Raw genomic sequence first — 68,133 nt, forward strand, 5'->3', positions numbered from 1 at the left:
GGGGGGAAGCAGCTCTGCCCAGAAAGTCAGAGGTCTGGGCTGGATCCATCCAGATCCCTTTCACCCCACCCTCCTCCCAGCTTCCACCATCCCAAGCCCTGGGGGGGAAGAGAGCCCCAATGGGGACGGCAGGGAAGGGCCTGGGCCTTTGGGTAGGGGCTGGGCTCCGGCCGGGATAAAAATACCCCAGAAGCGAAGGGCCCCAACAGGCAGGCCCATGAGCACTGGTTCCCACCCCAGAAGTGGGCGCAAGAGAACAGGGCAGGCCAGAGCTGAGCCTCAAGAAGCTGTTAACACCTCCCCTCCCAAGCCAGCTGGGAGATGCCACCCCCTCCAACCCTTCCCCCCCCTTGGGGAGTGGGGGGCATTTCAGCCCAGGGGCCGCTTTGCCCTCAGAGAGCAGGGTGTCAGCCCGCCCCTTCCAGCCCAGTTCAGGCTTAGGGTGCCCAGGTAACCTCACACAGCACTCACATGCGGCTCTGCAGGCAGGGGCGCACTCACGGCAGGCCCCAGTGCACACCCCACACGCATGCATCACCCCCTCCCCCACCCGCTCCGTCTTGGCAGGCGAAATCGAGCTGGGGGAGCTGCTGGGTGGTCAAGGGGCTGGGTTCTGTTGTAGGCACTGGACCGCAGAGGAGCTTCCTTGGCGCGGGGCAGGGACCCCGGGTGCCGGAGACGGGCTCTCTCCAGCGATCGGGGGGCGCCGGCCGTCCCACTCCCCTGGCGGCTGGGTCATAGAGAGCACCATGGAAATACAAGGGGATGGGGGGGTGAGCGGGGAGCAGAACCAGGGCAGGGAGCGAGGAGGAGGTGGCTGATCGGTTACATACCAGGGCTGAGCATGCTTTCCTCCCCGTGGTGGAACGGGGGGGAAGGTGCCCTGCCTCAGGGCATGGTGCCCCACACCACATGTCTGCACGTGAGTGGGGCAGGCAGGGGGGAGCAAGCTGGGTCCCAGTTTGGTCAGCTTTGGGGGCGGGGAAAGCCCGAGAAACACTGGGCTGCCCTTCACCCCCGGGTCCCCTGAGGCCCAGGAGGGATTTAAGGTGGGAGTGAATCTTCACTATCTTATGGGAGATGAGAAGGGCCCCTCTGGGGGCTGAGTGGGGGGCACCACTGGCAGAGGGCCCCCCCTGGCACTGCTGGCAAGGGATCCCCATGGAGGGGGGGTGGGGAGCATCATACAATCTCAGGCCAACCCTGCTAGGGGGCATGAACCACACCAGCCTCACAGGGGAGCGCTATGCTCAGAGGCTCCTTGAGGAGAGAGATTCCCCCACAGGATATACTGAACCCTGCCCCCCCAGTAGATAACACCCCATCCCAGGGGCCCCTAGCTGACCGAAGCCCCACCCCCCAGGGCCCCTAGCTGACCGAAGCCCCACCCCCTAGCGGATGTAAACATCCCGCCCCCAGCCCTCCAGGTCGTTCTTGTTCCGGCTCATGGCCTCCTCCTCACTGGGGCAGTAGCGATCGCGCCCTTTGCTCCGGCCCCGCAGCTGCCGGTTGTGGTTCTGGTGCTCGGGCTCAGCCTCGTCCCAGGAGCCCTGGCGCTGGTGGAGGTGGTGGCGGCCCAGGCCCCGGGGGTAGGCGCTGGGGGTGCCACCGCGGGGCTCGGGCTCCTCGTAGGGGTCTGTCTCCATGTCCATGCAGGAGTCGCCCAGCTCGGTGTAGGCAGAGTCGCGGCTGCCCTGGGTCTCCGAGTCGAAGGTGTCCTGGCGGGACAGGCCGCGGTTGGCCAGGCGGGCGTGCTGCTGGCCTGGCCGCCCCTGGCCGCGGTTGACCAGCTCCCCCGGGTAGTCGTGCAGGCTGGCGCGCTCCCCCTCACGCGTCTGCTCCCCATGCACTAGGTAGGGTCCCTGGTTAGGAGAAGTAGCGACAAACCATGCAAACGGGAGAAGACAAGGCAGAGTTAGTCTGGCCACCAGGGGGTGACACTGGCAGCTCAGTACCGATTAATACACACGTATATCGTCAGCACAGCGACAGCAGCCTCTGGGCTGCTGAGCCCAGGCCCCCAGTCCCAGTCTGGGCCACAGGGGAGATGAAACTATGGGGTCCCAGCCCAGCCCCTGTGGGGAGGTTATACCTGTAACACTGAGTATGTGGGATGGTTTGCTCAGGTGGGGTTCAGGGCTGGGATGTGAGGGCTGAGGGTCAGGACTGAGCGGCAACTGCAGAGCTGTGTGCGGGGGAGGCCCTGGACTGGAATAGCGGCAGTGGGGGGGCGGGGGCTGTGGGCGGAATTGAGGGGCACTGGGGGGCAGGAATGAGGGGCGCTGGCAGGGCGGTGTATGGGGAGCCCTGGACTGGCATAGCAGGGGGTGGGAGGGGCTGTGGGCGGAATTGAGGGGCACTGGGGGGCAGGAATGAGGCGCGCTGGCAGGGCGGTGTATGGGGAGCCCTGGACTGGCATAGTCGGGGGCTGTGGGCGGGATTGAGGGGCCCTGGCAGGGTGGAAAATGGGGAGCCCTGGACTGGCATAGCAGGGGGTGGGAGGGGCTGTGGGCAGAATTGAGGGCACTGGGGGGAAGGAATGAGGGGAACTGGCAGGGCGGTGTATGGGGAGCCCTGGACTGGCATAGCGGCAGGCTGTGGGCTGGATTGAGGGGCGCTGGCAGGGTGGTGAATGAGAGAAGCACGCCCGGCTCCTGCCTGCCCGAACGAGGAGGAGGCCATGAGCCGCAGCTCTTCAGCTATCCAACGAGCATTACAAACGAGACACCACGACACAAACATGCCCTGACCTCCCCGCCCACTTGACCAGGGCGGGGCACGACTGGGGCAGGTTCCCCGGCAGCTGGAGAACCTCCACTCGCACTTATGGGGTGGCGCCCAGGGGGAACCAGCCACTCACTAAGGCAGCAGTGGGGAGTAGACAGAGGGGCCAGGCAGGCTGGATCCCGAGGAGCGGGCACAGACATGGTGTGTCGGGGTGCCCTTAACAGAGGCCTGTGAGCTCGGTGCTCTCAGAGACGAGGGGCAGCCTGCAGGCAGGAGTTGGGATGCCTTGGGGGTGGGGGACAGCGAAAGGGAGGAGATGGGAGAAGGAGCCCAGCTTCCTAGCCAGGGTGAGGAAATTGTGAGACGCTTCCTCGCTAATGGCTCCCACCTACACTAGTGGGGATGTTGGTGCGACAAGCCGAGAGGACGCCTGACACTGCACGACAGCCGTGCCGGGGTTTCTGGCGCAGGTCTGGCTGCGCTGGTGCTGCCCTCTGATGTGGATAGGGAGTCACCCCCTTGCCCCAGCACTCCCCCGCCCCACAGCCCCATCCTGCACTGCAGAGCCTCGTGTTCGGAAATCACCCAGTGGCCTTTGCTCCCACTCTGAGAACGGTGCTGTGGGAACCCCAGAATGCACTGCGCCGGAGGCAGAGCCCAGCAGGGCCAAGGGTCCCCCGCTAGAGGGGTGACTGGAAGGAGCCCCGTGCAAACAGGATCCTGAGCTAGAGCCGGCTGACGGGCTCGACCTAGCTCTCCAGAGGGGGCAGCCTTTACGCAGAAGCCTGGGGGGAGGGGCAGACGGGGCGGGGGAGACTGATGGCAGCATGGCACTTCCTGGGCAAAGCCCGGCTCCCTGTGATGCAGCTACAATCCTCGGGCACTGCTGGGGGGGGGGGGTGGATCCTTCCAGGTTCCCCCCATGGACGCGATGCCCCCCGTTCCTGAGCCTTCGAACGATGCCGGGCAGGCAGAGGGAGTCCCTCCATGCGCAGGGCAGCGGGATGGGGGGGCAGCAGCAGAGGCAGGGGTGCGGGGAATCAGCCAGGGTTTCCCATGAAGATTTCTTCCTCCATGTTCACTGAAGGCACCACCTCCTCCTCCTCCTCCTCCTCCTCTTACAGCTACAGCGCGTGCTCCTCCACCCTGGGCTGGGCGCTCAGCCCCTGCTCCAGGCTGCCCTTCCCGCCCCAGAAGCCCAGGTTGCGCTTGAGGGAGGTGAGCACCTGTACCTGGAGGTTGGAGACGGGGGCGGGGCTGGCGGCCAGGGCGGCGGTCGCCATGGTGCGGTTCAGGAGGGGATTGGGCGGGTTGCTGCTGGGCGGGTGCGTGGCCTTCCAATAGGCTTCCAGGTATTCAGCCAGGTGCTCGCAGGCGTCTTCCAATTGGTTCTCGTCCAGGATGATGTCAAACATTTCCTGCAATGAGAGAGAGGGGTGTGAGGTGGTCCAGCTGGGGGTGTGGGGAGGGGCAGAGGGCGGGGCCTCGGCCAAGCTGGCGGAGTGGGGAGGGGCAGAGGGCGGGGCAGAAGGCGGGGCTTCGGCCAAGCTGGGGGAGTGGGGAGGGGCAGAGGGCGGGGCCTCGGCCAAGCTGGGGGAGTGGGGAGGGGCAGGGCAAAGAAGGGTACTTGGTCAAGCTAGCAGTGAGAGGTAATGGGGGTATAGGCTGATCAGGGCATGCTGTGGGGCAGATATTCACTGGAGGGGGGCAGGGACTTGGCCCAGGCTGCGAGTATGGGGCAGTGGGGCGGGGCAGGTATTCTGCCGAGCTGGGGGTGTGGGGCAGCGGTGTGGCAAGCAGAGGGCGTGGAGGGCGGGACAGGCTGTGGGGTGGGTACTCACTGGCTGAGCTGGGGGCATGGGACAGTTGTGGGGCAAGGCGAACTGGGGGGGAGGGGAGGGAGAGGCTGTGGGGCAGGTACTCACTGGAGGGCACTGTGCCAGCTTATCCGACGCCACCATCTGCACATTCAGGTGCTTGGCCTGGGACTTCCCCCGGGACTTGACCAGCCTCTGGAGCACCTGCAGGGGGAGGGGGCGGGGGTGGTGAGCGCAGGGGAAGGGATCCCCCTGGGGCGCCCCCCGCTGTCTGTTCCTCTCCAGTCCCGAGGAGAGGGGCTGGGCATGGGGGGGGGCGGGGGCTGACTCAGGGCGAATGAGGTATCATTGCAGCTCAGGCCAGGGTCTGAGCCCAGAGCTCAGGCAGGAAAGCTACAAACTCTGCCCCTTTAAGATGCTGGCTTCCCCAACCCCCATCTCTGTTGATGCCCCTCAGTCCCTACCCGCAGCCCCCCGCCAGCCCAGCCCTGGGCCTCTCTTAAGCAAACACTACTGCATTGAATGTGGAGAAATGTCCCTCAGAGGACAAGGCTGAGACCCTACAACTCATTGCACCTGTGATCTATCCCTCCCCCACCACCACTTTGCTCTGACCAGCATGGGAGGACTGGGCAGTGAGTCCCAGGCAGCAACACAAGAGCTGGGCCATCCCTCTGCAGGGTCCAATGCACCGACCTTGGGGGAGGTGATCTTGATGTAGACGATGATGGGGGCCAGCGAGGTCTTGGCCAGCTGGGCCGGGTGGTTGATGGTGTCGGCATCCAGGGCCACAAGCTGAAGCGTCCGGGCCAGCTCGAAAATCCGCTCGATCTCGCTCTGCACCTCAGCTGTCAGAGCAGAGAGATAGTGAGAGACTGTGGGGAAGGGATGGACTGGGGGGGAGGGGGAAGGGGCAGAAAGACCGTGATAGATGGGGGGCAAGGGGTAGAGAGACAGTGAAAGACTGTGGGGAGGCGATGGAGTGGGAGAGGGGGGCAGAGGCAGAGAAACCTTCAGAGATGGGGGAGCAAGGACCAGGTGAGGGGCCAGGAGTAGAGAGACAGTGAGAGACCGGGGCGGGGGGGGGCAGAGCCTGGATAGGGGTTGGGGGGAAAGGGGCCAGGTGGGGAGGATCCTGGCACAATACGTTGTGGGTGCGGGAGATGTCAGAGGGGATAGCAACAGGGGAAGCAAGGTATAGTAAGGGGGCAGACCTTGTGTGGAGGAAAAGGGGGAGATATGGAGGGTATATGTGGGGGAACAGCTTTGCGGAAAGCCACAGGGAGAGGGCATACACTGGGGTCTCTGCATCCCAAAGACAGTTCCCCCTCCCCTCCTCCCAGACACACACAAGACACATGGGTTTCACTGCAGCTCCGACTCCTCCCCGAGGCGGGAAGGACGTGTCTCCTGGGTCCCCAACGCCAGGTACCTTCATGCCGTGCTGCATACTGGGCAGTGGGATCGCTCCGCGGAGCCCACGCCTGGCGCGTGCCCAACGTGTAACGCTGCCCTGGGTGGGTGCACAGCCAGTATGGACCAGAGATCATCCAGCACCAAGCCACGAGGCGGGGCAGGGTCTGGAGCTGGGGGCACGGTAGGGTGGGGAAGGGGGACACACACACACACACACACACACCACTTTGTGCCAAGCAGGGGACAAAGCAAAACCCAGATCCCCACGTGCCTGGACCCTGGGGACACTGGGATCTGGGATGAGCGTCCTGAGCTCATCTTCAATCCTGAGGCCTCATATCAGGCCAGGTGTGGGACAGACCCCTGGGGAGGGGATTCCTGCCCTGGCTGACTCTGGCCCCACACACGGAGCAGCTCATTGTAGATCTGAGCCAGGGGGCATCGGCGGGGCAGCTATCTTGCTCTGCTGCCCGCCTCGTGGCCCCTGCTGGAGTGACCCTGAGTCCATATGGCGGTAGGAGCAGGAGGTTACACGTCGGCCCCTGGCACGCTGTGGATCCCACGGGGTTAGGCAGCACGGTAGGGAGCGGTCTGGACAGGTCTCCGAGAGGTTAAAGGTTACATACCCAGGACATCTGTACCAGGAGCAAGGGAGGAAGGAAGCAGCGCGGAGGGAAGGGGTGGGGGGAGAAAGAAAAAAGGGGAGGGAAAAAAGGAGTGAATTGAACTGATCCTCCCAGGAGTCAGTGCGTCTGGCCCCGCCCCAGCCCAGCCCAGGGGGGTCAGCAGCCGCAGCTCACACGAGCCCCGTTAGTCACCCCGCTACACGACAGCACCAGTGCCCAGGGGACCTGAAAACATGCCCCGGCCCTGTTGAGTGGGAGTCAAGGCACGTCGCAACCCAGCATGCACTTGGGGGGCCCTGCCTGGTGTAGCCAAGCATCCCTCGGGGCAGGAGCGCCACCCCAGGGCCTCTCTTTCCATCTAGCACGAGCAGGTGAGAGCAAAGCAAGCCACCAGGCCCTGCCCAGGAGCGGGCGAGGCAGGGAGCATGGGCCCAGAGAGCCCTTCCAGACAGGGTGAGGGGAAGGGATGCCCCGGGGCATGGTGGGCATTCCAGGGCCAGCTGGGGGTGAGGGAAGGGAGGATGCAGGAAGCCAGGGCAGCTCCCAGTGGATACAGAGCCAGGCAGGCTTGAAAGGGTTCAACCTCCAAAGCCCTGCAGTCAGTCAAAGTGAGAGGCAGCCAAAAAACAAAGAGGCCTGGAATAACCAAGCGGGGCTGGGATGTAGGAAAGGGTTAAATCCACAGCTTCTCCTTCCCCCGCACCATGGCCTCACCCAGGCTGGAGCGGGTGCTGGAGCGCTCGATGATGGTGTGCTTGGTGGGGTTGTTCAGGACTGAGCGCTTGGCCAGGGCGATATCGGCCGTCACCCGTGTGATGGAGATTCTGAGAGGGACGGAGAGAGGAAGAGAGCATGAAGGCGGGAGGGGGGGCCCCCAACCTTTGCCGTGGCCCCCAGCAGGGCACCCACCCCACCAGGGCCAGGCAACAGGACCCCAAAAGAGCCCTGGGGGCAGAAGTCAGGGTGTGAACCCCGGCACCTTGGGGGCAGAATCCCCACACGGGGAACCACCCCATCTGCGCTGCTCATTGCTGCCTGCCCAGCAAGGGGACGCAAGGCCAGAGCACCGGACTTCTGGGTTCTCATGCTTACAGAGTGCTTGGAGATCCTCCGATGGAGAGGGCTAGGGACGGGCAGAGGGTTAGTCTCACTCAGAGAGAGTATCCTGCATCAGGCTGGAGCGAGACCATGCGGCTGACCTGCTGGGATCTCTCTCCGTCAGACCCTAAGGAGCCTGTCACCGTGGTGTCCAGGCACTTGCATGGGGTGACTCCCAGAAACTGGGATTTTGAGTAAAACACCATTTCCCTGGTGACCAAAAAGAGCCACAGTGGGGAGGGTTGTGGGGGAGTGTTTGGCAGCATCTGTCTGAGGAGCCCCCGCACCTGCCATCGAAGCGATGCTTCAGGAAATCGAAGAGGGCTTTCTGCATCATGTCCGTCACCTGGGGAGAGAGGGTGACGATGGAGTCAGGCACCTGGGGGGCAGGAGGGAGGGGGAGTCGGGATTCACCGCATCAAGGTGTGACTGCGTGGGGGTGGGAGGGTGGGGTTAGAAAAAGAGAGAGCAATGGACATCGGAGGGGTGGGCAGTGATTTCAGAGGTCAGATGTCACTGGCTCCGCCTGGCACAGGCCCTCAGGAGACAGAGCAGATGGGTCCCGGAGGAGATGGACAGAGGAGGACGTGGGCAGATGCAGAGGTGGAATGGGGCAAGACAGAGGGGGGGCGGGGTGTCGGTCAGACGGAAGGGGAGGGGAAGAGAGAATAGCCGAGCGAATGGATGGACAGACAGATGGGGATGGGTGAAACAGGGGGAATGAGATCAAGGGTCACCTGCTCCCCAGGAAGCTGCTGAAAATGCCACCTCCCCAGCCTGCCCCCCCCCCACTCCGTGCACCCGCCCCGGGCTCACCTCGTACCCCTTCAAGGACGGCCCCACAAGAATGATCGGCCGCATGGAGGGCACCACGTCATACGGCGGCACATGCTCCGCCTGCCGGAGAGGGCAAAAGACAAGGTGTGACATGTACCCAGCGGGAGTCACTGGAGCAGGGGGCCCAACCCGCACGGGGGCACTGCAAAACCCAAGTGCCCTGCAGGGTGGGGGAAGAGCTGGCATCTTCTTGGGTTCAGGCTACCCAGCTCATGCTGATGCCCCCTTGGCTTGAGAGCTGGGAGGTTCTGCCTTCGTACCATCATGGCCCAGTGCGGGTGGTGGCACTGGGTCCCGGGAGAGGGGAGCTGGTGGCATGGGAACACCCATGCTGTTGGCTCTGGTACACTGACACGGCCCACCACCGCTGGTGGAGAAGCCGGGTGGGGAAGGATCATTATGGGGGCCCAGGCCCGCCCCCACCCTTTACAGGCAGGTCAAGTAAAGCCCTTTTACTCACCGATTTCTGCTTCTGCTTGGCTATGTCCAGTGATCACCATTAATGGGGCAGGGGAGGGGGCAGGCGAGAGAAGACAAACAAGGCATGCGTGTTATTGACAGGTCACGCCAGCAGACACGCAGCGGCAGCGGGGAGGTTTCTGTAGCCGGCAGTGTGTGGGAAATGGGGACAGGCAGGGGAGGGGGCTCTGAAACCTGCCTCAGGCTGCAGGTGGAATCAGGGAGGGAGGAGGATCTAAGGGAGGGTGTGTGGCCACATCGGGGAGGATGGCTTGGCTCCCCCGGGTGTCCCCCAGGTGCTACGCAGCTCCCCCCTGCGCTGGCCCTGCTCCCCACTTCACACCTGCCCTCTTCAATCCACACACTCTGGCACTGCAAACACCCTCCCCGCTTGGCAGCAGCAATGCCCTCCTCCCCTGCCCCCTTGGCTCACAGGCCCTTGCCCCCAGGCTGCCCCCCTGGCCCTGCACTGAATACCACCCCCCTGACTGATCCCCAGCTCTGTGGCTCACTGGGGACCCCTGGGTGAGGAATGTCCTGGAAACACCCTGCTGCAGCCCCTACCCGTGTACTCTAGAGCAGCCCCCGGGCTGCTCAGCAAGCAGCAACCTCCAGGCCACGGGCGCTGCCCCGAGGGGAGCAGGATGGGCCCCCGACGGGAGCCGCCCCCCCACCATCTAATGGGGGTAGGGTGGGATGGGACAGACGATGCCACTCCTATGTTTCCTGGGGGGGCGGGGAGGGGGAGTGTGCACTGGAACGTTCCACTCCCATGCTTTACATGGGGGGGAGAACCGCTAGAATGTTCCACTCCAGAGTTTCATGGGGGGGTGGGGGAAGGGAGCACTGGAACATTCCATTCCCATGCTTGGAGAACCACCAGAACCTTGCACTCCAAAGTTTCATGGGGGAGGCCAACACTGGAACATTCCATTCCCATGCTTTACATGGAGGGGTGGGGGGCAGTGCTTCAGCCTTCACACGGTGTGAGGAGCTGCCGGAAGGTTCCACTCCATGTCTCATGGGGGAGGGGCAGTGCTGGAACATTCTACTCCCATGCTTTATGCTGGGGGCTTTGGAACCGCTGGAATGTTCCACTCCCGCATTTCACAGGGGCGAGGCAGCACTGGACCGCTCCATTCCCATGCTTCATGTGGGGAGGGTGTCAACTGGCAGAAATGCTCTCAACTCATGGGCCATGTGTGTGATCACTGGAACATACCATTCTCATGCCTCGTGTGCACGTATGGGGGGTGCCAGAGAGGGGACACCCCCGAGGGCTGCCCCTTTCCAAGCCATGCTGGAGGCGGGGTTTCCTGGTGTGATGGGGAACACACCCAAAAGTGCCTGCAAAGGGGACATCCAGCCCTGGCTATAGGTCCCCTGGTGCCTGTGAGATGATGCTCTTACCCCATAGTGTGCCCCACAGCGCCGACCAAGAGCAACGGCTGAACGACAATGGGACCACTTCCAAACCATGGCCCTTCCTGCCCCCCACCCCCGCCCCCAAAACCCAAAGCTCCCCAACCAAGTCAGCGAGCCCCATACACAGGGTGAATCACGGGTATTAGCAGCAGGCGTGAGCGAGGGTGCGGCAGGCGGGTGCAGAGTCCCACTCCGGGCTCCTTTACCTTCTTAAAGAAGGGGATGTGCTTGACGTTGGAGGGGGACGTGGTGACACTGCTGATGCTAGCCTTAGGGGATCGGGGGTTCTCCAGGCCCTCGGCCTCCTCCAGCTCTAAGTCAAGGGCGTCTAGGTCATAAGCTAAATTAGTCATGTCCAGAGTACCTGGGGGGGCAGAATGTGGGGAGGGGGAAAACAAAAAGAAAGAAAGAACGAATGAACGAAAGGAGGGAGGGAGGGAAGAAAAAGTAAAACAGAAAAAAGAAAGGAACAGCTGAAAAGAACAAAAGAATGAAAAAATGTACCAAAGGGAGGAGGAAAAAATGATTCAGTAAACGAAAGAGAAAAATGAGAGGAAGGGGAAAAACCTGTCGCTTCCCTGCAGACAACGTAGAGAGGGGGTCAGAGTGGGGGGAGAACCAACAGGTACCCCATCTGCAAGAGCGACAGGGCAGCTGGTAGCAGGTTTCCTCTGCAAGCCGTGGAGGTGGGCATAAGTGGGCATGTCTAGGGGATGTCTGTGCCCCGGTGGGCATATCTGGAGCATGCCTGTGTATACGCCCTTCTGCCTGTGCCCAGTTGTTCATCCACACAAATGCAAGACTCTCCATGTGCATGCCAGCATGAACGGCAGGCCCCACACGCCCAGCCCAGTGCTCCCCGCCAGCTCTTGTGTGCTGTGTATGCACCTGTGTCTCAGCCCTGGCCTGCGTTTGCAGAGGGCACGGAGATTCCAGGAGCTGCGGTAGGATTCCTGAGAAGAAAGCTGGGCACTTCCAGGCCAGCATCCTTGTCTCTCTGCCACTGGGGCGCTAGCTGGTCTCAGGGGCTAATGGGGGAAGAGACCTGGCATTTCAGCCCCTTGTTATTGCCAAGGCCACAGCCAGAATCAGCCCCTCTCCATCAGTCTCTCTTAGTGGTCCAGTAAACTTTGCCAGCTGGGGGCTGTCTGCTGTAAAACAGCAAAGGGAGGGGGTGGTCTTACCACTGGCAGGCGGGGTGGGTCTGCGGGTCCCCGTCACCACATCTCCCAGGCTGGAGCTGGAGTTGTCTCCCGATTTGCTGCGTGGGGCAGAAAGGCAAGGAGCAGTAAGTGCCTGGAGATGGGGAATTTCCTGGGCGGGTGGGGGGGGCAAAGGGAGGGGTGTGTGTGGGGGGGGACGACACCAGTCTGGAAAGCGAGGGCCCCACCACGGCAAATTCTGAGCAAGGGGGAATTGGCCTCCATGCCCAGATTCTGTGAGACTTACATCTGGAACCACAGCACCAGGGCAATGCCATGTGCCCATCTAGCCTGGTATCTCCTATTCCCCTCCTCCAGCTGGGATCAGACCACTGGGGCCAGAGTCCAGCGCTCTCCCACTCACCCAGTGATGTACCAGATCCGATCAAGGGCCTATCTAGCCAGCTATTCTCCCTACTGTGCCAGTTCAGACCAATGAGTCCATCTACTCCTGCACGTTCCTCCTGACCTCTTCCCAGCCAGTACTCAGGTTCTGCCCTGCAGCATGGGGATGGAAGGTCCTTTGCATCCTCAGCTGGTGTCACTGCTGATCCTGGAGCTGGTTCTCCCCTGCCTGGCCCCTTGTGCAGGAGCTTACCACTGAGCAAAGGGAATGATGACCCAAGGTGCCCAGTAATGAGCCCACTGGAAGAGGATGTTGATCCTCCTCCCCCCACTCCCAGTCTCACTGGAGTGGATTTGCTCAGAGGGCTAACCTGGGCCTGCCTCAGTTACCCATAACACACTGCTCTCGAGCCCCAGGGGGTCCCAGGGCTCCAGGCTGCACGCGGATGCAGCCAGGAGCCGCGATTCCCCCTCTATCCCCTCAGCTCGGCTGCTACACCTTGAGCTCAGGCGATTTTGTCTCATCTTCTGCTCCTGCAGCATCCTCATGTTCTCCAGCTTGACGGGGCTGGGGATGAACCCCACCTCACAGCCCTCCTTCACCAGGCGCCCGATCCACCAGTCGTTGTTGTATTTCTGCAGCACGGAGAGAAGAAGGGCCTGAGACATGGTGCCCATCCCCGCCCTGCACCGAGCCTGTCCCATCAATGCCGTGCTGGACCCGTGTCCTCTCCGTGCCAAACCCACGCCCAGCAACACAGTGCCGAGCCCCAGTCCCCCTGCCGCGGCAGTCCCCAGAGCCTCAGCCGGGCCTGGGCCCGCGCCAGCCCCTACCTCTTTGATATGCAGGAAGTCCTTGGGTTCGAAGGAGATGGCCATGCCCTGGACCGGCACGTCATCGTTGGGGGATGGGTTGTAGCCCACGTTTGTCCTCACGGCGAATGCCACTGGCTTGGTCTGTTCAGGAGACGGGTTAGCGGTGCGGGGTAGGGAGGAGAGAGACGCTGGAGGGGCCCGGGTCTCTCAGACACAAGGCTGCATTGCTCTGGCATTTCAGAGAACGCTGTTACCTAGCGGCTGCAGAGACCAGCCAGGAAGGGGGTAAGCAATCCGGGGCCAAATTCTCACCCCTGATCCAGGAACACGGAACAGCCCCAGCCAACTCCCTCCCCTCCCCTCCCCACCATAGGAACCAAGGAGAAGGTGTCTCTCCCCCAAGAAATGGAGTGGACCCCCACCCCAAGAATAAATTCCCCACGGGGCAGCGAGCCAGGCAGGGAGACCAGCCCAGGTCCCCCAAGTCCAGGAGGGGGCCACAAGCAGGGCACTGAGAAGAGCCATGGGTGAGATGGAGCTGAACGGCTCCGGGGACTGGCTGGCTCAGGGGTTGGGCTACGGTGCCTTGTGCTTTGAGGCCGCCTGTCCAGAGCCAGGCCAGGTCAGCCGTGAGGAGAGAGGTGTTGCCGTGCGAAGGGTGAGGCGTGTGCGTAATGACTCGGGTGGTTCTTGGTCACAACGGCTGCCCCAAAAGAGGACCTGGGCGACCAAGCTGTCCCACTTATAGAGGGGCCTGGCAGCGCCAGGGGAGATGGGGAAACCCTGCCTGGTCGGGCGATAAACAAAGGCCTTTGCTCTGCCGGCGATGCCGATCTGGTAGCTAGAGCCTTACAGGGCCTCGTTCTTGTCCATGGTGCCCTGGTTCTGCTCACGCCCAGAGCTGCGCTAAAGGGCTGGCCCTGCCTGGGAGAGGGGCTGGCACGTCTCCCAATGGACATTACACCTCAGCTGCCAGCAGCAGAGCGAGGGGGTGCTGCGGCTGCAGAGCGTGCGAGCCCACTGCACCATGGGGGGGAGGGAACAGGGGGACAGGGGCCTCATTAGCTAATGGCAGCCGGACTGCGCAGCCAGCGAGCCGACATCTCCCCTCTTCCCAGGGAGCCTGGCTGCGGGCAGGGGAGAGGTGTGCGCTCAGGCCAGGGAAGAGCACGAGCGGCAGAGGTGAGCACCAAGGGGCCGCCCAGGCTCAGCCTGGGACAGAGGGTCCCAGCAGGCCCCTGGGAAGCCTGATGTTCATTGTACAGAGGGGAAACTGAGGCGCGGGGAGGTGAGACGTGCCCAAGGTCAGGCAGGGAATAGAACCCTGGAGTCCTGACGCCCAACACCAGTTGTTCTAACCACTAGTCCACACTCCCCTCCCAGAGCGGTCAACGTCACAGCCCTGATTGTGCCCAGCCCCGAGAGGGCCTCAGGAAGCGATTTTGGGACGTGGTGTCCTCCTGCGAGCTCAGACAGTGGGGTGACCCACAGGATAGCCTCCCCCAGGGCCTCTGACCAGAGGAAGAGAGTGTATCCACCCCCCGTGTGGATATGGCTGCAGGGGTGCGTCCCTGTCACCCACCTGTGGCAGGACGGCAGCAGTCCCTGGATGAGGTGGGGGGCCCTTCCCCCACTTGGCAGCCAGTGCTAGCTGGCAGGGAGGGGGTGTAATGGAAGGGCTGGGATGCCGCCAGGTGAGGCAGCGCCAGCCTGCAGTCTCCTGGCACCAGCACTCTCCCGAGCCCAGCCCGGGTCAATGAGACGTTTCATCAAGATTAGCCAAATGAATTAGCTGATGGTGGTCCCAGGACTGCGGGATTTACGGGCGGCGCCGGGCCCGGGGCCAGCTGCAGCAAGAACAGCTAGTACATTGGGCATGGGGCGAGGGGAGGGAAGGAACAGCCAGGGTTCCCTGGCACTTGGCTCCCCCTGCAGAGCGGGGCTCTCTGGAACTGGGTGGCGACTCAGGGCATCCGCACAGCAATGCAACCTGATCCGTCACAGACGGGAAAGGGGCCAGGCCAGAAAGCTGGGGGATGAACTCCTAGCACCAGGGCAGCTTGGCGCTAGGGGTGGGGCTGAGATGCAACTGGGAACGGAGGAGTTGAACCAACCTCCCCACACTGGCTTAGCAGGTGGGAAGGCGAAGTGCCAGCCACAAGCTCCCGGACAGCCCGTGTTTCCCTGCGTAGCCCCCCAGCCTCTCGATCAGCGTCCACCCTGTGGGCTGGGTACAGAAAGGGACCCGTGGTCCCCGCAGCCTGCACAAGAGGATTCAGAGACAGAACGGGAGTGAAGGAACCTCCCCACCCACCCCCAAGCACACGCCCTGGCACCTACCTTGGCCTTCTCCAGCTGCGCCAGGGCCTGGCGCTCGGCCTCCTTGCGCAGCGCCTCGCGATCCTCCTCCAGAGACACATCTGAGTCTGAGGGGCGGCTGGTGTAGGAATCCGCGGAGCCCTGGAGGAGCAAGCACCCACATCAGACGGGGGTGGGCTTTGCAGCCTCCCCTGTGGAGGGGGAGCCATGGCCACACAGCCGAGTGAGCCCATTTAGAGCAGCAGGAGATACCCAGGGGGATGCTGTCACCTCCCCATGCACTGATCACCCTGTGAAACCGCGGGGACAGGGGCTGGCCAGGCAGCCTGGCATTGGGCCCAGCTGCCCGCCACGCTAGAGGCGGTTGGATGTCATTCATTATGGACCCATCACCGTGGCCTCTGGGCACTTCAGAAACAAACCATTGACCAGCACAGCCCATCCCGCGCTGTAACAACCCCCGCCTCTGGCGCACGGGGTAAAACCTCCATGGTGTGAGCTAGAGAGACGAGCCCCTAAGGGACCTTAGGCCCCTGCAGGGCACAGGGGTTTGTAGGACTCTGGGGCTCTGCCAGCTCTGGAAGGGGAGAGGGGTCCAATGTAGTGGCTATAGTGCAGGAGTCAGGACTCCTGGGTTCCATTCTGGGCCCTGCCGCTGACTCTCTGTGCCTCGGTTCCCCCTAGAGCGGCGAGGGTTAAACTGAGTGGCAGGGAACAAGGTGCAGCTGTTCTCACCGCTCTGGGATGGAACGTGATAGCGGGGATGGGACAGGGCAGTGCCAGGCTGGGGGGGTGGCATCAGACCCCATGAAAGCACCAGCACTGGCAAGAGAAACAGGGCCACAGGCGGGGAGGGGGGCACCTAGAAACAGACAGTCCCCCTGGGGTGAGGGGCCTGGAAACCCACATCCTTAATGGGGAGCAGCCTGTGAGCGAGAGGAAATGGAGCAGGGGCAGGAGAACCAACAAGGAGTGGGGTGGTGAGTGAGACTCAGGGGCCTGATCTTGTCTGATCCAGTGGGGCTAGGATCCCTGGCCTGTCCCACATCCCCAGCATGAGCCGCTTACCCACAGGCTGAGGCCTGCTAACGAAGCAGTCAAAGTGCTCTGCCCCCACCCAGCGCCTCTGCTTCGGGGGTCCCGATGCTGGTGGGGAAACTGAGGCACCAAGCTTGGCAGTGAACTCAGGGAAGGGAGGAGGCAAAGAGTCCACATGGGGATGGGAGGCATCTGTCTTCTGTGGGGGCAGGCCCCTGCATTCTGGTAGACCCTGACACACGTCCCCCTGGGGATCAGTGCAGAGGAGAGAGGACAGTGTGCAGGCTCTCGGCCCTGCCTGTGACGAATGGAGCTTTCTAGTCACCGGAGAGCCCTGGCAGAGCAGTGAACGCGGGAGCAGGCGCCCAGAGAGAAGGCGAGGGCTCCGGGTGGCGTCAGTGCGAGGCGTCCCAGCCGCTGCCATGGGGCACTGGGCTTGGCGCTGCCCCAGCCTCGCCTAGTCATAATACAGCGTGGGCACTGGGCTCAGGGGCCGGGTTTGTTCAGGAAATCGGGGCATCCAAGGAAGGGGGGTTAACCGTGAAGGGCAGTTTAGAGAGGCCTCCTGCACTGTTCTCCTACCTCCCCTCAATCCCGACCCGCAGCTGCCCCACTGTGCCAACTCCTGCCCCCCAGGTCTGCCAAGGCCCTGAATCCTGACCCAGCTCCCCGCAGAGCAGAGACTGCCTGCTAATGACCCTGCATCACCAAATGGGTTGGTATCGGGGTCCTAGGGGGAGGGGAGGACTAGCAAACTCATTTCCCTGACTGGCTTGGGGACTCCGTGTTCTCTTGGGGTCCCTCCCCTTCCAGTCCTGCAGCGGGGTTCCCAGCTCGCTTCCAAGTCTCCGGGCCCCGGGGACAGAGATGGCAGCCCTCAGCTGCCTCTGCCCGGGCCCCAGAAACATCAGCGCTAATTAGTCAGCTCTCATCCCACACAGCGAGTTCATCTACCTCCCCGGCTGTGTCAGGAATGGGGAGAGCAGCATCCCATGGCTGGCAGCTCAGAGGGGATCGGGGAACTGATGGGGGTTCCCCTTTAATCACAGGCTCTGCACTCAAGTGCTCGGGATCTAAATCAAACCTGCTGCTTTCTCCGCAACCCCAATAACTGAACGACCCCAAGGGGCCAGGAGCTGAGGGCAGGGGGCTATTCTCAGGCCAACTAGAGGGGCTGCTGCAGAGCCCCACAGAGCATCCCCCCTCTCCCAAACCGTGCCAGCCTCCTCTCAGGGCCGTTCCAGGTGCCCTTCAGTCCCAGCTGGGTTTAAACACACCGGCAGGTTTCACTGGATCAAACAAAGAGGCATCCTCTGAGAAGCCCCCCCAGAGGGAGGCAGTGTGGAGCAGGGGGGACCCCTGCTGAGGGGGGCAGCCTGTGCTGTGTGAGGATGGATGGCTCTTTGCAAGCCTGGGCTAACCTCAGTCAGGAGTGGAGATGATTCAGCTGGAGCCGGCTGGAGGGGGAACCGCCTCCCCGCAGAGACATGCAAACCCTCCCCCTTCCGGTCTCCCCTTTTTGGCCCCCAACTCTGGCCAGGCAGCTCACCCAGACAGACGGGGTTCGAAGCCAAGGTAGCAGCGTACTCACCTCCTCTGAGTCGTCCAGCCAATACAGATACATCCCGGCTGTGAGCGGGGGGCGCACAGGGGAGGGGGGCAGCCCAGCTGGGGGGGGGAGTGGGGGCTCCAGGCAGAGGGGCGGAGGGCTTCGGGAGACGAGGCCAGCAGGCAAGGAGGGGAAGCCACAACGCAGTTTTGCCGAGTATCAAGGGCTTCAGGGGTGGGCATCAGCACCCCAGGGTGGGCTGGGTGGGAGGCCCTGGGGCTGATCTCGCAGAGGTACCATCCGCCCTGGCTCAGGGCTGGGGGAGGCAAGCTCATGAGGCAGGGCTGCCCGGCTTCCCCTGCCTCCGACCGGAGCGGAGAGACTGGCAGCCAGGAGCGGATGACGTGGGGCTTGGACGCGATTGGCTCAGTGACCGAGTGAGTGTCAGATATGAGGGCAGCCGGCATGTGGCCCAGCTGGGTACGTGTGTGGGGGGTCGCCAGCCCTTTCCGAACGAAGACACTGTTTCGAAGCCCTGCAAAGTGGAACAGGGGGTGCTTGGGGGGCTGGGAGGGAGCCCTGCCCCGGGGGGGGGGGAGGGGAACAACCCACCCAGCTGAGAGGGATTTCTGGGCACATGGGGGTTTAAGCAAGCAGCTAGTGGGATGTGCCACGGAGCAAAGGCATTGGATCGGGGGCCAGGGATGGCACTTAGCCCTGGTTGTGCCATTGGGCGCTATGCTTGGGGCCAAGACGAATGGGAATGGGGGGGAGGGAGAACTGTCTGGATCCAAACTTCCCCAGAGGCCCTTATTTGCTTCTCCAGCCCCTCGACCCAGAGTATTCGAGCCCCAGCCGCATGCTAATGAACTCCAAGAGGTGAGTCAGGATCCAGTGGGGGAAACTGAGGCACAGAGCAGCAGCACACCCCCCCCCCCCCAGGACCAGATTTCCAAGTGCATAGCCCTATGGAAAATCCTCCCCCAGCATGGGTGCTGCATCCTGAATATTCAGGCCAAAGGTCCCGCAGAGATTCAGCGGCAGAGCCGGAATTCGAACGCAGATCTCCTGAGGCCTAGACCCCCAACCCCAACCCTTCCTTTCCCAGCTCCCAGCCCTCCAAGAACTTCCCCCTCGCCCCACTAATTCCTTTGTAAATGTGAAGCCGGCACACAGTCTGTTGCTGGTCTGGGACCAGAGAACCCCCTCAGAGAACAAACACAGAGATCAGCACAAATTCATGGGGGTGGGAGGGGTCATGGATACCTTGACAGCACAGGATTCCCAACGTGTTTCACAAGCTCTCTGGAAGCCCTGCCACCCCACCGCCATGCAGCCACCTCAGAGTGGAACGAGGCAGCTGTTTAACAGCGCTCAGCAACAAACAGGCAACGGGGGAGTCTGAACGCCCCCATGCGTGGTCAGGAACTAGGTTTTACATCTCCAGAGACAGCCCCTCGAACAGCAGAGCGCCCCCTAGCGCCCAGCTGGAACTGGGGTCAGCCCTGATTCCATGGGCAGGATGGCTCCTACTGAGCCCCTCACCCGGAGCATGGCGCCACCCTGGGGTGTTGGGGTCAGCACTGACCCAGAAGGGAGAGCGCCCCGTTGCCTCTCACTCCCTGATGCCCAAGTTAACCATTTCTCAACCCATTGGGAGGAGGGACAACTCCAGCCTCCTCCCTACAACCAGGAATCCCTCCCAGTGCCTCCCCCTGCCATGGCGCATCCTGCTCCTCCCCCACCCGGAGCCTCAGCCCCCAACCTCCCAGAAAAAACACCCCCACCAAACCCTTGGCTCCGGGGTGGGGTGGGGGATTCTCTGTACTGAGATCATGGATGGACAGAAATGTGGAGGGGAGGGCAGAGGGGCATCTTGGGGGAGAGTGGGGCAGAGGGGTTATGGGGAATTCTGGGTGGGAAAGAAGCAGGGGGTGGGGGGGCATGGGCTGAGGTGGAAGCGAGGCTCTTGGGGGGGCTGTGAATGGAGCGAGGAGGAAGCAGGGGGTAGAAGAAGGTTGCGGGGGTGGCAGAAGCAGGGGGTGCAGGAGGGAGGGATTGTGGAGGGGTGCAGGAACCCCTGCCAGCTCAGCTGGCCTTGGAACCACTGTGATTGGGGCTGGCTGGGTGCTACGTGGGTGGCCCCATACTGAGGGGGTCCCAAGTGTTTGGGGGGGGCACAAGGGAAGGGATGAAGGGCAGCGAGCCTGCCAGAGAGCGTCAGGGTGGGGGAACAGCCAGGGGGACCCCAGGCCCCCGGAGAGAGTGAGAGCTGTCGAGGGCTGGGCTGGGGGGACGCTCACCAAGACGGGCCGGTGCCCTTTGCTGGCCGTCTCCATGCTGCCGGCGCTGGCTGGGCCTGGGCGCGAGTGGGCAGCACGGGGGGGGCTCTGCTGGGCTGCCGGGGCTCATGTTTCACCAACAGTGCAACATTCGCAACCTGCCAGGGTATATTTAGCCCAGTGCAAGGGGCGGGCGAGCGAGGGGGGCTGGCCTGAGCCAAGGGTCAGCCTCGGGGGCAGGCTCGGGTATAGCCACCCTAGGTGCACACTCTCTGCTCACAAGCGATCTCAGGGGGTCCGGAGGGGACTGAAAACAGCCAGGCACCCCCACCCGCGTGCTGTTGCCCCTCAGCCCCCTGCTATTCCAGGCCCCCCAGCTGTGCCGATGCCCCTCCATCCTGACCCACAGTCCTCCCCCTGCTACCCCAAAACTAGCCCGCTCCTCACAGCAGACCCCGGCTGGAGAGTCAGGGGCACGCTGCGTAGTCCCGGGGGCGCAGACGCTCACTGCAGGGAGCACACGCAGAGCATGCCTCTCGTGGGGGGGGGGGGGAGGAAGCTGTCAAAGGGCCAAGGTTCCTCCTGATCCTTGCAGACCCCTGTCTGAGGCCGAAGCACTGAGCAGGGCTCTGGGGCTGCTTTCTGACCCGGGTCAAATTCTGGGATGGGTTAAGACTAAATGGGGTCTGTAACCTGCATATTTTGGGCCACCCCCCAAAAAATTCAGCAGCCCCTTCCTCCCAGCCCAGGCCCCCCCCCATCTCCCGCTCCCTGATCTTCCTGCCAAGGCAGCCCCCAGCTGAGCTATATGTTGCCCCCCAACTGTACCAGCTTGCTCTGGCACCTCCGATTTCAGGGATCCTGCCCTTCATCCCCTCAGCTGCAGGACCTGGGTGTCCTGGCTCCCCGACAATGGCCTGGACTGACCTCAGCCCCGCGGAAAAGCCGGAAGAGGGGAGAAGGTGGGTTTGCAGAGCACAGCTCTGTACCCCCTATTCACAGCCCATGCCAGCAGAGGGCAGCACAGCGCCAGGTTCGACTGCCCGGCAGACACGCACACACTTTGGGGGGGGGGGGCTGGGAACCCCCCCAATTAACACTCCTGGGGGGAGATCAGATACGAATGACCCAACCGCTAACACCCAAATACAGCTAGACCCCGCCCCGGGCCTCCGCAGTCCCTGCACCCAATTCCCAGCCTCCGCACAAAGTGCGAGCTTGCGGGGGACCCTGGTTCCACATTCTTTGGGGGCCCCATAAGGTACCAGCCTCTCCCGCCCCCATCCAAACCTCAGCTGACCTTGGAGCAAGGTGCTGACCCCATTCCAGCCTCCGTCCCATCACCCTCCACGCTTTCTAGCCTCCAGAAGCTACTGTGTTACTGCCAGCCAGGTCCAAGCCCCCCAACGCAGGGAGCTCAGTGGGCAGCCCCCCAGCCAGCAGGGAGTTCTCCCTCCTCATCGGGTTGGGCTTGTTCCTGGATGGGGCAGGCAGCTGAGAACCCGCCCCACTACCATGAATGAGCCCACGCTGCCCTCTGCCGGGCAAGGTTAGGAAGGGCTCTCCGAAAGGACCTGCACCCCCAGGACCCCAAGATGCGGGAATCAGATATCCCTAGGCATGTAGCCCCTGGATTCACCCTCATGGCCTCCCTGGCTGGGGCTATAACGTACCACTGGAGGCTGTTTCTCCGAAGCGGGGCTCAACCTCTGAGCTGGAGATCCCCCCCGCCCCTTCCCACCTCTCTTCCAGATCTATCCCCCACCCCCCTCACACGCGACCTGAGCCGCGCCAGGCAGCCACTCAGCCCACCCTCCACCAGCCTGGGGTAAAGCCCTCCCAGCCTCACTGCGGGGGCTCACTCGTGATAGCACCACAGAGAACCTGCCCACTCAGTTCTGGGGTGTTTGAGAAGCGTCTCCATTGGGTTTTGGCCGGTTCCGATCCGGGATCCAGGGGCGATGGGTACTGGGTCGGTCTCTTTGGGTGGAAGGTTCCGCTTTCGGCCCATCGCCAGGCGGAGAGCCCTCCCTCGGGCGGAAGGAGGGTTCAGGGCCTTTCAGGAGCCCGTGAATGAGCCCAGGGCAAGGGAAAAATCCCGCTAGCCCAGGTGCGTGTCCCCCAGGCCCCAGGTCTGTGACCCCAGCAGCCTCATCATCGCCCCAGGGGACAGCAGGGAAATGGCCAGGCCCAGAGCTTTCCCTAGGGCACCTCTCCAGCCTTCTCCCTCTCGCTCTGGAGGGTGGAAATACAAGGCAAGCTGGCCCTTTAAATCCTCTCTCTGCATGGGGGCCTCGCTCCAGGAACCTTCTCCAGGGTAACTGCCACCTCCAGCATCTTCCCATGTCATCGCCATGGGAACCATTCACCCGCCCCCCCCCCACTGGGGGGACAGGTCATAGGACCCCTCTCTCCAGCTGTTTATCCCCTTCACACATGGGGGGGCGCTGGAGGGGATTAAGCCACACCCACCCCAGCCCAGACTTCCAGCCCCCCGCCCTCCAGTGTAGGATTCAGTCCAGTGCAAGATCTAACGTCCCAAGCACTGGGGCCTTGTCCCGTCCCCTGGGGGTGATGACCTCGCCCCCGCCTGAGATTGAGCCCCATCCAGCCCAGCCAGTGCCTTCTCTCAGAGTCTCCCCCACTGGCTGGCTCCCCATAGGGCAGAACCGGGGAAGGGGGGGGCTGCCAGGCAATCACCCCGTTAGCTCCAGGGGCTGGAGCGTTCGATGCTGGGTCCTTGGGGGCCTGCCCAGACGCAGCCATTGGGTTCTGGTTCTAGACAGACAGGCGCCGGCTGGGCCGACCACCCCACTCTCCCCCCAGCGGCCTGGCCCCGGGATGCTGCCCCCCCCAAACCATCCATCTCGCGGGGACTCAGCTGTTTCATTAGTTAATGTCTATTCCAGCCCCCCCCGCCTCCCCCACAGGGGGTTGCTATGGAGACCACGCTGCTTCCGGCTCGGAGATGTTTCTGGGCTGTTTGATGGGGGGGGACGGGGACGCAGAGTGATGGTGGCTGGAATGGGTGGGGGGAGTGACAGCAAAGGGAGTGGGGGAAGACAACGCTGCAGGATCTACCCAGCTGTCAACTCCAGCCCCACCCACACTGCTGGATCAATAGCCAGCTCCCCTCCCTGCGCTGGCTCTGTGCATCTTATGGATGGGGAGAAAACCAGAGCTGGTCCAGTCCTGGCCTCTGCCGGGGGGGGGGGGGGGCCTGTGGGGAGCCTTTGCCAGGTGTGGGGGGCATTGTGGGGAACAGGGCCAGAGCGCTGGCTGGGGGAGCTCCCGGCGACTCCAGCCCTGGTCTCCCCAGCAGGGGGCGCTGCAGGGATCAGGGCAGGAGCAGAAAGAACGGGATGGGAGAAGCATCAGAAGAGCCATAGCAGAGCTGTGCTGTATAGCGGAAAGGGGGCACATTAACCCCTTCCCTCCCCTGACCCTGCCAGCTACAGCCAGCCCCCCAGCCAAGCACGCCCTGCCGCCACCCCCCCCAATGTGTGCGGGCAGCATCCCTGGCAGTGAAGGGGTTATGGCCACGCTGTGTGGGCATGGGCACGGACACAGCTCACATCAGCCCCAGGATGAAAAGAGACCCCAGGGCTCTGATCCCAGCCCTCCCGTGACCTTTCCCCGCTCAGGGTGGGGGGAGGGGCAGCTTTGACTTGGGGCTCCCCCTAGATGCCCAGGTTCCTCTCCTACAGGCCTAGAGTCAGCGTACCAAAGGGGAAGGGAACCGTGCAATTCTTGCGTCCCCAACTCCATCACCCTCCAGCGCTCACCCCCACCCCAATCAGCCACTGAGTCCCCCAGGCAGTCACCTCCCCCTGCCGTGGCCCAATCACAATGCAAGTGGGAACTCGCCCCACACTGGGCCCCAGTCCTGAGCTCACCCCACCCCCTCTACGGAGACTCGGTACAAACCGGTCTTACTAAGATGCCATTTCTGCCCTTAAAGAAACACAGCAGATTAAACCGAACTGTAGATTCGGGCGGGAGGGTGGATTCTCCACTGGGCTACAGAGGTAGGCACTGGTTTGGTCTCCGCACCGCTAAGGGTGACGCACAGACCCCGTTCTCTCCCATGGGCACTTGACGTTAGTTCTTTCTTGTTCCTTTCCTCACTCTGTAGCTGCTTTAGACTGAAAGGGGCCGGCCATGGCACTTGGCAGATGGAAACAGAACAGCACAAGAGCTGGGCACACGATGCTGTGGCTCTGGGCAGGGATCGAACCCAGGATCCTCAGCACTGAACCCTCAAGACCCTGTTGCTCAAGCTAAAGGAGTAACTGAGAGCAAGGAGGAGACTGTTACAGCAACTGGGGCTAGCCACTAGGGGGCGATGGGACCACCTGCCCTACACTGCTGCATTACATCTAGTTCCAACACTCCCAGCTGCCGAATCAATGGTGCAAAGCAAGTTAAATCCCACATCTCATGGCGAGGGACCCCTGGGGCTCCGTCCCCCCCCCCGAACACGGGATGCCGAGGCCATGGGAGCTCCCCACCCCGCTGTCCTTACCTGTCTGACGAAGCTGTTGGAAGTCGTGTCCGAGGAGGTGCTGCCATCAGAGCGTTTAAACCTGCTCTTCCGCTTGCTGTATTTCCCCTGGGGGAGGGAGGGGACAGCCTGGTTAACGAGCATGCAGGTGCTTACAGAGGGGCGGGAGCAGACAACTGCATGGCATACCAGAAACCTGTGGAACTCCCTGCTGCGGGACATTGCTAAAGTTAATGGAGGAGTTACCCTGAAATCTGCTTTGCCACGCCTTCCATCGGAGGATCTCAAAGTACTTTACAAGCACAAATTAATTAAACTTCATTCATCTCCTGCGAGTATCATTACCCCCACTGTACCGCTGGGGGGAAACCGAGGCACAAAAAGGGAAAATCCTTTATTCATGGCCACGCAGCAAGTCAATGGGAAAGCGGAGAGCAGAACACAGGAGCCCCACTCTAACTGAGCCTATAAACAGTCCTATGATCACACTAGACATCCGTATGGCTGAGAATAGAGCGAGCTGCTTGAATACAGATGACAAGCCTAATGCTTCAGGGCATCAGGTCATCAGCTCATGAGGCCAGGAAGGAATCTCTCCCCTCACTTTAGCATATCACACCACAAGGAGGCTGCCTTCCCCTGTGGCCAGCAGCTGGGGACAGGGGGGACAGATGGACCCCAGGCTGAACATCCCGCTGGTCTGAGATGGTCTATTCCACTGTGAAAATCCCTCAGATCGCAGACCCTTAGGACATGTCCCCATCTAAACACCCACCTGGGCCTGGCCTGGCTGTGGGATCCCCTTCCCTATGGGGCTGCTGAGTCCCCCACAAAGGAGCCAGTGACCCCCACAGGTCCCTGGCACTCACACGGCGCACTGAGAGTGCAGGAGGCAGGGCTGGAGGGAGGGGTCGCCCTCCAGGGAAGCAGCTGGCTCCGAACGCCGCACGGTCACCTGATGCGGGTGCCAATCAATAGGCAGCTCCAGGGCTTTAATAGCCTCGCTGGGTTCCCAACCAATCTGGCGTCACAGCCAGGCTCTAATCACCGGGGGGGAGCTAATTGCAACGCCGGCCATGTCAGCTCACCTCGATGGAAACAGGGAGGCGCGCGCCAGTCAAGGGCAAACGGCACTGGATCTGGGTGGGCCTTTATTGCAGCCGCTGCCGGGGTCCCCCCATGTTGCTCTGGGGAGGAATCAAGAGCTGTGGGGGGGGACCCCACGCCCCTACCCCACAGACAGCAGCATGTTTATAGGGTAACCATCGATCACATGGCATATTCGGGGGTGGGGGTGGGGGGCGGGAGTTAAATGCTCAGCTAGCTGAAGTGGAAACCAAGGAACAGATGAGGGAAGTGGCTTGCCTATCAGAGGTCCCTGTGGGGAAGACAGCCTGGGAGCAGCTTTACTGCCCCGTGTTGATGGGCGGGGTGAGGCATCTGCCCACCTGTCCCCATGGGTGCTGCAGGGCTGGGGCTGAGCTCTGGACAGATGTACAGGGTGTGGGGGCCTGAGCTGTGTTCTCCAGTGAGATCCGGAGAGCTCCCCCTGTGCCCAGATAATGGCGGGGCTCAGTCTGCCTGCGGAGGTGTGGGGTGTTTAACACATCACACCCACTGGGCCTAGCAAAGGCAACTGATTCAGCATGGAGCAGCTCTCGGGCCATCCTCAGGGGCCTCGGATTGAATTAGCCGGTTGGTCGTCAGGGAGAGGGGGAGAGAGAGAGGACGTGGGGCTGATTGGATTTGCAGCCAGTCTGTGCCCCCTCAACTCTCTCCCTGCCCGACAACCAGGGAGGGGGCAGTGTGGGCTTCAGAGATCACCCTGCTGCTGCCCAGAGCCGTCCCCTCTGTGCCAGGGGCGGGGTGGGATCCACAGGGGCAGAGGCTGATCCCAGGAAAGGGGTTCCAGTCCCAGGCTCATGGACTCTCCAGGGGAGGCCCCCAGCTGCCAAAGAGATGAAGGGGGTGGGGCTGCAATCCACACACACACCCCTACCCCGTGCAAGGAGCTGTACACGCACCCCTACCTCTCTGCAACGAGCTGTACACACACACCCCTACCTCCATGCAACAAGCTGTACAAACACACACCACCTCTGTGCAATGAGAGCTGGGTACACCCACACACACCCTTATCTCCGTGCAACGAGCTGTTTACACACACACACAGAGCTGAACACACACAACCTACTATACACACGCCCACCCCCACGCAATTAGAGCTTACTACAGACTCGATTTACTACACACACACTCCAAACACCTCCCTAGTGACACATGCACTCACCTCCACTCCTCCCCCTAGTGCGCAGGCTCTGGTGCTCTCCTTCCTCCCACCCACGCAGGCCCCAGCAGCCATGCAAACGCACACACAACACACCTGCTGCTACTGAGTCATCCCATGACCTAGCGGCTCCTCTTCCAACAGAGCCTGGCAAAGGCTCCAAATACCCGGCTGGTGGCAAAGACTTAGACAGAAGGAGCTAGCAGCTGGGAGCTTCCCTACAGCCAGCGCTCCTGCACCATCCTCTACAGCGCCTCCTGCTGGGAGAGGCTGGGGTTGGAGTAGCCAAGATTTCCACCCCACCCGCAGCCAGTGCTCCCTACAGAAGGTCAATTGCTGCTGGACCCTTCTGCTGCTGTCCTTGAGGGCCCAGTCTTGCTTCCCTCCACCCCGATGCGGGCAGGGTCATCACAGCCCGGGGGCGTCAGTCCTTTTCCATCCGGTTCCTCCCAAAGCTCCCAGTGAGTGTGAGGCCTTTCTGCACAGGGCAAGTGGTCAGGACATGTTGGGGCAGGTCTCGGAATGAGCCAGGCGCATCCCAGAGGGACAGCTGGGCCCAGTTGCTGCCCAACCCACAGACACGTGGTCTCTGAGCAGGCAGGAGTTGGTATTTTTAGGATTCTTCCCCACCCCCATCTTTCCAATCAGGGCCCATCCCTCCGTCACATTCACTGTGCCTCCATGGGCGGCTGGGATCCCCCATCCAGAGGGCTGGTGCAGGGCATAATTTGTAACGAAAGAGGTACCGACGCTGCAAGCTCAGAGGTGCTGGGGCTACAACCTGCCAAGCCTAGAGGGGTCCGGGCTCAGCCCTGGCACAAATTAAGCACTGGGTTGGTGGCTCTCCAGGTGGGGAAGGGTTAATCATGGCCATTTACAGAGCCAGATCCTAAACTGGTGGAGGCTGGTTCGGTGTTTCCCAGCCCTGTGTTGAGGGCCTGGCACTGCCAGGGTGTCTGGGTGCTACCAGGAGCCTCTCCCCACTTGCCACTCCAAATCGCCTGGTGCTGGGGGACAAAGGGGATGTGTGTGGACGACACCCAGCAACGTGAATGGGAGGATGCGCTGAGCTGGGTCAGACCAGTGGGTCCACCTTGCCACTGCTATCCTGCCCCCCTCCCCACCCCGCTCACTAGCCCTGACCAACAGGTCCAACCTGCCACTGGGATCCCCACCTGAGTACATCAGAGCAATGGTCCATCTGTGCTGGCATCCCCGCCTCCTGCTACATTGGCTCACGGCCTGTTTCCAGCAGAGGCAAAGTCCCCTGGTACCAACTGGCAAGGGGATGGGGCGGGAAAGGGGCGTGGTGACTCCGGAGAGGGTTTCCCAAATTAACCTGTATGTTCCAAAGTTTCCCGGAGCGACACCTGCCCTTCGCTAGCTGCCATTCGTGGCAGCAGCCCAGGGCACCCTACGCAGCGGGACCGATCCAGCCCCACAAACCCCTCGGGATCATTCCCCACATTTCCAGCTGGGGAGACTAAGGTGACACAGCAAACGAACAGCAGGGCGGGGACTAGAACCCAGGTGCCCGGACGCCCCGTCCCCTGCCTGCTCTAACTAGGAGACCGCACTCTTCCAGCTCCGGGGGAGGCACCCCTAGGACCTCCCCCCCATCTCCTCTCGGCTAGCTTTGGCACCCATTGCAAAGTTTGGGGGTCGCCTCCCTTGTGATCTCTGGGCATGCGGGGGACACCTGCAGGATGTAGGGCATGGGCTGGGGGGACCCCGCTTGGCCTGGCTGGGGCAGGAAGAGCCCGGTGGGGCCAACAGGGCTTTTGTGCTAAGGCTGAAAGCCGAGGGCAGCTGGGAAGGGCTGATCCCCGGGGAGGGGAGGGCGGAAAGCAGCAGCCAGGCTGAGATTCCTCCCCCCGGGGGGGGGGAGCGAACCTTCCTCCAGTCCCCCCACATCGGTTCGAATCCCCCCCCAGCAAGACTCACCCCGACCCTGGGAAAAGCAGAGACCAGTGAGTCATTGGCCGGCTCCACCCGCGCTCCGGTTCCGATCGGGTCCAGTCCCACCCCCCGCTATTTCTGGCTACAAAGCTCCCCCCCCCACCAGGCTGCGGGAGACGCCCCCCCCCAGCGGCGGTGGCAGGGGCGGTGTTATCCCCCCTCCCGCGGTCCCACCTGGAGGCCGGGGTTGTCGAACACGTCCATCTGGATCTCCTGGGTCGAGCTGCGGGGTGTCCGGGCCATGCCGCCCTCCCGAACCATCGGGCTCCCGGCGTCTCGGCCTGGCTCGCACCGGACTCGTGTCCCAAGCCAGCCCCGGCGGAGGAGGAGCCCGGGGCGGGGGCGCGTGTGGGGGCGGCCGCCGGCCGGCCCCTCCCGGCGGCCACACAATGCGCAGGCGGGGCGGGCGGAAAGGGGGGGGGCGCGGCGAGGTTCGGGGGCTCGCCGGCCCCCGGGGGGGAGGGGTGTGGTCCAAGCGCCCCCCTCCCCCAGCAGAGGGGCTGAGCGATGGGAGGGGCTGGAGAAGGGAGGAGAGACACCCCCCCCCGATCCAACCAGCCCCTATACAGCCAGGAGACCCCCCCACACACCCCGATTCCCATCTCCCCCTACTGAGGGGCCTGGCTGCCCAGCAGTACCGGGGACAGATGCCAGGGAAGGTCACCCCTGGAGTGGGGACTCCCAGGGGGTGAAAGACTGGCTGGGGGGTGGCCTTATGCCTCCCTGCCCCCACACAAAGCCTGAGTCCAGGGCGATGGCTGGGCGGGGGGCTCCAGTGATCAGTCCCCTCCCTGTTGCCCAGGTGGCTCTAGCTTGCTCTGGGGGGTTGAGGACACCACTGCCCTACGACTCCCCCAGGTCCTGCTCAGATATGGCCATGGGTATTTTACTGCCCTGCTGGGCAGCTTTCCAGACCCACAAAGGGCTGGGATTCCTTGTCCCTGCCCCTAGTAGGCAGTGTGCCTAGGGGGGGCTCTTGGCATATCAGTTCCAACCCACACCCCAGCTGGAGAGCATGTGGTAACCTGGTGTGGCTTGAGAGAGATCTCTGGGCACCAAGGCGGAGATCCCCCGCTGGGCCGGATTGCCTTGCTTCCCGCCAGGTCACCGGGTCAATGCAGGCATGGGTGCCATGCTGCCGGGATGTGCGTGCAGCCAGGGAGCTTGGTTGGGAATAGGTCACAGCCTCCCAGAGCCCCTGCCTCAACAGCCTGCTGGAAAGCGACCAGCTGTGTTGCTTAGCTGGCCCTATTGTGCAGCGATGGCTGGCCTGGGTCTCCAATGCTCTTCTCCTGGACTGTTCCTCAGTGCAAGATTCCCCGTGGCTCTTAACCCTCTCACCTCGCTCCCACTTCACTCTGCACCCTCCTTTCACCCCAACCCCTTTCCCCCACCAGATCCTTCCTGAGAACCCACCTGCCCCAGGGCTCATTGGGGGCTCCCAACAGGCCCTGATGATCCTCAGAGCCAACTGCATGCCATGCAGTCTCTACATCCCAGCACAGAGGGAGCACCATGGCAGGGGCAAAGCAGCAAATGGGGCTGCATCAATGTCCCTGGGACAATAGGGGAGAAAATCCACATGGCTGGTGGGATTTGTGGCTAATTGGGAATGAAGCATGGGGACCTGGGTCTGCGCTTCCCCATCCCCTCCCTTGTCTCACTCCTAATTGGGCTGCGGCTTTGCCTGAGCATTGGGATGCGCCAACAGCAGACTGGAGAGCGACAGCAGCCTCAGGACCCCCAAGGGACGTAGGTCTGGGCTGGGCTGGCTACCCAGATAACATGCACAGCTCTGGAAACCAAAGTGCAGCAAATAAACCCTTGTGTCCAGCTCGATGAAAGGCAGCCCCAGAGCCTGAATCCTCCCCTTGGCCACATGGTCCGTCTGTGGCTCTCAACCCGCCCTATAAGGTGTGGTGGCTGAATGGTGAGCGAGTCTCCCTTGATCTCACACTGAAAAGCTGCATCCAGTCCACCTAGCTTCAAAACGAGGGCCTGATCCATCAAGGCAGGGCCAGCAAAGGTGGTGAGATGGGCTGTTCCCTTGGGTACCATTGGCTGTGAAATTGACGTGGCTTGGTCACGTCAGCTCAGTGAGCCCCTGGCTCGGGGAACTTTGACTTGACTCCCTATGAAGGACCTACTCAATGCTTGTCTTCTCTGCTGAGCATGCCAACACTGAGACTGACCAGTGCCCGTTTGTCCAATTAGAATTGAGCTGAGATCCATGGCACTCATCTCACCTCAGCAATTAGGCAGTAATCGGCTTCAACCACAACTGCCCAAGACTGGATTTGAGCAGACTACTGAAGGTCCCTGTGTCCCGTCCCATCCAGCTTGCTTTTGACTGGAGGTGGCTATGGAGTCTTGTCTCCTTGCTTCTGGAGAGTGAGGGGGTGGATCTGAAGGGACAGCTCAACCCACATCCCCTCTGCCAGGGTGGAGGTTGGGAGTCCAGTCCCAAGCCGCAGGGAGGCCCTAGAAGTTTAAAAATGAACCTCTCTGCAGGGAGCTGTGGATTCACTCCAGGGAGCTGGCTCCTTCCTGGCCTCTGCAGCTGGGAGACAAACTGTCCAAGAACACGGGACACCCGATGCAAGAGAGATTTTCCATGATTAGAACCCATCTATCACTGACGGGCTGAGGTGTGACGGCAGTGCCCAAGCACTGAATCATATTTAATCTCCACTTTGCAGGCTGGAAAAATGAGGCACAGAGAGAAATGACTTGCCCAAGGTCACACAGCTAATTGGTGGCAGAACTGGGAATAGAACCCGGGCGTCCAGTCAGGCTCTAGCCACACTAGACCACGCTGCCTTCCCCCAGCTTTGGAGGGCGGGGATCCAGCTTGGATGACTGTGACAATCCAGGTCCAGACACCCCAAGGGGCGAAAAGGAGGTCTGAACCCCAAAGAATATGCAATTGAATCACCTGGTTCTATACAATGTGATGGTGGATGAATACATCATGGAAGGTCTTTCATGAAAGCTTGTGATGTTCTGAACTTGCGGAGCATCAGGAGAGCTGCATGCAGGGTATGACTGTAGGTACGTGTCATGGCATGTGTATATGTGTAGAACCTTGTAACTGTGGTGCGTCTACAGCGTCACCTCGCAACAGGTGGTGAAGGGGTCAGGCAGAGAGGGGAGGGGCACCAAACCATTGCTTACAGGAAACCAACTTCAAGTACCCCTTCATTGTCCAACCAGGAAAAGACAATGGTGGACCATTAGAGTTAATGGAAAGACATGGAGACAACTGGGAATTTCCCCCCCTCTGAATACCCAAGAGTCACCATGCCAGGAATGAAAAGAAAAAAAAAAAGCCTTTTAAAACCAGGTTTGTGTCTGAGGTTTTTTCCCAGAAATTGAAGGGCTGCCTTTAAGTGCAAAGCTATCCCTGAAACGCTGGGTCTTTCTATGATGGCCAGGGCATGCTGGGAAACCATTCGGAGGCAACAGGTACTTTATAGTAGAAAAGGGGATTTGTCTAATATAGAAGGGTAAAGTCTGAAGTTGCCTCTTTTTGTTCTGTGTGACTGGTCTGCGTTTGCTTTTCCTGTTTCACTTTTGAATCTGTGATTTTTTTTCCCCCTATTAAATACGCTTTTTGTTAATTTTTGCCCCCAGCAGATCTCTGGTGTGTGAACTGGGTGGAGTGGGTCCGCCAAAGTGAACTGATACCTGGGGGCTCTTTGCACACCTTCAGGGGTGACGAACCAGAAGGGAAAAGTCTGAGTGCCTGGTAGATAGGAACTCGGGGTAGATGGAATGGGGAAGACTTGGGACTGGAAGGACCCTGCAAAGAGTGACTAAGTTGCTGGAAGCCAGGGTGAGACCTTTGGCCTGTGTGCTGGCTAATGGTGTCAGGTCTCTGAGACACAGCACTATCGCATTAAGGCAGACAGTGACAGAACCCCTCACTGGGCCCAGAATGTCCCAGTGACATCAGAACTGCCCCGGCCTCTTCGTCCCAAACTCCAAACCAAGCCCTGAATCGATACAAGGTTGGTTGGTTTGTTTTTCTTCCCACCCATCGCACCGCACGTCCCATTCCTGCTTCCAGTTGGCAGTGAAGCATCCAGGCCATGAGGTGGGAGGCTGCTCTCCTTTGATTTTTGTCCCAGCTGGAAGCAGAAAATCCTAGAGTCCCCAGAGGGCACGACTTCTCCCAAGGTTTCCCATCTGCAGAAGGATCCCAATGTTCCAGCATTTCCCCAACGTTCATGATGTCATGAGACACCCGAGTTAGGGATCCTGAGTTAGGGGCAGATGGGAGGCTGGAGATCATGGCCATGCAGACATAGTCCCACCACCATTCAGAGTCTCCCCCTGGACATGACCCTCCCAGTGCATGGAGCAGGCTGTGTTCTCATCTCTCCCCTCCCTGCCAGACTAGACCCCAGAGATGGGCTTGGACCAAAACCCCGTATCTAAGCAGTCCCACACATCCAGATGTGACTCCCACCCATCCCCCTCTCCTGACATGGGGATGCCAGGCCAAATTGGAAATGACCTCTCTAGACCAGAAACTCCTTGTATATCCTGCTTCCAGCTAGGACAAGGGAGATGGTCTTACCTGGGCTTCAGTGCAGCAGCCTCTCCAGGAGGGTTAGCCTGGAGGCTCCCCTCTCCCATGTCGGCCTGTTTGTGAAGAGACCATCCAGCTAACAGTCCTGAGAGGAGCAATTCACTGAGTATCTCGGACAGCTGCAGCTGTTTCCTGGATATTGTTTTTCCAGCTTGTCCCCCCTTCCATCCCCCCACAACCCACCAGCAACCATAATCCCCCCCAGGGACCCTGGCAGCGAACAGAAGCTGGGCAGGAAGAGTGGGAGGGAGAGGGGAGTGGGGGGATGGGAGAAAGATGATGGGTGAGCAGAGGGAGCCATAGACTGGGAGACGGGGTGGGGGGGGAGCAGAAGGGAAAGAGCTGCGGGAGGGAAGGTGAACACACAGACAGCAGGCAGCTGCATGGGAGTATAACACAATTACAGATCTCCCTTTACATGGCCAGAGCCTCTCCACCCGCCAGGCGCACTCAATCACCACCTCCACATTTTAGTAGTAAACACTGCGAGCAGATGGTGGAATGCCAGTGGAGCCCCTGGGTGGATTGCTGCTGTGGGGCAACAGGGGATGGCCTCAGGCCCATCCTAAATGCCAGCAATATAAGTTGTTACCTCAAGGAGATGCCCTTCCCCCCATAGCGCTCTTTACAAATAGATGCAGCCACCTCTGGGGCGGAGCAGAGTACCTTTTGTGAGCAATGATCCACTGGAAAACAAAACCCTGTGCAAGATGCTAAGGGAGACAATTGAAAACACATAGACAGGACCCGTTGGCAAATTTCATTGTTTCCTAGGAGAGATAAGGGCATAAACAATATCACACCACCCCCGCAGCATTCTATAAGTGCTGCAACCCCACTTCTAGGCTTCATTCTGGTGCTTTTGCACCATGGGAGAAAACAGCCAGATTTCCCCACCTGGGAATTCCTCCAGTTTAGGGGAATTCTCCTGGAGAGCATAGGGCATAACATGATTCTTCCACAGGAGCTGGGAAGCAACTATCTCCCCTCCCCTGTACAGACCCAGGGGTCTGACCAAATGTGTTATGGGGATGTATTTTTATTTGCCTTTCTCTTTGGCATCAGCCTGTGTGGCCAATGCTAGAGGCAGGATCCTGGAACTGGTGAGCCAGTGGGTCTGAGCCAAGTTTCCAACACACTTTCCTTTAGCAGGTATTTCCAGGTTTGGAGTTTGTTTTATGAAAACAACAACTCGGTTTTTAAACAGCCTAAATCTGTGTTTATCTGTGTTTTTCTCGCTTAATGAACCAAGAATCTGTTCCTGTCAGGTCTCCTTCTCCTACCATATGTTGATCGTTTTACACCAGCCAGATTCCAAATGAGCCATGAGATGGAATCTAGTCTGAGTATTTAACAAGCAGCCTTAGCTTTTGGTCTGATTTTCTAGCCAATTGCAATTTTCAGACATGACTTTCAAAGGAGGAAATATGCCTAAACGCTGCAAAAAGTGGGGATTTGGGTGCTTTTTAACTTTTAGTTTGTAAAAAAAGAAGTGACATTTTTGCTTGAGTGGAATTTGTATCAGTTTAAAAGTGGAGCTTCAGTTATATTTTGCAAACGAGGCAATTGGAGAATCACTTTTTAAAGAAACAGGACCATTTATATTTTTGTTAGTCTCTCCTCTTGTTCCAAGAACTCTTAAGCTTTGAGGTCCTGGAGAAGTTCTGAACACCCCAAATTCATACAAATTTCAGCCCCTTTCTGGATCGGACGTTCTTGGACATGGGGTAAATCAGTGACTCTCTCTGGGCCGAAATCTGACTCTGGTTTTACATTACCCCTTTTTTCATGGAGATGCTCCTGGTTGACATGGCATGAGGGGGGAGTTAGGCCCCCTCGTGCCTCAGTTTCCCTAGCTGGACAACCATGACACTGATACTTACCAACCTCACATGGGGCCTGTGAGGATTAATTAATGTTTGCAAAGCGCCAGAAGGCAGGGATAAGAGGTGATTGGGAGTCAGGACTCCTGGGTACCATTCCAAGGTCTAACATTGGTTCACTGTATGAGTTTGGGTTAGTGGTGACCATCTACAGGTCAAGGACAAGCACATACAGGCCCAATGGCTACCTGCAAAGCTGTGATTATGGCCTGCCCCATAGCTTTGGTTCCTGTTTCATGGCCGGCCTTTAACCTGGCATAGCCTATCCCATAGCTACCCCCACCCCGGCCCAGGCCCCCAGCCTAGCACACCTTATCCCATAACTTCTCTACTGTCCCTCACTAACTTAGCTCCTACCCCACGGCTAACTTCCAATCTGACATAGCTATCCTCCAGCCTAGAACAGAATCAGAAATGTAGGGCTCGAAGGGACCATAAGTCCAACCCCCTGCACGAAGATGGGACAAAGTGAACCTACAGCATCCTTTACAGGTGTTTGTCCAACCTGTTCTTAAAAACCTCCAACGATGGGAATTTCACAAGATCCACTGGAAGCTATTCCAGAGCTTAACTACCCTTATGGTTAGAAAGTTTTTCCTAACGTCTAACCTAAATCTCCCTTGCTGCAGCTTAGCCCCTTTACTTATTGCCCAACCTTCAAAAAAAGAAAAGGAGGACTCATGGCACCTTAGAGACTAACCAATTTATTTGAGCATAAGCTTTCCTGAGCTACATCACATGCATCCGATGAAGTGAGCTGTAGCTCATGAAAGCTTATGCTCAAATAAATTGGTTAGTCTCTAAGGTGCCACAAGTCCTCCTTTTCTTCTTGCAAATGCAGACTAACACGGCTGCTACTCTGAAACCTGTCCTACCTTCAGTGGCTATGGAGCACAATTGATCAGCAGCCTCTTTATAACAGCCCTTAGCCTACCTGCAGATTGTTCTCAGTCTTCTTTTCTCAAGACTAATATACCCAGTTTTTTTAACCTTCCTCCGTGGAAGCTCCTCAGCATTTCAAAACCTTTGATCATTTTTGTTGCTCTTCTCGGGACTCAGCCCAATTTGCCCTCATCTTTCCTAAAGCGTGGTGCCCAGAACTGGACACAGTGCTTCAGCGGAGGCCTCCCCAGTGCCGATCAAAGCGGGAAAATGACCGCCCACCTCTTACACAGGGACATGCGTGTTAATACACCCCAGAATGATTCTAGCCTTTTCCTCAGCTCGTCAGGTTGTTGATCCATATTCAATTTGTGATCCATTGTCACCCCTTAAGCCTGCTGATGACAGAACATCAGCAAGTGGTAGCTGATGACAGAACAAGGAGTATTGGTCTCAAATTGCAGTGGGGGAGGTTTAGGTTGGATATTAGGAAAAACTTTTTCACTAGGAGGGTGGTGAAACACTGGAATGGGTTACCTAGGGAGGTGGTGGAATCTCCTTCCCTAGAAGTTTTTAAGGTCAGGCTTGACAAAGCCCTGGCTGGGATGATTTAGTTGGAGTGGATCCTGCTTTGAGCAGGGGGTTGGACTAGATGACCTCCTGAGGTCCCTTCCCGCCCTGATAGTCTATGATTCTATGCCCCAGGACTCCCCCCCTGACCCCATGAACTCAGCTCCTACCCCATGACTGCCCCCCAGCCCTGATCTGCCCCAAGGCCCCTAGCACCTACCACCCCACGCCTGCCCTTACGCTCCCCCGTGCGTCCAGCCCTCCCCAGACCGCAGATCACCCAACACCCCCCTTCCACGTGGTGCCCTGAGCAGCTTCCCTCCACTGCGCATGCGAACGCTCCGCCGGGCTAGTCCGGGCAGCACGCCTCCGCGATCATTGCGCAGGCGCCGCTGAGCCCCGGGCCGTACCATTCCCAGGCGCGGGGGGTGGAGAGATATGTTTCAGACTCCCGGTTCTGTCCGCACTTTCTCCTTCGGAACCGAGCTCTGGCCCCTTCTTCCCCGTTCCGGGGTGGAGCGAGCCGGGATTGGAGGGGAGGGGAGGCGCTGTGAGCGGGGGGGGTGATATGGTACGTCCCACCCAGCCACCCCCGCGCTGATAGTTGGAGCGGCCGGCGCTGCTGTCCCCCTTTCCTTTCAGCGCTAGGGCCGCTGCCGCCATGAGGTGAGCGGGGCGCGGGGCGCGGGGCGGCGGGGACTGGGCGCTGCGGCGCGGGGCGGCGCGTCGGGCCGGGCCGGGCCGGGCCTGGCCTCGCCTCGCCTCGCCTCGCCTCAGGAGAGCGGCAGGTGCCGGGCCTGCGGGTGGGCCTCGGCCTGGGGCCGGGCCTAGCTGTGAGGAGCCGCTTCCCCTGCCCCCATCCGGGGCGTCCCTCGTCCCCTCAGCCCGGACCCGGGCGATGGACAGCGGGGCGATAAGGGGCGCCCCTGGCGTGGAGCGGGGGGGGGCTGGAATGGAGCGGGGGGGCGCGGGCGCGCGCGCTGGGGGGGCTGGAGTGGAGCGGGGGCGCGCGGGCTGGAATGGAGCGGGGGCGCGCGCGCGCTGGGGGTGGTGCCCCAGTAAAGGCCCCGCTCTGCTGGATCTCCCCACTGTTCCCACCCCAGGGGGATCCCGCTGGGCACTTGAGAGCTGGGCCTCACTCCCACAGTGACGGTGACTTTTGGGTGGCCAGCATGAGGCAAGTGGCGGGGGGCCCAGAATCACTAGTGGCTGTTGGAAACTTCATCCCATCTTCTGTTTAATGTGTCCCCCGCCACCTTCGGCTCTGAGCTTTTGCCACAAGTGAAAAGCTCCTTAATAAGAGTTTGATCTGGTCAACATCACTGGCCACAATTTCTCCACTCACACTGTTTTGCCACATGCCGGATTTCCACGTGATTGCGGCCTTTCATTTCAGAGGTGACGACATTTCAGCAGTGCCATATGTAATTAACTTGTATTAGGCTTTGTAATCTCTCCAATGAAAGGCCCTTTATACGTCTAAATAAAGCTAGACTGCAATTTGAGCATTCCTGGAACAGTGAAAAATTTTGTGATCTTCCATTGCACTAAACTGGGGGCTGCCTGTTCTAAGCCATGTGTGTTGGTTTGTTCAGTATGCTCAGGCTCCAGAAGAGGCTGGCCTCCAGCGTCTTGCGCTGTGGCAAGAAGAAAGTTTGGTTGGATCCTAATGAGACCAATGAGATTGCCAATGCTAATTCCCGTAAGTAACCATTTCTCTTCCACATGGGCACTGGGCAATTCAGTGACTTGCTAGTGCTATCTTCTGGTATGATTTGTGGGCCTAGCTAATTATTGAATATTGCAGAAGAGGCAGTGATCTCAACTTGTCTTTATGCATCCGATGAAGTGAGCTGTAGCTCACGAAAGCTTATGCTCAAATAAATTGGTTAGTCTCTAAGGTGCCACAAGTCTTCCTTTTCTTTTTGCGAATACAGACTAACACGGCTGCTACTCTGCAACTTGTCTTTGTTACAGGCTTGGTAGTAGAAAGGTTAATTTAATAGTAGCTAAACCGAATTGCCTTCTCCATGGGCCTTTTTATATTCAAATGTTTTGCGGACTTACAGGCATGTAGCAATTGCCTTCCCTTGTTAACTAGAAGCAGTAAATGACCAAATTCTAGAATTCTGCTAAACCCACACTGAAAGAATTCACACAAGAATGTGATGACAAGTCTGGATGTTCTTTGGGGGGACGGGAGTTACTACTATCTAGTCAAACACCAACCACAGGGATATCTAGTGGTGAACAGGTGAGATGCACGATTGAAAAGTGAGAAGAGCAGACATTCATGAGATACAGTTCACTACAAGCACTGAAAAATAGACAGTTTGTCCCTTCTCACAGACTAGGCTTCCTTTTGTGTTAACTGAGCTGGCAGATCCAGCAGGTAGAATGGAGGCAGAAGCTGGACCCAAAGGACATCTTTATAAAGTATGTTTATTCCATTCAGGTCCACATTGCAGTGACTGGGAGAATGTTTCTCATGTAGGCCTGTGGTGGACTGCAACAGGACTGCCTGAGGAAAACAAACTTAATTAAGGGGCCTCTGTAAAGAAGGTCAAAATCTTCTTAAATTCCTTTAGACTTAGATGTTGTAATCCATCCCAAAAACTCCTTTTGAAAAGGAAAATTTGTTCGTGTTAGACTCTTGCCTTGCTCATGCTGTCCATTTTCTGTTCCATTTGATGTCTTCAACATGGAACATCTCTTCTGATTTCCAGGTCAGCAGATCAGGAAACTGATCAAGGATGGTTTGATAATCCGCAAGCCTGTGACTGTTCACTCCCGTGCCCGATGCAGGAAAAACACCTTGGCCCGCCGAAAGGGCAGGCATATGGGCATCGGTAAGTGATGGCTGGCTTCACTCTAGATAACTGGGGTTAAACGTCTGTCAAACTCTAGAGACCTTTGCTGAGGGTGGATTTATAAATTGCCTTATGTACCAAAGAGGGGCCTTGTAAAGCAGCTGGGTTGTTAATCATACTCCTTGGATTCTGAGGCAAGCAGAGGTGTTAAGCACACTGGCAAGGGTGCTCACTGGTAATTAGCTGCATCCGATGAAGTGAGCTGTAGCTCATGAAAGCTTATGCTCAAATAAATTGGTTAGTCTCTAAGGTGCCACAAGTACTCCTTTTCTTTTTGCAAATACAGACTAACACAGCTGTTACTCTGAAACCTGGTAATTAGCTGTGTTCCAGCTCTGTAACATCTTTCTGTCTGCCTCCAGGTAAGAGAAAGGGTACAGCCAATGCTCGTATGCCCGAGAAGGTGACCTGGATGAGGAGAATGAGAATTCTGAGACGTCTGCTTCGCAGATACAGGGAGTCCAAGAAGATCGACCGCCATATGTAAGTCTGAGAGCCAAATGAATCCTGCCTTGCTTCTCCTTTGGGGGTGGCTGTGTCTGGATGGGAAACAGGGTCCCCATCCGCCTGGATACACCAGCCTCTGCTCTTCAAGGTTTTTGCAGCAGGCTCTATAACCTTAGACCTGAACCCACAGATGCCAAAGGGGAAGGCCAAGAGAGATTAAACACACCTTTTACATAAATGATAAATCCCTTGCAGTGGATAAGGGCACTGGAAAGCTGCTGCAGAATGATCTTGATGTTAGCGAGTGCTTCTCAGGACTAGCTCCTCTACTGAAATTGGAGGGCAGGACAAGGGAGTCGTGTGTGGTGGTAGATTAAGATACTGCAGAATGGTTAAATTAATTTTAAAACTCTGGGACACAAAGGTCACTGTGTGGTCCACTGCAGACAAGACATAACTGCTGTTTATCTTGAGTCACTCAAGATGTCTTGGAAGCTGCACAGTTCGTATTTCCTCTTTTGCACCATCAAACAAATGAGTGTTGCTTCCTGCAACACAGTGAGCTCTCACCTCACCTGGTCCCTTCGCTTTTGTTAGGTATCACAGCCTGTATCTGAAGGTCAAGGGTAACGTGTTCAAGAACAAGCGGATTCTGATGGAGCACATTCACAAACTCAAAGCAGACAAGGCTCGCAAGAAGCTCCTGGCGTAAGTGTTTGATTATTAAAGCGATTCTGAGAGCTCAGTACAGGCCCGAGACGTAAGTTTTGCACAAGTGAGCTTTTTAAAGTGCTCAGTACTAGTTCAAGTGATTCCATGAGCTTTCAGCACTTGGGTTACAAAGACATTGATTCTCTTATTGAGGCATCCTGTAAAGCGAAACTGACTAGAAACAAATGAAATTCACTAACATCTCTTTGCTATCCAAGCCTGGTCATAGTTATGTTGCTATAGCTCTGTCAATTAGGGGATTATTTACTCCTATAGCTATACTGGTTTAAGGTTTGGTATGGGTGCAAACTATCTTAACTTCTAACAGTATAAGCCCTCTTATATCAGTATAACTGCATTCACATTAGGAGTGTTCTACTATACCAGTATGGTTAGAGCTGCAAAACTTTCTAATGTAGACAAGGCCTAAGGCTCAGTGGAATACAAAATAATACTTCATAAATGTTGACAGATGATCTGGATATTAATGGCTTGGTTTTAATGGTGTAAATAAATCCAAGTATGACTTGAATGCCCCCTTTATACAAGCTTTGCCCTTCTGTGTGACTTAAACACCCAGGAAATAACACACATCTTCAGGGGATGGGCAAGTTCCCTCGCAGAATGTTGTCCAAAGACCCTGCCATTGAAGGATCCATTCTCAAGAAGAGGCGAAGTTAAGACAATTGAAGGACAAATGGGTTCTGGCAGATCATGCATTACTTTTCCTTTCTAACTTCAATCACTGGTCTGACCAGTTTTGTCAAGATCTCAAGGGCACTGTCTAACAAACAAGTTTGCTGTGTGGTGTCCTTGGAGGTGGAGTAAAGACAACAGCAAGCCCATGTGCTGTCGTTTGGTCCAAGGACCTGTTTCAGTCCCAATCCTGGCCAAGGGTAGATCCCATTCATGCCTGCCTATATTACTCAGTAGGCCAGTGGGGTGTTACTGAACAAGATACTGAATTGCACTTACGTCTCTGTTACATTGCAAAGCGCTAGTGGGGAGGTGTGTGGGCTTAGTAACCTGGTAAACAGCAGCTGTAAAGCAGTTGATGGTGCATGAGGTGTTTGTGAAATGTGTGTTCACACCTCATCTCTCTACAACAGCTTCCTAAGGCTGGAGAAAAATAGAGGTGGGTAAAAGCTGGGTGGGTTTATCTGGGTTGCTTGAGGCTGAGGCCATGTGTGTTCATGAAAACTATTTTCATCTTCAGTGACCAGGCCGAAGCTCGCAGGTCCAAGACCAAGGAAGCTCGCAAGCGCCGTGAAGAACGTCTGCAAGCCAAGAAGGAAGAGATCATCAAGACTCTCTCCAAGGAGGAGGAAACCAAGAAGTAACCTTCTGTGGCTGTTCTGTGTACATAGTGCTCTCCATCAAAGGGAATTAATAAACGTTCCACATCCAAACCTAGTCTTTGGCCTACATAGGGTTTAGTTGAGGGTGTCGGGGCGCTGAGGTGTTTTTGCCATCTGGGTACAAGTGCCTCCTGCGATACGGTAAAACTTGTGACATAGACTTTCTATTTGACAGGTCTGGGGACAGGTTACTCATAACTTGCACTGAGTGTTGGGACGCTATGGGGTGAGTCTTGTCCGTACAGCGACTCGTTCTGGATTAGGAGCAGGGCAAAGGGACCTCAGCCAGAGGAAGATCATTGAGCTGGGGGTGAAAGCAAAGGAGAAGTCTTTGTAGATGACCCTGGGGCAAGATGCAGTAGAAACCACGCGTGTGAGCAATCCCTCCATGGAGATGTTGCATCCCTGCAGTGTAGTATCTCAGACCAGGTAGAAAAGTTAGCGCCAAGTGGCACCTTCATAAGCAAAGGTCAGTCTGGGATTTTGTGTGTGGAAATCCTGTTTGGGGGGCAGGGGGAAGCAGCTATTCATTATCCATGGCATGATCCAAGGGGACAAATGTTTCACTGAACATAGGCAGCTTGTCCAAAGCCTGGGAATGGGTACCTGTAACAGCCCCAAACTTTGGTAAAGGACACACAGAAAAGGAAAGTGTTAAGAATCTGTACCCACAGTGTTACAGGTCTGGTTGTCTTGAGGAACAGGGGGCAGCGGGCTTGCTTCAGACATGCACTTGGCCTGTGAGCATTTGGTGTTCAGTAAGCAGCAGGACACATCTAGGTAAAACCACCCTGCTCAGACGTGACCACACATGAAGAGATGCCTCCCTACATTTTCAGTAATCCTCCTGCTTGTTTACATGTAATTCCAAAATTACTAATTCAGGCTTCAAGCAAAGCTAATTTTGTGTGTGTGTGCACGCAAAAGTGTCACACCACTGCTTGGATCCGATGAACACCCCATATAGCACTGGCCATGGGGGGCCGTTCTTTTCCACCACCCCCGTGGCACATGCTCAGACTATGCAGTGAGGGTCTGATAGGAGGCAAGCTGCAGCAGTTGCCTATAGGGGTTGGGGTGCTGCTGAATTCCCTGCCCAAGATTCAGTTCCCATGTAGACCCTGCTGGGCTATGTTAACATGCTCTGGGTACCTAGAGTGCACCAGCATGGTTTGTGCAGGGCAGCTAGTGCACAACCTGCAGCCTGAGGCTTGGTCAGGGAATCCAGTGCCCCACTAATTATCGCTGCAGCTTGCTCCTGTCGGACCCTCATGCTGCAGGGGAGGAGAAGCCAGAGGGGCAGGAGGAGGCAGCAGAGGAGGAAAGAGAGCATCCTGGGAAGGAGGGCCAGGCCCATGACAAGCCACAGTAATTAAGAGCTCTATATGGCAAAGGAGGGCAGCTTTCCCAGGGTTGATCCTTCCCTTCTCCCTGTTTGGAGATGGGTGTTACAGGTGCAATGGGGGGCAGTGGCCATATACAGGGAGGAAAGGTGGGGAGAGCTGGTTTCTGTGGGGGGAGGGGAGAAAGGTCCAAGCAAGTACCCTAATATTTAAAACATTCCTAAAAGTTTGAGCAAGTACCTCCCCCTCTCCTGGGTGAGGGATCCGTATGAAATCAGGTCTTGATCTATGGAGAAGTGTCCACATCATAAATTGCCCCAATTGACAATCTCATTAGAGGCCAGGGACAATCTCTTCTCATGTCTTCTAGGCCCTAGCTAGTAGGGCAGCATGTGGAAGCTTGTTTTATGCATAAATGGAGAACGTCAGTCGGCGGGGCTGTCTGTGCAGCCCATCTAGTGAACACGAGGGTAATACAGCTTTAGAAATCCCAGCCTGCCATGGTTAGAACTTTAGGATTAAAGCTCAATGCAAAGGATGTAACTTTTCTCTCTGGACCCTAACCTGACAGTGAAAGCATGGCAGTGTGAGGGAGACAGCAATCAGAGGTATAGTTTTGAGTAAGGAGCTTTAAATGTGCAGAGAGTACCCATTCCAGCTGGGTCTGAGCTCAGCCCAGCTCTCTAGTCAGATGACACCACTTCTGCAGTCTGGTCCTCATGGCTTTAAAAAAAAAAAAAAAAAAAAAGCTCTGCATATTTCTGAGCTGTGCAGTTTGCGATGCTCTTTCACAGGCATCTGGAAAGTCTGTATTTTCCACACTGTAGAATCCCAAGTGTCTCAGAAAAGGGGGCAGTGGCTACATGGCACCGAGTGGTGTTTCCCTTGTCTCACTGTGGGGAAGGGAATGCTGGGAAAAGGTACTAGGGCAAAGTCCCAAGTAACACATGAGATCACTGCTATCCATGCAGAGCAGATGGGACATGCCAGCCAAGCTCCTCCTTGCAAGCAGCCTTAGCTTTTGGTCTGCAAAGGTTGGTACGCCTCTACCCTGGGAAGAAAGTGAAAGGGCCTAGGAATGTTCTTGGGGAAGGCAGTGGATGCGCTTCCCAGTGCACCTGCCTTGATTTCCATATTATGCATCCCAAATACTAGTCTTCAAAACTACAACTGTTCAGTTTCAACCAGAGTTTTCCCTGAGAATTCAAAGGAGCAAGACTTCTCCCTAGGCAAAGCCGAGCGGGTGTGTGGTGAGATCAAATATAATTAACCATCTTTGCCTCTTTCTGCAATGCAGCCTGGTACGACAACATGCATCAGGGTCTCTTTATAGCACTTACTAGGGGCAGCAGTCCGCTGTGGCTGGATCCATTTTGTAAGCGCTTGATGGCCTAGATTTAATGGTAACTAGAACTGCCATTAAGGTGTGTACAGTATAAACATAGGCCCTGATCCTGCAAACTCATGGGAGTGCCTCTTGTAGGAGCTTCAGGGTTGGAGACCTTCATTTTAGAGACTAAGCAGGTACGGCAAAGATCAGGGTGTTGCCCTGGGCTTGCTAGAGATGGCCCCTGGGGGTGACCAGCTCAGGGAAAGAATGGTGGAAAGGTGTTTCAAATCTGCCTGTTTTCCTGCCACTAAATATTCAGGTCACGTGTCTGCTAAGACTATGGAGATTATTGTATTACAGAAACAGAGCAACAGTGAAACATGACTGGGGGAGGAAGTGATTTTTTTTTTTCCCAGCCCATAAAACTCTGGGCCTGTTTTTCAGAGGAGGATCAGCACCTAGAACTCCTAAGCTATGGGAGTTCGGCACCCCAGCGTTAGGTTTTTAAACATTCGACTCTGAAGCATTGGAGGAAAGTTATATGTGAGTAAAGATTCTTCCCCTCGCTGAAAGCTTATGGGAGCGCCTCCTCCACCCCTCTGCATCCTGCACAGGAGATTCCCACTGACCAGGTCAGGTTATTTTCTAAGGCAATACAATAACATTTCAGGTTGCCTACATGAAAGCAGCTTTTCTTCAGCTCCCTTAGGTGCTCTGTGCGCCCTGAAGCACCATGCGTAGGGTGGGTCATGCTGATTTCTTCTGCCCCCCATTAGTGGCCCGGAGGCAAAAAGCCAATGAGAACATTTCATCTGGTGTCGCAGCTGCTGTGATCAGTGCAGCCAAGACTTCAAAGCCCCATGCTACAGGAGATCATTCATTTTAATGGTGGGGCTGATCTTTTAATAGAGGTGGCAGCCATCTGTGGGGAGGAGAGTCTCAGCTAGGATTTGGGGGCTGTCTTTTTAACCAACATCTTCAGCTTCTGGAGAGCCCATTGGAGGAACGATGAATAGAAATCACCATGCTTGTGCTGAGAGGTCATAGCCTGGAGGGTGGGTGTGCATCTCAGGTGGGCTGAGGGCCTGGTGCTAACCAGCGTCATCTTCTGAAGGGCAGCCGCTGCGCTCTCCTGGAGAACAGCCTAGAAGTCCCAGAGGAAAGACAGTTACAGCTCGGAAGGCTGAATTGCTCACAAGCCCGAAGGAGATCAGACTATTTTACTTTGTCCCAGAGGAGGTTAAGAGGTGGCTCAAGCACCTACAGGGGGAAAAGATGTCCGATAGGCTCTTTCGCAGAGGAGGCATAACCGGTTCTGGGAGCTGATAAATTTGGGCTAAAAATAAGACATTTTTAACAATGAGGGGAATTAACCATTGGAACAATTTACCTAGAGATGTGGTGGTTTCCCCATCACTTGGAGCCTTCACACCAAAACCGGATGCCTTTTCAATCATTATGCTGTAGGTCAACCACAAGCGTGATGCACTGAGGGAGGTGCCTGTTGCTAGGCTGGAGGTTGGGCTAGATGATCAGAATGATCTCTCCTGGCCTTAAAGTCGGGGACTCTATGAAAGTCAGACTCCTTAGGACTTGTCTACATGGGGAAATTCACTGGCATAGTTACTCCAGAATAACTATTCCGCAATAGCTCCCCATGTGGGACACCTATTCTGGAGTAAAAATGCCTTTTCTGGATTTAGCTTAATTCACTTTGGAAGCGGCAAGACAGAGCAGGGACTTCTAGGTTGTATTTTTGGTCCCATCACTGACTTTCTATGTGAGGCACTCGAATTCCCCCTGGATACAATGGGGGTGATCACTGAGCCCCGACCCCATGGGTGAAATCCATTTGTGTTTGCAAAGGGCTCACAGACTGTTGGATGGGCGGTGCTGTGAAAGCACTAAATGTTATTCCTAGTCCCCCTTCTTCAGCCTGCTGTGGGAATTATTATTGTTTATATGCAGCAGCAGCAGGGACTGGGGCCCTGTTGTGCGGGGTGCTGCACAGAGTCATTCTCTGCCCTGAAGAGCTCACAACCTAAACAGACAAGACAGACAAAGGAAGAGTTGTTATCCCAATTTTACAGATAGGGAAACTGAGGCACAAAAGCCCTCCACGCACGCACACAGACTGGGGATCCTATTGTGCTGGGCGCAGTACGTAAATAGAATAAGAGAAAGTGCCTGCGCTGAAGAGCTCACAAGCTAAATAGACAAGACAAAGGGTGGATGAAAGGCAGGATTATTATCCCCATTTTACAAGTGGGGAAACTGAGGCACAGAGTGAGCTTGAGCAATTTGGCCAAGCTCATATAGGGAATTTGGGGCAGAGCCAAGAATTAAATCCAGATCCCCAGCCTATACCACGAGGCCATCATTCCTGTCTAATCCAGCCTTTCCCCTCCTCTTCTTACTGGTCAGGGATGAGAACTGCCAACAGCCAAGGCCTGACACAGCTGGAGGGAGGGGTTTTCTTAGTAGAGAGAGAATGATGTCCCTCTACTTTTGTACAGGGTGCCCAGACTCTATGGTGATGGCCGTATTTGAAATGTGGATGCCGAAAAGCATACCGCTTCGTAGTGGCTTCCTTACCTCTCTTGCTAAGGCCTGTGCCCTGGAGTCCTCAGGAGGGCAGAGGCGGTAATTGGAAAACAGCCTCTTTGCCTTGGAGAAGATGGCCCCATGTGTGTCTGCTCCCCATTTGTGACAGCGGCTGAGCTTCTGCCTTAGCTCCTCCTCCAGCCCCTTCAAGTCAGGGGGTCCGAAGATCCTGAAGCCCCCCCTGCAGAGCTGACAGGCAGGGTTGGGATGAAGCCACCAGCTGGGCCCAGGCTCTGTCCTTGTCTCATGAGAGGTTTCAGACAAGGGATTGCACTGCAGTGCTCCAGGGGAATCCAAGCTGGGAGAGCCGGTCAGCCGGGAGAGGGTGATGCTTTCTGGAGAGAAGGACCGGGAAGCCCTGCCTGATGAGGGTGGCACTTCCTCCACTCTAACTCCCGGGCTGCCCCATCCCTCCTGCAGCAGAAGGTCCCCGTCCTCTCTCGACTGATTGAAATCGTTCTCAGGCAAAATCTTCTTATCCGCGCCGGGTGATGCTGGGCCCTGCTGTGGAGTTGCCCCCTCCTGGTCCCGCTCATACCCACTCTCTGTGTCATCTTCACCTCTGGAAGGGCTCTTTCCCCCTATCAGGCACCTGATGATGTTGTAGCCACTCTGGTCCCTGATCCTGGGCTCTAGGGTCTTCCCCAGGCTGGCTTGCAGTTCATCCTCTGTGGCCACCAGGTCCTCTTTGGTTGAGGTTACAGATGGCGAGCGTGTGGCCGGCTCTGCACCCTTTGCCTCGGGGACTCCCCCTTCCGAGCCCCGGCGGCTGGTGGGCGAGTCGGAGCCGGCGTTCTGCTCGGTGGCCACAATTCTGATCTGCTCCCACGAAGTCCACACCACGCCCACTGGAGCGGCCTTCAAGAGGTGGCACATCAGCTTCACGAGGCGCTCCTGGCTGTCGTCGTTCTGGACCCAGGGCGGATGTTCCCCTGGAGCCTTTGGGACCATGGTTACCCCCATGGGCTGGCCTGCTCCGGGCGAGGCCTCCTCCTCCTCCTCTCCGCTGAAGTTTAGCACCAGCACCCCAGTGCTGTCGTCATGGCTGTCAGTTGATGTCATCTCCATGCGCTTGTCCTCTTCTATATCTTCGATATCTTCGATATCTTCTACGACCTGAGGGAGAGGAACAAACCAGAGCAGAGCTCCAGATCAGGAGATATGGGGCTTGGAGAAGCAGGAGGGGGTCAAGTGTGTAGCACAGGTCAGGGGACGGGGATGTCTGTGCTACAGGCTGGAGACATCCCAGTCACAAGTGAATCTATCGCTCCAAAGACAAAGGACTTCACCTCTGTTAACTGAGATAGCATTAGGGCTTCCAACCTCTCTAGGCCAGTGCGGCGGTGGAGGGGGGACTCCAGGACCCAGCCAAGCTACACAGATAGGCCAATGAAATGCAAGGAAAAGGCCTTCCCTGGAGAATGCCGAGGAAAATAAACTCAACTAAAGGCCCAATTGTGTCACAAGGTGTGTGTGTGTGTGTGTTAAATGGCTGCTTTCCCCAGTGACTGATCACAAGGGGTGTGTGTGCATGCGTGCATCATCCGCTGGGACTTAGAGGATCTGAGACCCAGTGCAAGAGCAATGCCCAGCCGCCTGGGTGACCTTCAGCCTTGGAAGGACCAGTCTGAGCCGTTCATACGCATTGCTGGGCTGTGACCTGGACATCACTCAGTGGAAACACAGCAGCAGTTGGGAAAGCAAACAGGATGTGAAGGGGCATGAGGAACAGGCTAGGAAATAGCTCGGAGAATACCCTAAAGCCCAGATGGGGATCGATGGGGTGGCCTGAGCTGGAGCCGTCTGGTTAGTCCTGGTCACTCCACCTCAGCTGGGGCAAAGACGATGGAGAAGGGGGCTCTGGGGAGACCGAATGGGCGAGGAACTAGCAGTGGAGCCAGCTGGGAACTCCGCTCTGATACGTGGGCGGCCACGCTTCGGAACTGAGCGCCACGACCTTTGCCCTCTGACATCAGAGATGCCGGGGTGGCTCGGGGGCGAGGTCAGAAGCGGGAGCCGTGACAAGGGTTCCGTCCCCACCTCCAGCGCTGACTCAGCCTGGGCGGGTCTTTTCCTCAGTTTCCCCATCTGTAGGACAAGGGCGAGCTCCAGCTCCTCCTCCGCTCTTCCCCCGACCCTGGCCTTATTGGAAATCCTGGGAGGTGGGCGCATGGAGCTGGCGCCAGGAAAGTAGCCAGCATAGTGCCTGACGGGACTTTGGAGGAGTCTGGCCCCAGGCCCTGCAGCGCAGTGGGGCCAACAAAAGGAGACCCACGACCTGTGGCTGAGTCTCAGGCTTCGGCCTAGTCAGGAAACGGCCCCCCCGGCTGGCTTCCCTCCCTCCCTCCGAGGATCCTCTGTGGCTCCATGGCCACTGTACAGCTTGGCCCAAACAGCTCCTCACCAGCTTCCCTTCCATGGTGGCTGTATCACTGCGCCGGGCTCCAGCCGTGACGAGGTCCGGTGCGGCGTGCTCGGGATTCCCAGCTCCGCTCCAGGAGTGCAAAGATGTCCTCGCCCTGCAGAAGGGACTGGGCATCAGTGAAAGGGGCCGGGGCACCATCCCCCGAGCCTTGGGGGCAGCATGCCCCCGCCCCCAAGGCTCATTCCATGCTGGGGCTCCCTGCAGAGAGTCCCAAGGTGGTGGCCAGCCAGCGGCTATTGTGATGGCAGCTTTGGGGGGCGGAGGGGGGCTGCTGGCCCACTGGGCCAGCACACCCCCAACTCACTGATGGCCAAGCAGCTGCTGGAGGCCGATATTGATCATGGACAGCAGGATCCCTGGGAACATCATGCCTTGAATAGGGCTGAGTGTGGGTGCGGGAATCCACCCACAGGAAGTGGCTTGCAGGGTCCGGGCCTGGTTCCATGCTGGTGATCCAGCGGCAAATAATCTCCCGATTCCATTAGTGCCTGAGCCATCTTCTCCCACTAATAACTGGCATGTTTTCAATACCGAAAGACGACTTGTGCTGCCATTTGCACCTGTAAACCTCTGTCCGTTAATGAACTAATTAATGCCCACAGCAAACCAGAGTTACTAGCCCTGTGGGGAAACTGAGGCACAGTGTTACTAGCCCCCAAGTCGCTCAGCGCATCAGTGTCAGAGGCAGGAATGGAACCCAGGCATTCCTGGCTCCCGGGCCTGTGCTCAGATCACTAGGGTGGGAGGAACGCCAGCCACTGTAATCCATGTGTTCCTTTAACCCCTGGGCTGCTGTAGATCAGATTCCCTGTCCCTCTCCCACTCTCGCTGCCAAGCACCTGCTTCCCAGCCCCTTCCTTCATCCTCAGCCAGCAGAGCAGGATACAACCTCCCCCCCTCCCTCCAGCCTGATGTCACAAAAGGGCAGGCAAGCCTCCCCATAGGGCGCTGTCTCCATAGCAAAACCAGTGCAGGGCTAGCAGGTTTACCAGGATTACTCTCTATGATGTGTATTAGAGTAGCACCTGGAGCTCTGTCGAGCTAGGTACTGCAGGGAGAGCCCAGCTGTACCCCCAAGAGCTCAAGCAGAGATCCTTGAAGGTATTTAGGTGCCTAACTCCCATTGAAATCCATAGGAGTTGGGCACCTAAATACCTTTGAGGATCAGGGCCTTACCATCGAGGTGGATAACGGATAGGAAGAGAAACAGCGGAAGAAGGGTTTACCTAACACCTGCAGGGCTTGTCATGCCAACAGCTGGGAGCCCTTTACAAAGGAAGTCAGCATCATTTTATGGGGAGTGAAACTGAGGCACACAGCGGGGAAGGAACATGCCTGCGGTCACCCAGCAGCCCAGTGGCAAAGCTAGGGATAGACCCAGCTGTCCTGGGTCACCTTAACCACTAACCATGCTGCCTTATCGTGACAAATGGGCCCAAGCTGAGAATTCCTAACTCAGAATCCAACCCCCAGCCCCTTGAACCAGGAGGTGCTTGGGGTTGGTTTGATCCATTTAGATCCCCGGCTGAGTTTGGATTATGTGCACCTGTAGCAGGGGGCTGCTCAGAGCCAGTTTTGGGGGGATGCTGCTTTGGACCCTTCTCCCCCCACAGGAGCTTGGGGCTAGGGCTTCTACAGGTGCAGAGTGGTCCCTAGGGGGGTTTTCAAAAGCAGGCAAAGCACCTAACTCCCCTTGAAGCTAATAAGAACAAGCCACCTAAACACCTGCTTCCCCCAAGGCCCTCTGCTTTCAAGCCTACTGCAGGGAGCATGCCCTGGGGATGCTGAGCCCAGATCCACCCCTGGCAGCTTTCCACTAATGATGCGGATACATTAACCCTGCTCCCCCCGCTCAGCCCCTGATTGATGGGATGGGAGTCAGCTGCAGCCCCCGTGGGAGGCTGAGAGTATAAAGATGGCAGCTCAGCAGCAAACTGAGGGGCTATAGAGTATTCCAGGTAGAAAGAGGGGTGCTGCAAAACTCCAACCCCCATGGCTGAGGCAAGACTGCAGGAGGAGGCTGGGGGATGCAGCACCTCCCTGGGGGGTGTTTTGGCCTCTGACCTCTTTGCCTGCCCCCACGAGGAGTGTGATGCTGTGCTCAGCAAGGAAAGGAGGCTGCAGAATCCTCTTTCTGTGCACATGGGGGAGGTAAGAGGGGGACTCCCACCCCTCTAGGAAGGTGGGGAGAGGGCTGCCCTGCTCTGTGGCTCTAAAGAGCCTGTTACCTGCTCTTCATGGGGAAAAGAGCACTGGAGCTGCCTGTGTCAGCCTATGGCTGACCTGCCTGAGCAGGGGTTGAAAGCAGGTGGGTTGGCTACTCTTCTTGATCCTAGAAGTAACACAGATCTAATAGGGTGGAGCTGTCTCAGGGGGGAGACATGCTGATTAACCCTTTGTGAGCCTGGGCTGTGTCACTCTTGAGTAGCATGTACCTCATGACTACTGAGTGCCTGGCTACCAGCCCTCCTGCATTGGGTGTCTCGTACAAGCCGTTTGTTTGTTTGGGAATCCTTTAATCCTTCTGCCCCTACCTCCTTGATTATTGTACATGGCCCATCCCTGAGTGTGAAGGGGCCTGGGAGGGTGGCCAGTCCCTCACAAAGGCATGTCTCTGCAGATGGCTCAGCTGGGTGACCAGGATGGCTGTGGCAAGCGATTCCACCACAGAAGCTCCCTGCAGATGCCCAAGCTGCAGCAGGGTGATGCCAGGCTGAACAGGTAGGGTGGGGGGCTTGGGGAAGGTGGCTTGTCTTCTTTCTCTCTCTCTCCCCCTCCTGTTGCTCAGGCCCCCTAATTCCCCTGGTGTCTAATGGGCCTTGGTGGTCCCTAGCGGGTCTCTTGGGGCAGCAATGAGCCCCTCATTGCTGGTGAGCCCTCTGGGGAAGGAAGCAGGAGGTAGGATTGCCCTGGTGCCAAACTGAGCTCTGGGCCCCATTGTGACAGGTGCTGCATGAACACAGTGAGAGAATCCCTGCCCTGGAGGAGATAAGTGTAAATGATACCACTGACCAAGGGAGAGGGAAACTGAGGCACACAGAGGGGAAGGGAGTTGCATGAGGCCACACAGCAGCCTCGTGGCAGAGCTGGGAGTAGAACATAGTCTCCTGACTCCCAGTCCAGTACCCTACCCACTAGGCTGTGCTGCCTGCCACTGAACTGGCCAGGCTGTGGGCAGGTCGAGTATCCAGACACTCCCGCTTCTCTCTTCCCCCCCCCCCCCCCCCCCGGGCACCTATCCCTGCCTTATGTTCTTGACTACACACCCCTTTCCTTTGGCTAACTGGCCTGGACTGTGCTGAGCCTGGCTCATCCCAGCTGGCTTGGAGCTAACCCCTGTCTGTCAGCCGTGTCTCCACATTTCTCCAGCTGCTCGGATGCTGACTGCAAATCTGCCTTTGTGCCTGAGACCCACCTGCCCAAGCACTGCAGGGCCCAGCATGGTGCGGAGAAGTCCTTCCAGGTAGTGCCTGCTGGTGGCAAGGAGTTAACGAGGTGGGGTGTTGGGTGAGGCAGAACAGCTGGTGCGTGATAGGGGGGGCAGATGGGGGTCTGGTCACAGGTGGCTCGAATGGGCTCTTGGACTCTGACTCCTGTCGGGTCTGATGCCTGGGCCACCCCTTTCAATCTGGGGGCCTGGTGGGCCATCGCTCTGGTAGCCCAGATAGCCCCCTAGGCACAGGGTGTGATGCCAACAGAGTCCCTTCTCTGGGCTGACTCTCCCCTTCTCTGAACAGTGACTTGGAGCAGCACCTCTGTGGGGCGGGGTCTTCATCTGTTCGGTGACCCTGATGGGGGTGAGGGTGTGAGCCTTGGCAGCAGGAGCTACGGCTAGGGGAGAGGGGGTGGGGATCATCCCAGTGCCCCTCTCCTGGTGCATGGGTCTGCGGGGGGGGGGGGGCACCTCAGTGTTAGCCAAGCTGTGAACAGTGGGACTTGGGGGGCAGGACCAGATTCTGGGTCTCCTGAAGCTGGGGGAGTCTGTTCCTTCTGTGAACACATGAGGGCGCCAGAGGTCACGGCTCTGGTTGTGCTTGTAAGATGGCAAGAAGGGGGGGAGACTTGCAAAGGGCCCCTGCACCGGGGCTAGGCAAAGCCCCTGGCACAAGTGTGAAATGATCCTCCCCAGAGGCCATACAATGGGCCCGCAGAAGCGATTTCCCCCTCTGCCCTTACAGGGACCTCGAGCCTGGTTTGTTACCCCTGCCTAGCCAGCGTGGGCTGGAGCTGCAGGTGCGTTCCCAGACCCTGCCTGGCCTTGCAGCCCCGGAGCCAGTTGATGTTTGCAGGGCCGCTGGTCGGTTCAAACTGCCTGAAAATGGCTAACATGAGAGCAGAGAAACTTTCCCTTCCGTGCGGGATGCTCTAAATGGCACCAGCAGATGTTTGATTCCCTGCCGCAGGTGTCGACAGGCCCCTGTTAAACTGCTGGGAGCTCCCTGATTAACCCTGGGGCATCCGTGCTGCAAACACCCTTCCAGAGCCACCCAGACACGAGTGAGGGGCACTGGGAGGCTGGTGGGGAGGGGGATCAAAGCGCATCATGGGGGAGGGATAGCTCAGTGGTTTGAGCATTGGCCTGCTAAACCCAGGGGTGTGAGCCCAATCCTTGAGGGGGCCATTTAGGGATTGGGGGCAAAAATTGGGGATTGGTCCTGCTTTGAGCATGGGGTTGGATGAGATGACCTCCGAGGTCCCTTCCAACTCTGATATTCTGTGTGGGAGTTGGGTCTGGTTGACTTGTCTCTCTTCCCCCCCCCAGTGCAACTACCAAGGCTGTGAGCGTGCCTTCAGGAAAAAGAAGGCCCTCCGGGCCCATTGGACCGAGCATACCGCTGTGCTGCCATTTGTGTGAGTGTCTCCTGTGCCCCTCCGGCTGGGGGTGGCTGATGCCACTAGATGGGAGCCCCCCCCGGTGCAGCTTCAAGCAACGCCTCCCGAGGCGAGAGGGCTGGCTGAGCTGGCCAATGGCTGCTGAGGGCAGAAGATTTGCCATATCTGGTGTTGGGCATGGTCCCAGCCTGGATACTGAAGCTGGCCGGGCCAGGGGCCTTCTCCAGCATGGTGCAGCCTATATGCTGGCCTCTCCCCTTCCCAATTCACTGCCACCCATTGGCTGGGTCTCTCTGGATTAGCCTGGGACCTGCCCTTTCAGACATGGGGAGACCCCTACCCCCTCCCCTCACTTGTGAGGTGTTGGCTTCGTTCAGGTGCCAGGAGCCCGGCTGCACCATGAAGTTTGCCAGCGCTGCCAAGAGGAAAGCTCACCAGAGGAAACATGCCGGTGAGCAACTTTGCTGGCTGCTTTGCCCAGGGTGGGTGGGGGAGTGTGGCGGACCTGCTGAATGGGAAGCCGGGGCGGCTGGCTTGACTGTCTGTGGCTCCCCATCTGCAGTGGACCTTTGCCCCCAGGCTGGGATGGGGACATCCCTGGGAGCTCCTGCTTCTCACTGGCCCAGCCGCCCCCGGACGCAGCATGCCAGTGCCTGGAGGTGAACCAGCACCTCCGTGGTGGGAGGCACCCCACTGGAGAGCGGCTCTGAGCTCATGGCTCTGGGTCTGCAGGCCGGGCTCAGCAGCCACCTGGAGACTCCTGTTGCCCTGGGGTGGCTCCTTCCAGCCCAGTTCAGCATCTCTGCACCTGCTGATTTCCCCCTCCGTGTCCTCTTCTAGGATACCGGTGCCCCAAGCCAGACTGCGGAACTGTCTTGCCCACCTGGACGGAGCGTCAGAAACACCTACAGCAGCACCCTGGTAAGGCAGGGGTGTAGGGGAGCCCCTCCCCTCCCCTTCCATGCAATCTGGGTACTGGATACCAGTCTGCCTGCATTTCGCTGGGCCAGCACTGAATGGGTGGCATCCCAAATCAAACATGGCTAGCTTGTAATATCGGCGGGCTGGGAGATCACGTTATCGGCCCCAGCAGGTGGTGTTGGAGAGGTCTCCCTTCTCCAGGCTGTGGCTAGGGAGGAAATGTGACTTGAGAAGCCCAGGGCTTCCTTTCTCTCCTAATCTCCCTTTCTCTGGGCATCATCAGTAGGGGTGGGGGGGGCCATGAATGGCTTGTGGGGGTGACTCATAGTGGAGTCAAATGATGGGGGACCTGGGGGTAGGTCAAACCCCAGTGTCCTGCTGACCTTCAGTCCAGGCCAGTCTGTCCACACCTGGCATCCTTGCACCATGCCCCCCAGTGGGACTTCCACCTTGCTTGGGAGGCTGGAGCGAAGAGTGGGATCGGCCGCCTCCCACAGGCAAGTGGAGACAATTGCGTCCTAAGGCTGCCCTACCTCTTCTCCTGCCCCTGCTGTACTCCAGATGGGCTCTTCATAACCTGCCCCTCCTCTGACTGACGGCCCTCCTGGGGGCTTGAGGGCTTTCCGCAGCTGCCTCTGCCCTTCCTTGGGGTTCTGGATTCTGTGGGGGCCATCGGATACTGGTTACGCTGGTCTGGGGCTAGTCCTGTGTCCCTCCAGCCAGTAGAACCTGTCCCATCAGAGACCGGCTCCAACCACCCCTCCGCTCCCAGCTCACGCTGCAGAAGTTACTTGGAAGTGGCCCTCCTCCGTCTCCACATCCTCTCTGGGGCAGGGGTATGAATCCCCCAGAACTCCTGGGAAGCGGCCGGGCACTGGGGGGTTGGTTCTGTCTGGGGGCTCAGCCTGTGCTCTCCTGCCCAGTGGAGTACAAGTGCCAGCTGTGTCCGAAGATCTTCAAGAAGCCAGGCGGCCTGCGGCAGCACAAGTCCTTCCACAGCTGGCAGAAGCGGGCGCTGCCGAAGCCCAGGTGGCTGTGCCCCAAAGCTGACTGCCAGGCCTCTTTCACCACCGTCTTCAACCTGGAGAGCCACATCCGGAAGGTGCATCTGAAGCTGCTGAAATATCATTGCTACTTTGCTGGCTGCGAGAAGGCCTTCGCCATGCGGGTGAGGAAGCAGCAGGGTCTCTAGGCACTGGGGAAGGGGGGGCATAGAGCTGAACAGTGGGGGGCTGTGGGGCATAGAGCTGGCTCTAGGCATCTTTACTAGCAGTAGCAGAAGGGTTTGTGCAGGGAGCTGGCTGAAAATGGGCTTTTTTTTTCCATGGGAAAGTTCTAGGAAGTTTTTTAACTTGATCAATTTTTTTGATTTGGCAAAAAATCAATCCCCCCCAAATATTTAACTTGGGAAATGCTGTCATAGTGCCTCATGGGAGTTGTAGTTCCATTTCCTCATGCTCCTATTGGCCTCTCTAGGCAGGGCTCCCTGGGTGGACTAAATTTCCCATGATGCACATCTTCCCCCTCATGTTTGGGGGAGCAGTTGCATCATGGGAGATGTAGTCCAGCAGGTGATCCTGGCCCATAGATGAGACAGGAATCAGGAGAAACTAAACCCCCATGAGGCACTGCACTAGAATACCCAGTCAACCCTAAAATATTTGAATAAGAGGGGTTTTGGGCGGGGGGGGCCTCTGGCAGGGGTCTGTGCTCGGTGACTTACTCCTCTTTCCTTGGCAGGAGAGTCTAATCCGGCACCTGACGGTCCACGACCCCACAAAGAAGAAACTGAAGGTAATTGGCCCATGCTGGAGTGGGTCAGTCACGGGCCCTTGCTGAAGTAGCAAAATCTGTCACTGAAGCTGGGGTCTGGTCCCAAACTGGAGGGGGTCTTCTACCCTAGTGGGAAGTAGGGTGTGACCCCCCCCCCACAATGGCTCAAACACAGGGTTAGCTGGGAAAGACCCTCTAGCATCGAACCACCACAGGGGCCGCCATGGGAGGCATCTGCCCTGAGCGCTCTGGGGGTGCGGCTCTCTGCTGGCAGTGGTTGCAATAGAAGCTTGTTGGGGAGAGGCTGGGGGAGGACGGGGGGCCTTATAATGGGGCAAGGCTGCGTAGGCCTGGGGTGGCAGGGTGCTGGGGGAGCCCCTGAGGGGGAACAAGCCCCCAGGCCAAGGCCCTGAGCCCCGCTCCTCTCTGCAGCCGCAGCGCTGTCGGCCCAGCAGGAAGAGCCAGCAGCGGCTGGGCGCCCGGCGGCAGGTGCTGGTGGAGGAGAACCTGAGCCCGCTCTTCAGCCAGAAGCTGTACGTGCGCCTCAAGCGCAGCCGGTCGGGCTTCCCGGCGGGCGAGAACGGGCACGGGGGCCCCTTGCCGCTCCTGCGTGCCAAGGCCAAGCTGGAGAGTGACCTGTCGGGGCTCTTCAACGAGCGCCCCTGCCGCCACGCTGTGGAGCCCGAGGTGAACCTCAGCACCCTCTTCCAGCTGCCCCCGGCCACCGGGCCCCAGGAGGTGGCCTAGAGCCAACATCCCGCCCGGGGAGATGCTGCCTGGTGCCAGGCGGGGGGCCCCCAGAGCTCAGAGGCTGGGCTGTCCATGGCTTTCAGCTGGCATTTGCTTTAATTCTTTTTCCCCCCTGGAATGGGTGGAGAGGGAAGCTCCCTGGGGCAGGAAGAGGTTGGTCCAGGCAAACAAACCTCCCTTTTATGTTGGGTTTTTTCCTGCCCGGCAGAGGGTGTCTATTGAGTTTAAGCAGGGGGCAGGGCTGTCCCTGACCCCAGCAAGTCTGTAGGGGGGTTTGTGTTCCAAGGACAGGCGGGGTTTGGAGGATGCCTGGCCTGTGCCCACCTGCAGGTGTGACAGGTGGGCCAAACGCTGTGAGCAATAAATACCTGCTGGAAAGCTGAGCCCTTGTCTCCTCTGGTCTTTCCTCCTCTTCCCCACCCGGTCTCTAGGCTCGCAGGGCCCGCTGGGGGTGAGGGGGGAATGAGGTGCTAATTGTGGGGGGGCCCCCCCGCTGTGTTCCATGGGCTGGGGGGTTGCCTTGGGCTCTTCCTGGGAACTGTTACCAGGAGCTGGGGCTGCTGTGGCCAGAGCCAGCCCCAAGCACTAGGGAGCAGGGTGGTCACGGAGCTGAGCTAGAATCTGCTTCCCTCTCCAGTCATTCCTGAGCCCGTGGTACAGGGACCTGTCTCCTGCCACCCCCTGAGCCTCTGGGGATCTCCAGTTCAAGCCTCTGAGGGGGCAGGCTGCACAGGTAGAGCCCCCTGTAGGTCACCCATGGGAAGTGGGACCCTGTGTGGGTGGGGGGTAGCCTCCCCCCTCCCATGGCAGGGGCTCTGTGGGTAGGGAGGGGCTGGCAGCCTCGTCCCTTGCTGGTGCATTCACAGTGGAGCAGCGGGGGCAGGGGGGATGTGGATTGTAATTGATCCAGCTCTGGCCCTCCACGAAGCAAGGCCTCTCCTCACTGTCCAGCCCCGGGGACAGGCCCCGGGGGGGGGGTGGGACTTTTTTTTGTCAGGGTGGGGAACAGCCCCTGGCCACAGTGTGGGTGAGCTGTCTCATGCCCCCTCCTGTGCCCTCTCTGGGCTGGTGCATGGAGCCGGCTGGCTCAGACCCTGAGCGTGGGGTGGGGGGAGTTGAGGGGGGGTAGTCCTGGGAGTGCCCAGCGAACAGCACTGCCCTGAATGCTCATTTTGCTGAGCAGTGAGTGCAGGGTTAGTGGAGGGGGGGGTGAGGTGCCCAGCATTGCTCCCCACCTTAGGAGGGCCACGTGCATTGCAGGGTCTAGCCCGGGACTCCTCCTCACTGGGCAATGTGAGGGGGTGGGCCAGGCTGGCACCCAGAGGGAGCCTTGGTGCAAACAGGGAGCCCCCATTAAGCTGGGGCTCTGCTGTGTTCAGCCCCGAAGGGCAGCTGAGGGGCCCATGGAAGGACTCTGAGCTGCCTTGAAGGGGCCCCTGTGGGACTGGTGCCGGCATTGTTGCTCCCCATGTGGCAAGGGTCTGCGATCAGCTCATGCCGCCCAGGCTGAGCCGGCTGCAGGGCCCTGCTAGCTGCAGCCTCCTGCCCCCTCCAGGGATGAGGGGTCTGTCTCCAGGGGGGCAGTAGGTGTAGGCCAAGTTCTCTTCTCCTCCCTGCACCCTGAGCAAGAGGTAGTGGGGGGCATCGTCTGTTCCCTCCCCCTGCCTACCCCCTCCAGCGTTCCCCAGGCAGGTGACTCAGTGCAGTGGGGGCGGCTGCCTCTGACTCAGCTCTCGCAGGGAGGGGACCTGCCCTTAATCTGGGGCTTGTGCTGCACCAGCCTCCCAGCCCCAGCTGCGCTCATCTTTCTGGGCCCTGCTCTTCTTCCCAGCCCCCCTTCCCCTAGGCAGGGCTTGTCCATCTCCCCCCCCCCCCCTTTGGCAGGGGAAAATGAGCAGCCCTGGCTCAGGGCTGGCAGGGGATGAAGTGTTACCCCTAGGGTGTGAATTCTCCACCAGTGGGCCAGCATAGGGTGAGCAGACAGCAAGTGTGAAAAATCAGGACACTTTTTTTTTCTCTTCTTTTTTTTTCAGTGGGGGGGTGGGTGGTATAGGTGCCTATATAAGTCATAGGCTGTCTAGTCACCCTAGGAGGTAGTCTTCCCCCTGGTACAGATGCAGAAGTGCAGAGCTGATGCTCCTCCAGCCTGACCCACAGCCGTGCCCTCTATTATCCCAGACCAGGGCTGTTCCCTACCCCCAGCTCTCTGCAAGTGCACACTGTCTGCTTCAAGTGGGGGCCCCAGGGCTTTGGCCAGCTGTCAATTTGCATGTGGGCCGGTGGTGGGGAGGTATTCTCCAGGGCATTGCCCAGCCCGAGGGGGCAGTACCTGGGAGGGCGTTGCATGCTCCAGCCTCCCAACACTGCATATGGGGCTGGATATGCAGGAATTGCTTCCACCAGGGTTGAAATGCAGCCTCCTCTGGTGTGGAACAGGGCAGCTTGCAAACAGTGCACAGCAATGGTGCTTGGCTGTTTGGGACAGGAAGTGAAAGATGGCCATATCTGGTGGGTGGGGGTTTGGGGGCAGGGCAAGGTAGGGCCTCTGGTGGAATGGGGCTGGGATGTGGGGCTTGACAGGGTGGAAGGGGCTTTGAGATGAATGAGGCTGGGTGGGGGTGGGGGTAAGGGTTAACATTAACGAATGCCTTGCTGGCCGCTTCTCCCAGAACTGGCAGTGCCAGTGCAGGGAAAGGGTTAATGCCAAGCAACTGGCATCCAGGCTTTAAGAAGAATGAGCAGAAGTAGCCGGTGATGTGGGGAGGAGGAAAGGGGGAGGGGGATGGAGATAAGAGGATGGGGACCTGGGGTGGGGGGGTTATGGGGACAAGAATACTGTGAGAGGGGGGTGGAGATAAGGCAAGGGGGTGGGGGCTAGGGCTGGGATCATGGGGTGGGTGTGTGTGTGAGAGAGAGGGGAACACTTGTCTGTCAGTGTGTATGGTAGGCATGTGAGGTGGGGGGGTGCATAGGGGTGTGGGGAGGAGACAGGAGGGTGCAGGGCTGGAGGATGTGGTGAGGCTGGGGTGTGTGGAGGTGGGCTGTGCATAGGGGCATGGGGGTGAGATGTGTGTGTGGAGGGGTGCATGAGGAGCTGGGGGTCTCTGGTCTCAGCAGCTCCACCAGGCAATTGTGTGGGGAGAGGCAAAGGCTGGAGCTGCTTTCTGGGCACATCCACACATGTAACACCCCCCCCCCCCATGTGTCAGGGAAGTGCTCTGCTCTCCTGTAACGGGCAGCACTTGGCAGGAGCTAGGGCAGCTCTGAGGGTGTGGGGGGGGGGGCTGCACTTTGCCGCTAATGGAAATGGGCCTGGCATTTGCTTAGTGGTTTGGAAACGGTCCCGTCCTCCCTTGCTCTGGCACCTTCCCAGCTCGGGCTGCAGGGGCCGGCTTGGCCGTTTAACCCTTCGCTGGTGCCACGCTCCAGCCCGGCGAGGCTCGAGGTGCGTCGGCTGAGCGGGGCCGGGGGCGGCACGGGGCACGTAGCAGGGTGTCTCGCCCTAGCCCCTCATCCCTGTCGCCCTGAGGGACGGCTGCACAGCCCTGCAGGGTTGGTGTGAGGAAACGGGGCTGAGGCCACTGGCTTCGCTCCACTTGTGCCTCTAAGGGCATGTCTACACAGCAGCTGGGAGCATGCATCCTAGCTGGCCTAGCCCGATGCACCCGAGAACAAACCTTCCCCAGACCCCTGGGTACGTAAGCAGGCAGCTAGCCCAACCTGCCGCCCATGGTTCTGCTGCGTGTCTACCCAGTGTCGATGGCTCCGAAGAGCCAAACCTGCAGGGCAAGCGCATAACTCCAGACAACCCTCAGACCCTTCCTGTGGCCATGTACAGGGCCTGGCGCACAGGGAGGCTGGACCTGCAGGGGTCCTGTAGGCCCTCCAATAATACAAAGGGTAACAACATTCACTGACAACACCCACCCCTCCCCAATCTTCCTTCTCAGAAGCCCTTGGTGAGCAAACGGAGTGGCTCTGGGCAGAAGGGAATTCACTCCCGAGCCCCCTTATGCAGCTACAGGTGGTCCGGCACGGCCCCTCTGCGCCGTATGGAGTGGAAATCACCCAGTGAACACGCTGCCATTATTCCAGCCTTTGTTTGCTTCCACGGTCGGATTCTTTTCCCTTTTAAAGGCGGCTCATGCTGGGAACTGAAACGCTTTCAGGTTGTCATGCTTTTTAAGCTGGTTTTGCCCAGCTCCTGGTGTTTGCTGCCGGGGGGCTAGGATCCGGGCTGAACTCGCGAGCAGGCCGGGCCACGGAGAGTCCTTGGGTGGGGAGAGCTCCAAGGAAAACCTCTCCTTGCAGCCAGTGCTGGCCCCAGTGCCCCAGCGCAGTGCATGGGGGCACTGTGGGCTCAGTAGGGGGCACTCTCCCCCAGCAGTCAGTGCAGGCCCTAATGCCCCAGTGCAGCTTTAGCCAGTGCTGTGCTGAGGGAAAGGGGGGGGCCGGAGGAGGTGCTCTTCTCTCGGCATCAGCACTTGCCCCAGTGGGGTGCTAGAGAGCAGGTTAGGGCCCCACCCCACTCCCCACCCAGTCAGTGTTGGCTTGTGGGGCCAAGGTGCAGAAGAGCCGGGGGGCTGCGTCTGCATCTGGGGCACGTTCCAGGCTGGAGCTGGGAGGAGGGGGTACAGCCCTGCCCTGTGGATAAGCCCCCCTGTGAGGGCAGGGGCTGTCTCCACCCCCAGCGCTCCCCACTCTGAGCCCAGCACGAGGCTGAGGTCTCTGTTCCCAGCCCCTGGCTGTAGCCGGGCAGAGACGTGCTTGTCCCTGCCTGGCCGGAGCCCTGAGTGTGATACATCCTGACAGGTCAGGACGCTTCCCAGCTGCCCCCAGGTGAGAGGAGGGCCCCAGCGCAGCCCAGAGCCCTGGCCAGGGGCCAGCTCCAGCCACAGCTGCTCCCAATCTGTCAGCCAGGGTGGCTGGGGAGGAGAGGGGCCCAAACCACAGGGGGCTTGTGGGTGGGTGCCGGTGAGGTGGGTGGGTGCGCTCGGTGCTGCAAACGGAGGAATCCCTATGCCGCCTTGTAGCGCTGCCCCCGCAAGATCCAAAGGGCCGTGCACCTGCTGCCCCAGAGCCAACTAATGGGCCCATCTACCCCAGTATCCCACCCCTACTGCCCAGAGCCAACCACTGGACCCATCTACCCCAGGATCCCACCTCTGCTCCCCTGGAGCCAACCAAGGGCCCATTTACCCTGGTATCCCCCGTCCCTGCTGCTCTGGATCAGACCAATGGGCCCATCTCCTGCTTCCCCCAGACGCTAGCAGTCGGCAAGTGCTGTTGCTGTGGAAGGCAGCCCTTCCCTCTGCCCCAACAACCCACAATGCACCTGGCCAAAGGCACAGCGGGGCACATGGCTGGAGCATCAGTTCCTTCCTGACCCCTTGTGTCCTGAAGCCTGAGATCTGCTTCCCTGTGAGCTGGCCCTGACTTGTGTAGCGATAGATGTTATTAATAGCTGGAGAGCCGCTGGTTGGGATCTGTGTCAGTGACCTCTCCCTGCAGCGGAGTGCACAGAACAGAGCCGTGCTTTCTTTTGTTGGTGCTCAATGTACTGGCCTGAAATCCTAGCCCCCCACTCTGTGTGGTGTGGCTGGAAACTGAGAGCCCTAGATCCCTCGTGATCTGCACCCTTAATGTGGGGGGGACACACTCGCTTGGTCCTGCTTCTTTTTGCAGCGCTGGGATCTCTCCCTTAAACTTCTCACCCCGGTTCTGCCCCACGCAGGCCTCCACCACGCCAGCAGTCCGCAGGGCTTTTCTGATTTCTCTGTCTCGGGATGGGTTTTCCTAGGCTGTGGCCGGGATTGGCCAGCGCTAACTGGGATCATTTGCATGACAATTGGAAAAAAGAAAGAAAGCTCCAAATGGATTGGTTTCAGGGCTTCCCGCTTTGTCTGGCTGGAGTTCTAGGGGGGAAGGGAGGGTGCAAGGGGCTGGAGATCCGTCAGGTTATTATTCTGCAGTGGTTGGCCGCGGTGTCCAGTGGGGTGTGCCTCTGTGATACGTCCCCTGCCAGTGTCTCTCCAGTGCCTCTGGCCTCAGTCCGGGGTGTGCACTGGAGAGACACTGGCAGGGGACGTATCACACCCAGTGCGTACAGGGCCCGGTGTTCCTGGAGGGACATCGATGGCACCCGGCGCGGTGCGTATCATGCCCAGTGACTCTGACCAGCCTCCCACCCCCCGCCCCCGTCACCAAGATCACCTGGCGCCATGAGGTCGATGGCCGACCAAGGGATGCTCCAGCCTGGTGAGCGGCTTCCGAGCTCCAGCCCAGCTCCAGACCCCGGCCACCCCCTTAGCACCGGGGCGTGTGTGCGCGGCGCATAGACCTGCTGCACCCGTCACGCCAGCCCCTCCGGGAGCCGCCCTCCAAGCAGCTGCTGAGACCGATCGAGCCTCCCTGTGGCTTTGCTTCCCCCGTCCTATGAGTGGAAGTAAATATCAATGCGATGTGACATGAGATGATGGAAAATTCCCAGCCCAGGCCGGAGACGCTAACGCAGCCTGATGGGCCCTTGCTGCCTCCTGGCTCCTGGTACTTTTCCGTAACCCAGCCCTGACTCAGCTCCACCCATGGGAACAAGCCTTTCCCAGCAGAAACACGAGCCACACCCAGCTCTGAGGGGCCACCCGGGCACAGCCAGACCCGCTCTTGGCCTCTCGCTCCTGTTTACCCACCTCAGCTCCTCCTCCCGTGGGCCCCCCCAACTCCTGAAGCCACGCAGCCACTCCCAAGGGGTGGGAGGGTAGCTGGGCTCAGCCTGGAGCCACAAACGTTCTCCATGTGCCATGCCAACCCAACAGGCCCTGTGCTCCCGGGAATGGTGCCCACGTGCCAGCTGCTCGGGAAGAGGGGCCACCTGGCTTCTGTGAGCAGAGCTGAGAGCCAGCGCGGAGACAGGGCAGGGGGCGGGCCGGCTGCCCGGCCAGGGGCCAAGCCAGCCCCAGAGCCAGGAGAAAGCAGGAGCAGGCAGGGAAGCCAAGCGGGAAACCCGCTGCATGGCCAAAGAGAGCAAGGTGGGTGTGCTGCCTCCTGGGGAAACTGAGGCACTGTGGAGGGCGATGAGGCATTGTGGCCTCTGTGCTGGGGGCTCTTGGTTTAGCCAAAGCACAGGGCTTGGGTGCTGCCCCCGAGCCGAGTCTCCCCAGGAGTTTGGGCTGGGCGAGCCCGTGGGAACAGCCACAAGTCCCCTGCCCCAGGCTCAGCTGCAGCCCCTGGTGAAGAAAAGCCAGCAGGAGGGCTCAGAGGTGGGGCATGGGGTGTAATGGGGCCAGGGCAGATCTTGGCTGGCTGCAGCCAGGCGCTGGGAACGCTGTCCTCCGAGCAGCCCTGGGCAGCAAGCCAGGGGACTGGGAAAGCAGCTGCTGGAGGAATGTCATCTCCTAGCCTGGGGGCCAGGATGCTGGGGGTCCCCAGAGGCCTGCCTTAGGCTGGCTCTCTGGACAGCACAATGCACTTCCACACAGGCAGTTCCAGACTCTGTCCCCACTCCGCTTGGCATGAAAGGGGCGGTGCCACGCAGCAGCGCCCCCCCCCCTTCCTGGGCAGCCAAGCAATGCCCCTGCTTCACCACCTCAGGGGGAAGGTGGGCACCATGACACCGGCACGAAGATATGGCCTACTCTGACACATGTATGCAGAGCTCTGGGATCTCCCGACCGGGCGGTGCCTGGGACTGGCTCGCCCTAGCACTGATCAGCACCAGCGGACTGCGCATGGCCTGGGAGCCAGGACTCCCTGACTTCTCGCCCTGCCTCCCTAAGTGTCTGTGCGCACCTTTGTGCCTCAGTTTCCCCATCTGGGGCTGTTGATGCCGACTTGCCTCCGAGGGTGAGCCAACTGTTGGTTGGTGCTTTGTTGCTGTCGCATGCCTGTCACTCGCTGTTGTAGGGGGGAGCTGTCTCCTCTATCGGGGTTTCTCCTTCATTGCAGGACTGTGGCTGTTCTCAGGGCAGTCAGCCTCTCAGGGGTTTACCCAGCGCCTGTCGGCCTCGTTAGCGGGGAAGATGTGCCGTGTAATTGCCAAGCAGCTGCCTGGGCTGTGAGCTGGCTCCCATCTCATTGACTCCAGTGGGGAAGGATTGGGCCATGGCAAACACAGCACCTGCTCGCTGAGTCTCACGTCTGCTCCAACAGCTGCCAGGGGGTAGAGGAAAAGGAGCTGTGGGGTCAGGTCATGCTCCAGCCCCATCCACCCCAGGCAGTGCGCCTGTTGCCCTGTGCTCGCTGCCCTGTGCTGCAAACCTTCGAGGCATGTTGCGGACGTGGCGTCTGAACTCCCCGGAGATGGATTTAATGTGATGTCCGTTCCTCCGAGCGCATTTCCCTGCTGTGATTCACAGCATTCGCGGCTTTGATGGCTGGGAAATGGAGCCGATCCTGCGGCTTTCATTGGGTTAGAGAGAGGTTCGAAACAATCCCAGTAATCCTGGAAATGGGACCCAGTCCAAGGCCTGGATCAGAACCCCAGGGGGAGGCTGGAATCTGAACCCAGATCTGAATTTGGGGTTCGGGCCTCTGGCGACCTAACAGACAAATCAACCCACTGGAATGAATGATGAATTATTAACCCTGGAATACAGTGTATTGCCCGGCTTTCAGAAACGGGGACAGGAACGCTGGGGGCCTCGCCACAGACATGTTGAGTGCAAACAAATCGCATGTGTGGGTGTGTTTGTTGCGGGGGGGTGTCTCTCTGCTTCTGGGGGGCGTCTGAGTGTGTGGAGGGGGTGTATTTCTGTGTGTGTCTGTCCGTGGGCATGTCTGTACATGTACATTTGCACGTGTGTGTGCGTTAGTCTTACCGCAAAGGATGTGCTGAGCCGGGTGTTCCTCACAGCAGCGGTCAGAGCCTGACACAAGCTGCAGTGGGGTGCCAGACCCACAGCTGGGAGCCAGAATCCCCAGGACTATAATCCACGCCCAGCTGGGCTCTGGCACCTACACAAGGCCACCTACACAAATGGGATCCAGACTTTGCGACACCATGCACGCCGGGCCGGAGGCCAGAATCTCCACGTGTGCGTCACACACCTAGCTGGGGCAGACGGGCATCTGGAACCCCCAGGAGTGCCAGACACACAGCTGGAATGCCCAGGATTACCATGCACACACAGCTGGAATGCCCAGGATTACCACATGTGCACAGCTGGAACGCCCAGGATTACCAGATGTGCACATCTGGAACGCCCAGGATTACCAGACATGCATAGCTGGCCTCCAGGCTGGGACACCTGCATGACCAGATCAGGCAGACATCCAGACACCCAGTGGGCAGAGAACGCAGGCCCGTGCCACTCAGCGCACACCTGGCCTGGTGCCACCTGCCTCATCCAGCTACCCCCCACCCCACAGCCCCTTTTATCTCGCGGCCCAGAGGAGCTGCCCAGACCCGGTCCTACACCGCTTTCCGCTGCTCACGGCACAGCGCAGAGAGACGAGTGCTTTGCTGTCAGGGAGCCAGCCTGGGCCCCTCAGCACGGGAGCCAGGAGGCCTTTTGCTCGGGGGTGGGCCGGGGCTATGAAATATTCCGGGAGTTTTGTATTGCTCTCGCTGAGGCAATCTAGCACAGGGGCTGGATTGCCAGCCTCCAAGGGCTCTTCTTCTCCATAGGGCAAGGCAGTGCCCCACGCTGGTCTCTGGGAGGTGCTCCAGGCACCACGACCCATTCACACCTTGGCCTTTCCACCCAGCTGTGGCAGTGGGTTTTCTGGGATGGGGGGGGGGTCCGAGAAGGGCAATGTGGGGAAGAGCATGCTGGTCCCAAATGCAAATCAGCTTCCCCACCCCCAGTCCCTACCCCATGGCTCAGCGGTTGGCTGGTTTCAGTGGGGCACGGGGCATTTAGGGAAGAGATCCCCACTGCGACTGGGCTAGGGCGCAAGCCCCAGTCTGGCTCCAATGGCCTTCCTGTGCTCGTGCATCATCACGCATCACTGGAACATCCCCTGGCCCCGAGGTCACAGGGGCTCTGGCCTCAAGCTGCCTCAGTTTCCCCACCTGGAAAATTCAAACTGTAAATGTCAAAGGTGGGTTTCAACCCCCTGCCCTGCCATCCAGGTCATAAGAGGTCTGGGCAGGCAGGAGCGAGCCGGGCCATTCCGAAGGGAGAGGTCACTTG

General features: G+C 58.7%; 3 protein-coding genes across 4 annotated transcripts; 2 read left to right on the plus strand and 1 right to left on the minus strand.

Annotated features, from left to right (window-relative positions):
* Positions 1-1,391: 1,391 nt before the first annotated feature.
* CACNB1 (calcium voltage-gated channel auxiliary subunit beta 1) lies at positions 1,392-29,057 on the minus strand. 2 transcript variants are annotated; one of them, XM_074940652.1, is made up of 14 exons: positions 28,881-29,056; positions 24,482-24,568; positions 15,109-15,228; positions 12,787-12,909; positions 12,452-12,588; positions 11,590-11,666; positions 8,982-9,001; positions 8,501-8,581; positions 7,972-8,030; positions 7,301-7,410; positions 5,241-5,392; positions 4,653-4,748; positions 3,960-4,145; positions 1,392-1,862 (listed from the first exon to the last, which is right to left on the minus strand). In XM_074940652.1, exons 1-14 carry the CDS (start codon positions 28,965-28,967, stop codon positions 1,392-1,394), a joined length of 1,806 nt encoding a protein of 601 aa, XP_074796753.1. In that variant the 5' UTR covers positions 28,968-29,056. The 2 variants fall into 2 exon arrangements, with proteins under 2 accessions (XP_074796753.1, XP_074796754.1); XM_074940653.1 differs by lacking the exons at positions 1,392-1,862; positions 8,982-9,001 and adding an exon at positions 10,612-10,769 and having other exon boundaries at positions 3,852-4,145; positions 28,881-29,057.
* Positions 29,058-37,181: 8,124 nt separating this feature from the next.
* Positions 37,182-42,072, plus strand: RPL19 (ribosomal protein L19). The gene is made up of 6 exons (XM_074941044.1): positions 37,182-37,301; positions 38,231-38,337; positions 39,362-39,484; positions 39,868-39,988; positions 40,550-40,660; positions 41,880-42,072. Exons 1-6 carry the CDS (start codon positions 37,297-37,299, stop codon positions 42,001-42,003), a joined length of 591 nt encoding a protein of 196 aa, XP_074797145.1. The 5' UTR covers positions 37,182-37,296; the 3' UTR covers positions 42,004-42,072.
* A 9,643-nt stretch (positions 42,073-51,715) lies between these two features.
* On the plus strand, positions 51,716-57,997 carry LOC141978613 (P43 5S RNA-binding protein-like). The gene is given in 10 exon segments (XM_074940828.1): positions 51,716-51,874; positions 52,344-52,444; positions 53,093-53,186; positions 54,486-54,574; positions 54,879-54,887; positions 54,889-55,007; positions 55,397-55,488; positions 56,382-56,645; positions 57,218-57,271; positions 57,683-57,997. Coding segments are annotated over 10 exon segments (1,296 nt in total).
* Positions 57,998-68,133: the final 10,136 nt, after the last annotated feature.

This window comes from Natator depressus, chromosome 27, assembly GCF_965152275.1.
Source record: "Natator depressus isolate rNatDep1 chromosome 27, rNatDep2.hap1, whole genome shotgun sequence".
In the NCBI taxonomy this organism is placed as follows: Eukaryota; Metazoa; Chordata; order Testudines; family Cheloniidae; genus Natator; species Natator depressus.

Excerpts from the sequence above, each read along its gene's own strand:
- CACNB1 (XM_074940652.1), bottom strand. The coding sequence starts at position 28,967 with ATGGTTCGGGAGGGCGGCATGGCCCGGACACCCCGCAGCTCGACCCAG. Across the intron at positions 24,569-28,880 it reads TCGACAACCCCGGCCTCCAG|GGGAAATACAGCAAGCGGAA; the intron begins GTGGGACCGCGG and ends TCCCTCCCCCAG. Across the intron at positions 7,411-7,971 it reads AAGCATCGCTTCGATGGCAG|AATCTCCATCACACGGGTGA; the intron begins GTGCGGGGGCTC and ends CGTCCCTCTCAG.
- RPL19 (XM_074941044.1), top strand. Across the intron at positions 39,485-39,867 it reads GGGCAGGCATATGGGCATCG|GTAAGAGAAAGGGTACAGCC; the intron begins GTAAGTGATGGC and ends GTCTGCCTCCAG. Across the intron at positions 39,989-40,549 it reads AAGAAGATCGACCGCCATAT|GTATCACAGCCTGTATCTGA; the intron begins GTAAGTCTGAGA and ends CGCTTTTGTTAG.